This window comes from Haemaphysalis longicornis, unplaced genomic scaffold, assembly GCF_048455015.1.
Source record: "Haemaphysalis longicornis isolate Haplotype H1 unplaced genomic scaffold, Haemaphysalis longicornis Haplotype H1 scaffold_8, whole genome shotgun sequence".
NCBI lineage: Eukaryota > Metazoa > Arthropoda > Arachnida > Ixodida > Ixodidae > Haemaphysalis > Haemaphysalis longicornis.
Genome location: NW_027526445.1, coordinates 187147842 through 187219728, shown reverse-complemented (window position 1 = coordinate 187219728; position 71887 = coordinate 187147842). Strand labels below are relative to the sequence as shown.

Genomic DNA, 71887 nt, shown 5'->3' with positions numbered 1-71887 from the left:
CTTTTGTAAATAGAACGCATCCGCGAGCTCAGGGGCGCAACGCCTTCCACTGAGCATTCGCGGCGGGGTAGTTCTTGATGGAACACGACCATAATGCTTTGTTGTGAAAATAACAGAGGATCCCTAAAATCTACTGCACGTGGTTCACCCTGTTGTGGATAATGAATAAAAGAGACAGGGCTGCACGGGCACGCGGGTACGGGCATAGCTCGCGCCTCGTGCTCGGGGCAGTTGGTTTGTGATCAGCGCAGCGAAAGGGCGACCGGCTGTCTGGCTCCTTTCTTACGTCGCGATCCGCGACATTCTGGTGCCGCGAAACCCGGGAGCCGACCCACGAGCAGACCTGACTTGACGCGGCGCAGACAGCGAGGACGCAAGGCCTGGGATTCCCGGGAGGCTGCGCCATTCCGCCGGCGTCGTCATCGAATGCTGTCCGCCGCCGCTGCTCGTGCCGAGGACACCGGGTCGCCTGGTTTGGGCGAGTATCCTGCTATGGACAAGGTCCGCCGCCACCGTGTGGCGGTTCGGGCCGCAATAACCAAGGGGATTGCCACCATTGAATCGCTGCTTCTGGATCCCGCCACGCCTGCCGTTGCTTTTCAAGGAACTCTGAACCTCGTCAACATGAGGTATGAGATGAAGGCTCTCGACCAGAAGATTCAGGAGGGCCTCAGCGAGGAGGACTTCGAGGCGGATCTGGTTGCCTCGTGGGATTACGACGCTAAGGTGGTGGACATTCGGGCGCGTGTCGAGTTTGCCACAAGGCCCGCTGATACCCCACACGCCGTCGCTGGGGGTTCGGGAACGGGAGATCGCCCGGACGACGCCCCGAGCACCACCCTGCGTCAGCCGGCGGTCTCTCCCGTTATCACCAGCGCGCGCTTCGCCGCGCTACCCAAGCTGCACATCCCGACATTTTCGGGCGACCGACGGAGCTGGCAAGCGTTTTGGGACCATTTCGATGCCACCATTCACAGCAATCCCGCCTTGGCTCGCATCGAGAAATTCAAGTATCTAACATCGTACTTGACGGGCAAGGCGAAGGCGGCAATCGAAGGGATCCGACTCGCGGAGGCCAACTACGACGTGGCGATAGGCACCCTCACCGCCCGATTTGGCCGGACCGACCTGCTCGTTGAGGACCATATCGACAGCTTGCTCGCCTTGGCCCCTGTGCGGAGCTCTTCAGAGGTCGGAAAACTCCGAGACCTCTACGACCAGATATCCTTCCGTGTAAACGCTCTGAAGAGTCTGGGAGTGGCGGCGACGGAGTACGCGGTGGTCCTTCATCGTGTACTGATGAAGGCCTTGCCACCCGACCTCGGGATCCTGTACCGGCAGAGGGCTAAGGAGGCATCCTCGTCGGACGGAGCAGCCAGCTCGTCCGGTAGTGCGAGGCAAGTGAGCGGGAGAGCTAGCTCGAAGGAAAGGGCGAAGCAAGTGGACGAAATACTGGACTTCCTGCGCATCCAGGTAGAAGTCCGCGAGGAAGGCCACTTCGACCTTCCAAGGGTTACAGAGCGGCGCCCTCACGAAACGCGCGAGGCCCCAACTTCCGATTGGGGCCTTCCATCGGCTGCGGCCTTACCAGCGGGTGCTTCGCTGCTTCCGACGACGGCGGAACCACGGTCACAACCATCACAGCGGCAGTGCCCTCTATGTGAGGCAGACCACCGTATAGCAGAGTGCACGGTACCGATGTCACCTCAAGAAAAGCGCCGCAAGTTACGAACCGGGGGACGCTGCTTCCGTTGCGGCACGAAGGGTCACTTTGCCCGGTGCTGCAGGCTGTCGAGGTCGTTGGTTTGCGTCCGTTGCTCCAAAGGGCATCTCACAGTTCTATGCGACATAGCACACCCGCCGCAGGCAGCTGCGAATGGACGAATTCGAATGGCCGAAGGTGGTCAGGTCACCGCGCCGAACGACGGACAGGCAACTCCTAGCGTCACGTCCGCATCGTCCGGGGACTGCACCGCGGCGCGTATCTACCTGCAAACCGGGAGGGCGTGGGCGATTGGAGCCAGCCACAAGCTGATAGTCCGCATACTGTTGGATTCCGGCAGTCAGCGCACGTTTATTCGGTGTGACCTGTCACGTACACTGCGTTGTCCAGTTCGGGGTGTTGAGGACTTGTCGCTCGTTACCTTTGGAGACTCCCGTCCGAGGTCATCCGTGCGATGCAATCGCGTCGCAATCACTCTGAAGAGTCAGCACGGCGGGAGACGCATCACCATCGAGGCTTTGGAGGTCCCCGAAATTTGCGCGGTGACAAGTCCACCTGTAAACGCAGAAGTCCTGAGTAAGATGGCAGGGCGCAACCTGACTGCTGCAGACGTTCGGCTGACGGACACCCACATGGAGGATCGAGTCAGCATCCTCATTGGCTCCGATTCGTACTGGAAGGTGTCGTCGGGAAGAATATCACGCCTTACCCCTCACCTCACGGCAGCCGAAACAATCTTAGGGTGGACTGTCCAGGGAGCCGACCTTGACAACGGCAGCCATGGCGCATCCGAACCCTCCTGCGCAATGTTCATCACTCACGCGGACCCATTGGGAAGCGACCCCGAGGAGGAGATGGACCCGTCAGATCTGCGGCGCTTAGAAGCCATTGGCATCAAGGAAACGGCAGAAGGGCCTGGACTAGACGCCGAGGCCACGAAGCAGTTTGAACGGGAAATCCGCAAGCAGGACTGGCACTACGAAGTCCCACTCCTGATTCAAGAGCCAGAACTGGAGGCCCACCATGACAACTATGCACTTGCGGAGCAGCGATTGCGCATGCAGCTCAGGCGTTTCCGCAGCCGACCGGACTTGTTGTCACAGTATGACAAGACAATACGTGATTATTTTAAGGAGGGCCATGCGGAGCGAGTACCCGCTCAAGGAACGCGCGGGACGCCGAATACATATTACTTGCCGCATCATGGAGTGGTCCGACAAGATGCAGTCACGACTAAACTTCGAGTCGTCTTCGACGCCTCGTCGCACGCACCGGGCCATCCTTCGCCATTGGCTGCTGGGAGCACCGGAACACCAAACCATTACTCCGCCGTCATCCGGCACGGCAACACTGTGGTGCCCTCCGGTGAGAGCAGGATAGCCGCGGAGGCTTACAAGGTGGCGAACATTCCCGCTGCGTGTGAGCCGTGCGTTTCTGACCATCGGAACGTCCTTACAGCTGTCGACGAGTCTGACCCGCCAGTGATGCCAGCGGAGAGCACGACAGATTCCACTGAGGCACAAGTGGGTGTACACAGCCACCCGCCCTGCGGTGACTGCGTCGTCGTTCAGGACGACCACGGAACTGACCTCTACAAGGACCCCATGACCACGATGTACGGTGATGCGAACCCGTCCAGCGTGATGCTCCCTGACGCTTCGGACATCGCTGCCGCTCGGGGGAGTGCCTTCCTGAGGGAGCATGTGGCTGTTAAGTGTCGCGAGCGGGCGCCGTTCCCACTTGTACGACGGTGGCCATATCGCTCAGGGCGCTGGCTTCTCCGTTGGAATCTCAGCAGGCGTCAGCGCTTCCTGGTATCCCCGACTCTGATCGGCGCACCGGCCTTCCGAGTTGGATCTCACGAGCCGTCAGGCGACCCTTGTTGCGGCGAGCTCGTGAACGGCAACCGGGCAGCTTTAACTGCCGCGCTTGGCGGCCCCCTGGGAAGCTCCTGGAAGCCACACCATCCGCTGCCACGATCACCGTTCCGGACGCACGGTTGCGCAGCTCATGATCAGGATCCGTGCAGTTCACGACAAGGAGTGATCACTGGTGTCCAGCTACCAGCCACGCCGCACTGTACTGGCGACGCACATGCCTGCAAGGGGTACACGACTGCGTCCGTTAACCGAAGACTGGGCCGCAAGTACGTGGTATTTCCCTATGATCCTGGTGGCTACGGACGGCTAGGGGGTGACCAGACGGGACACGGAGTTCCCGGACATCGTTCGTGTAGTCTACGTTTGGTGAGCGCGCTCGCGGTTGGCCACTGCGTGGTCACCCTGGCACTTCGGATGCCGTACGAATTCCCGTACGATCCTAGTGGCGGCGGTGAACCGGGAGGCGACAAGGACGGCGACAGAGACACCGGGTATCATCTTGCTGCCAGCCATTACCAGAAGTACCTCGTTTCTCCGTTGCCATCAGCCACACCAAGATCACCCAATTAGGATGATGAAGGGATGTTTGTAGGCAGGATCAAAAGAATCTGGCCGCCGCAAGCTGAGTAAGATGATAGTGACGGATCTGTTCCCGTGGTGCAATGGGATAAGGATGACTAGGCGACAGGTTATGAGCCCCTTGGTCTGCGTTTGCGTCCTGCCTCCCGTTTGCCGGCGCATCCTCATTGTGTCGGCGGACTCAGGGTGCAGGCATGTTCACGATGGTCTCTACAAGTACCTTTCCTTCCCTGTGACTCGTTCCGTTTCTCCCCTGCTGAAATTCGCAGTGCGCCTCTGACTGCCTTTTTCAGCCATCGTTCATAGGTACATTTGTTCTCCCTTTGGAAGCCACATGCGTACCTTGGCGGCGGGGGGAGTGTGTTGTGGATAATGAATAAAAGAGGCAGGGCTGCACGGGCACGCGGGTACGGGCATAGCTCGCGCCTCGTGCTCGGGGCAGTTGGTTTGTGATCAGCGCAGCGAAAGGGCGACCGGCTGTCTGGCTCCTTTCTTACGTCGCGATCCGCGACACACCCCACCTTGAAAGAATACCTGCAAAGCGTTAATCGAATCGTAAGGGTGCAAATTTTTAAAGTGCCCTCCACCCCACCGCCCGCTCCTGGAATACAAACGAAAACAAAAAGCACATGCATACATGCAGCACGCAAGCAGACTGGGTATCATCTCCTATGAAGATGTGGAATCGGCAATGGCTAAAGTAAAAACACAGTATACCGTAGTTATGGGAGACTTTAATGCTAAAGTAGGCAAGAATCAGGCTGGAGACAAGGCAGTTGGGAACTATGGTCTGGGGTCTAGAAATAGCAGGGGGGACCTAGTAGTCGAGTTCGCATAACGGAATAACCTACGTATTATGAATACCTTCTTCTGCAAACGGGATAGCCGGAAGGGGACGCGGAGGAGCCCGAATGGGGAGCATAAAAATGAAATAGACTTCATATTATGCGATAACCCTGGTGTCGTGCAGGATTTGGAAGTGCTCGGAAGGGTAAGGTGTAGTGAGCACCGTATGGTAAGACCTCGAATTACATAGGCTAGATTTGAGGAGGGTCCGTAACAAGCTAGTACGAAAGATGCCGATTAATAAGCTAACAGTAAGACGTAAAGTAGAAGAATTCAGGATCGCGCTGCAGAACCGATTTTCAACTCTTACCGAGGAAGCAGAGCTTACGACAGAGGAAGTCAGTGACAATCTTACACGCATTATCACGGAGTGTGCAGTAGAAGTCTAGACAGGATACTGGCTAGACAGGATACAGGCAAACTTTCCCAGGAGTCGAAAGATCTAATTAGGAGACGGCCATGACAATCTCCACCCAAGATGACAGAAAAGAACCAGCGGAGCTTTCGAAGTTAATCAGTATGCGTAAGAGAGCTGACATACGGAAGTATACCTAATATGGAGAGGATCAAATACGCTGTAAAGAACGGAGGTAGCCTGAAAGCAGTAAAGAGGTATCTTGGCGTGGGAAAAATCAGATGTATGCACTTAAAGATAAGCAAGGCAATGTCATCACAAATAGGGATAATATAGTCACAGTGGCCGAGGAGTTCTATAGGGATCTGTACATTAGCCGGGACATCCAGGATAATGCCGAAAGAGAAAGTAGTTCAGAGGAGATAGACATCCCACCAGTAACGACCGAAGAAGTAAGGAAGGTTTTGAAAGAATTGAAAGGGGCCAAAGTACCTGGTGAGGATCAGATAACAGCAGACCTCTTGAAGGATGGCGGAGAAATGGTACTTGAAGAACTGGCAAACCTGTATACGCAATGCCTAATGACCGCAGGTGTACCGGAATCTTGGAAGAACGCGAACATCATCCTAATCCATAAGAAAGGTGACATGAAGGACTTGAAAAGTTACAGGCCGATCAGCTTACTGTCAGTCGTCTACAAGGTACTTACCAAGGTAATCGCTAACAGAATTTCGGCAACCCTACATTTCAGTCAGCCTGAAAAACAAGCAGGGTTCCGTTAAAGGGAAGGTGAAGCGGTTTTAGAATTAAAAGAAAAGTTGACTAGCAGCAAGTACACAGTGAATAGTTCATGTGTACGGAATATTTTCGCAATACATGCAATAGAAGCGGCGCAATGAGCAAACAAAAGTGGCCCGATGCCCCGCCCCCATCTCGCCGCGCGATGCCGGAAGACCGAAGAGCGCGGGCGAAAACCGGCTGAAAAACGTCATACCTGGACTTCCGGCCGGATCGGCCGCCTCGGCCATGCTCTTTTCGCCGTGTTTCTTTGTGAATGATACTTGTTGTTGTTGTGGTTGATAGCACTCATTTGTACAATTTTCGTGTTCAAAAAGTATGCACGAACGCCAAACGAGGCGTACGTTATCATGCCGTATTCCTAAGCAGAATAATGCCACGCCGGGATACTTGATAACTTAAGGAAGCGACAGCCGAGGTGGCTGTGCTTGATGACAGAGAATCTACTACACTACGTTAAATACTTTGTAAACCACTCCCTTGCGTTTTTTTTTTTTTTTTTTTGATGCGACGGGCGTGAATGTTCACATTAGATTCTAGATTTAGGAAGAATGGGGAATACTGCTGTACCTTGGCCGGGGATGTTTCGTTCCATTCCAGAAACCAAGTCACATTTGTTCAGGAAATACTTGTTTCGTTAAACGCGTCGGGCTCAGGACAGTGTTCAAAAAAACTATTTTTTTGGCGAAACTAAAACAAGGGGCCAATCCTGATAGAAGTTCTCTCCCGGCTAAGAGGTAAACAGTATTCCTACAAAGTAAAAGAACCAAGACAACCAGATTAATTATTTTGCAAGTATACATGTCACGATAAGGTGATGTTTGTCTGGAATTAAAAAAAAAAAAAAACACCACTCCGAGCCACCACCGTGCCATAATTTGTGTTGACTGCGGGGGCCTAATTTTTTGCCCAAGATTCCGTGTGGCTGCATATTATAACCTGGCAAGCACTTGTTGTCACTGAACCTCAAGTGTGCTCCAGTGATAGTCGGTGATATATATAATGATGATACTAAAAAAATTAGGAGCGAAGAGTAAATATACGGCCTCTGTCTGACTAGTGCGGTAAATGCTTAAATCTAGAAATGCTGAAACAGGCCAACGATTCATTATCACAGACGTTTGGTGATTGTTACCAAAAGTAACGTAACTACAACGTAACTGCCTTGTCCGACTGGTCTGTTAATTATAACGAGGTGGCCGTAATATTGTAGCAGAATGCGCAACGCACAAGCGAAAATCAAGCCCTACTACAGCCAATAATGCTGAGCAGGCACTAGTATGCTGCGGTGTTTTCAGAATAAATGCATGTGAAGCAGTAAGACGTCACTCATCGAAGTGCAGCTAGCAATCTTGGAGGCGCCGTAGCGCCGCTGCCGAAATGGCGCGCGCGTGTGGGGGGCTGTGTACGGGGATGAGTAACGGGGCTGGGGTGGGCGACAACGAACAAAGGAAATGCGGAAGCAGAGTCTGCTTGTTGGTTTATGCGTGTACCGGCAAGATGTGTCTCGCACATACGTTTACAGCGCATGAACGCTATTTTTTCGCGCAGTGCACGTACGTGCTTTTCGCTGGTAGATTGTTAAAAAACACCCATTAATCTTTGGCATAAATGGTTTTGTGTATAATACGAAACAGTTAAGGCAGTACCTAATATTAACATAAGGTATAAAATCCCCCTATGCTGGTTGCCTAATTCAAAAATATTTTGATGGAACCCACTAGTCGACGTCACAGTCACTGCTTTGGGGTTCTCTGTCGTGTAAAGCAAATGTAAGCTCCAAGATAATTGAACCAACAGCACGGGAAATTATAAAACAAACTTCCAGTCATGTGCGAAAATTAAACTGCAAGCTAAATTGCCGCAAAGGCAACCGTGCGATCGTTCGCAATGCTTCCGACAACCCGCGCGGCCGAAGGGTGTCCTCCTTTGACGTCATGATGGGCGCAACCAATCAGGGGCGTCAAAAGACGAAAAGCGCGCGTCTTTCAAACGGGGCCGCGCTTTTTGCAAGATAAATGCCACTTGGACTCATGTACGATAAATTTCAATGTGATATTTGGAATCAGCGCGCAAGAAACTATATAACTGTTAATCTAACTCAAATTTTTTGGAAAGCGCTTCAGCTTCCCTTTAAGGCTCTTCAGCAATGGCCCATACTCACACGATCAATCAGGTGATAGAGAAGCGTGCTGAGTATACTGAACCCCTATATATAGCCTTCATAGATTATGAGAAAGCATTTGACTCGGTCGAAACCTCAGCAGTCATTCAGGCATTACGGAACCAGGGTGTAGATGAGCATTATACTAGAGGATATCTACAATGGGTCCACAGCTACCATCATCCTCCACAAGGAGAGCAGTAAAATACTTATAAGGAAGGGTGTCAGACAAGGAGACACAATGTCTCCAATGTTATTCACAGCATGTTTACAAGAAGTATTCAGAACGTTGGATTGGGAACAGGTGGGAGTAAGGGTTAATGGAGAATACCTTAGTAACCTCAGATTTGCTGATGACGTTGCCTTGCTAAGTAACTCGGGGGACGAATTGCAAAGCATGCTTACCGCACTGGACAAACAGAGTAGAACCGTGGACCTGAAAATTAATATGCAGAAAACTAAAGTAATGATCAATAACCTCGGGACAGCACAGCGGTTTGAGATAGGTGGCGAGGCCATGGGAGTAGAAGGCGAATATATCTACTTAGGCCAAGTTGTGACCCCGGATCCCAACCATGAAACAGAGATAATTCGAAGGATAAGAATAGGGTGGAGTGCATATGGCAGACATTCTCAGATAATGAATGGCAGCCTACCATTGTCCCTTAAGAAGAAAGTGTATGACAGCTGCATCTTACCGGTACTCACCTAGAGGGCAGAGACTTGGAGGCTAACTAAGAGGGTTCAACTTAAATTGAGGACGACTCAGCGCGCAACGGAAGGGAAGATGATAGGTGCAACATTAAGGGACAAGAAGAGAGCGGAGTGGGTCAGGGAACAAACGCGTGTTAAGGACATATTAGTAGAAATTAAGAAGAAATGGACGTGGGCAGGGCATGTAATGCGAAGGCAAGATAACCGTTGGTCACTAAGGGTAACAGAGTGTATCCCTAGAACCCGCCGCGGTGGCTCAGTGGCTAAAGCGTTGTGCTGCTGAGCACGAGGACGCGGGTTCGATTCCCGGCCGCGGCGGCCGCTTTTCTGATGGAGGCGAAAAGCAAAAACGCCCGTGTGTACGAGATTTCGGCGCACGATAAAGATCCCCAGGTGGTCAAATTAATCCGGAGCCCTCCACTACGGCGCGCCTCATCGCCTGCGTTTCGTCGGCGCGTTAAACCCTACAATCAATCAAATCAGTTTATTCAGAAGTGCCCCACAGTGCTACTGAAATTGCCTTTGCTAGCCCGTGGACCACATTCGCAAGGCGCGAGCACTGCGACTATTTCCCGCAATATAGGAAACCCGCAACGCGTTGCTGGGGTGTGCCAGGCCGCATCCGCGAACCAAAAGCGTAGAAACGAACCCAAGCATACCGAGAGCATTCTACCTCGCGCCCGATGACTAACGCGTCGTGGCCCCGCTGGGTGCAGTCCAGGCAATGCTTTCCGTCATTCGTGTTCACTTCGTGGCCGACTGTATACGTTCGCTTATCTTTGGTGACGGCAGTCCGCACCTGGGTATCTCAAATATGTGATAGGGGAAGGATGCAACGCGCTCACCACTCGCCTAGATTATTCTGGCTTTGTCGAGAATGTTCTCGATCTGATAGCATCGAATGGACTCAGCGTTGAACAAACACACGCTGACCTAACGGTGCGGCACTTTGATACGCCGCCGACAGTGTGACGTCGCTTATTGGCCTTTTTCTTCACTTCCGTGACTTCATATTTATTTATTTATTTGTTTATTTATTTAGATACATACCTTAAGGGCCAAAAATGCATTCCACAGCGGGGAGGTGTGTTGCACATCAAACAAGATATTGCATACAAGTTACAAATGTCAAATACTGCAAGGTGAAAACCCAGTACATACATCAAGGTTGTGAAAAGCAAAAAAAAAAGTTAAAAGAAATATTGGTAAAGACCTACAATTGATGTTCGCATTCTGATAGAGCTAACGGAGCACTCAGCAGCGAGGACAGCTCGGTTAGGTTTGCCACACTGGCGGGCAGCATATTACACTTGGGAATTCTAAGCTTTTGGGATTTGCTAGTTTTATTCACGAATATGGGCCTGGCTTAATGCGCATAATCGATGCGTGCTGATGCATAAGTAGGGGGATGAACATGACTGCATGAAGGCAAAGAACCACTGTGATAAAAAGCATGGGAATACGATAAGTGACAGTATTTTCTACGCATTGTGAGAGGCGGAAGTTTGAGGGACACTTTTATTGCCGAAACGCTGATATAGCGGGAACGACATTAAACAATAAACTGTCCCGCTTTGTTCTGCGCTCACTTCAGTAAGGCTGTAAAGTATTCCTGGTGCGGGTGGCGTACGATCCGCTCCAAATTCCCAGCCCTTACAGGTGGCGCTGCAGAAAACGCTAGAAATCAGGAAGGAAGGTTTCTGTGGCAATACGCGAGGCATTGCTCTTTGAAGCACGGGCGGGGTGTCTGAGAACACGGGCATACATGGCCAACTACAGGCAACTTGTGTATGCTGCGGCAGGGATCAGGAAACCGTAGAGCATATTGTCGTAGGCTGCACAGAGATACTACCGGGACGGGGCGATGGGAAAGCGACGTTGGCGGAGGCTTTGTGATTTGGTGCGAGGGGGAGCCCCAACTTCAGGGCCATAGAGGTGACGAAGAGCCGGCTGGGGTGGTGGTGGAAGAAAAGTAGGCAAGAGAGTGGGACGTAGTATGAGTAATACTACACCGAATTAGAATTTAGCACAGAAAGGGGGGGACGCGACGGGAGTTTAAAGCCGCGGGGAGGGGGGGGGGGGACGCAAACCCATTAGGGTAGGGCATGTAAGTAGAATAACACAGGCAAGTCGGTTGGTGACAACCGACGTCCCGATACAAAGGGAGGGCCTCTAATCATCATCATCATGGCGGATGATACAGTGATCGGGCCCCCGTAGCAACTTGCGCGCCAGCATCAGTAGCGGCCTGAAAACCCGTACGTCCGCTAGAAACAATTACTTTCTTGACAAAATCAACACAGGCATACATTGCTGAATGCCAGACAACATTTCATTCGTTTCAGGGTGTCTGGTGCGGCGTAAAAAAAAAAAAAAAAAAAACCGCGTGCGACGCAATCCGCTGTGCACTGCTCAGGCCGCCCAGAAGTGGTTTGGGAACATTCCCGCCTCATTCGGCAAACTATTATAGGATATGCAACGCTAAGTTTTGGGACGTGTTTAGGGTGTACGTCATCAGAGTGTACGTTATACTTTAGGCGTTTTAATTTTTTTCCCTGCGTGCCTACTAAGTAGGAGAGCATGCGCACCATGTACGCGCGATACGTGCGTATTGCGGTGTTTTTCATGGGTGCAGTAAAACCCAGTTTTTACTTCGGGCAGCAAAACCGCGAAGATGAGGCTCCGATTACGTCGTATCTAGTGGTAAACAAGCCAACAAGTTAGCATTACATGAAAGACGGAAAATTCTTTAACGAGACCGAAGAGGTTAGCCCTGCATAATGCTGAGCTTGCTACTTCAGATGGTTGGTGAACTTGTGACGCGGGTTAAATGCTAACACGAATAATACAAATAAGAAAAGGAAAACGAAAGAAAATCGACCAGACGGACACGCGCGCACGCGCATAATAAAAAAGAACGACAGAGGCAGTCACAGGCTGTAGTCGAGTCCAGAGTCTCTAATGCCCCTGTCAAACGTGCCTATTTAGTGCACTTACACCAAGTGCACTCGGGCTTTCCGAATGACACTTTGGCTGCGCGCTGCTAAACGACGAATCAAAGTGCCCTTAGCCATGATGTCAGTGACGATAGAAGGCGTAAATATCACGCAAAATGACTTGAAATTTTCTCTATTTATCATGTGAGCAACCATGTAAACATTACGTTGTGTTTGCATTGCTCAAAATCCCCACCGGCGCCTCGCACAAGCCCACAAAAAAAAAAAAAAAAAAAAACGGAGTCGAGACGGCAACTGAACACCGGCGCTGATATCTTCACTGTTATTCACTTCGCAGCGAATCGCAGCAGCATTGTAATTTGGGGGAAATTATCTGAAAGTGTGGAATATAACAGAGAAGGCTGAAACGGGAACACAATCACAGGGCCACAAGAAGCCACCTACGAAAACGCCGTGGAGAACGGCCGCCATGGAGCAAAACCCCACCAGGCGGCACTGGCACGCCGTTGAGAGCGACGTTATTTTCTCGTTTTTCGTCGCCGCTTCTCTTTTTGTAAAAATAACTGAACAACATATCTATAATTAACTTGTTTATTATCTAAACGCTTGCTGCTTAATGTTCTTTTTCCCGATTTTTGACCACTGCAGCCGAGACAACTCAATCGGCGATCCGGCTTGGGTAAACTGTGTTTCGGAAACACACTCAGCTTAAAGTGCGTTCGGTGGTAAGTGTTATTTGGGTTTGCCGTTTAGCTGCGCCTGAATGACATTTTAGGCGAGTGCACTTTGTGAAAGTGCACTTAAATAGGCACGTTTGACAGGGGTATGATAAAACGCACAAGAGCTTTAAAACCCCGCACCGCACTGTCTTCGCTGTTCCAGAATAATAATATAAGTGTTCGTATTTATGCGTGCATGTATACAGTCTAAGCTGGGTAACCCTTTATAGAGGTGCCCATTTTCGAATTTTTGTAACCTATAATTTATAAGGTACAAAAAGTAACCTATGTCTCAGTAACCTTCATATACATATACACGTAAGGGTTACTTAGTTATAGGTTACTTTACAACTTTCAGCATGTATACCTTTATGTGACATCTACCGCCGTCCAAGGCCACACACCTGGAAGGTGTTTTGTTGCGTGCCACGCGCGCTTTTTCCGGCGCCGCTAGGGCGAGCCCCCGGAAGTGCCTTTCTGGCCCGTTAAACAAACAGTGCGTCACTGGAGGACGATATGCTCGACCATGCTCTCCATTGCGCCGGCTGAACTCGTAAAGGCTCGGGTGTCTTGAATAAACTGCCGGCCACACGGCTGTGGCTAAAACAGAAGTTACTTTTATAATTCCTAAAATTGCCGGGCCAAAAAGATGAAATAGAAGAAAACGTAGAATATGGGAAAGTAATGAGAACATTTATTACAAAATCACTTTCATACAAAGCAGTGTTTGTGGCTACATTCGCTACATTCTCCGTGCCACCCAGAGTCTGTAACATTACACTGGGGATTTATTTGTCGTTACGAATACATCTTTACCCTTCCCCCTTAGGTTCCGCTTTGCAATTCCATCTGCGTTGTAGATTCCCACACCAAGTTATCTTTTTTTATGCAGCACTAACAAGTTTTTAGACAGATAGCACTCCGTCTTTTGGACAAACTTTCAATGACATCTATAATTTCCTGCGTGAAAAAAGGCACTTGGAAAAATGAGAAGAGATATGCTTCGCAATTTATGTAGTACACAAGGCACAAAATCACGGCACGCTGAAGATTTCCCGAGGTCATCTGAATAACTTATTCCCTGCTGCCGTAGATTGATGTATATACGTGAGGGACCGTCACTTGGATTTCCTCACCTTGAAAAGCCATCTACAGAAAATTTCAGAAAAGAACAAAATCAAGTGCACCCATAAGCCCCTCACACCAAACCACAGGCATGTGCAGTACAAAAATATATTGCGCGGAAATGAAAACGGAGACCAAAGAATGAAATGAAAGGCCACACCAGAGATGGAGTGATTTACGGCCTTTCGAATATTTTCACATTGTGTGTACGAGATTTCGGCGCACGTTAAAGATCCCCAGGTGGTCAAAATTAATCCGGAGCCCTCCACTACGGCGCGCCTCATCGCCTGCGCTGCGTCGGCGCGTTAAAGCCCTACAATCAATGAATCAATCAATCAATCAATCGAATATTTTCACATTACTTCAGTAATCATTACACAGAATAATTTTGCCGCATTGTTCAGAACAAGCACAGCAACTATAGTCATACCGACCAACCCTTCCGAATTATAATTGTGCCATGTTCCACTTTATCTCGCCCAATGTTTCTGCATGCCAGAACAGGGAGAAACTTTTGGCTACGAGATAAACTGGGCTGCCGTACATTAAAAAAAAAAAAAAAAACTTCCGCGCCTTCATGTGGTATCGCTAGCACACGCAACAGAGCGAACGTCGCACTGAACCCAGGAAACGCGCTTTCACGATGCTCACGCCGTTTACTTTAAGCATACCCACACCCCGTCGTACTGGCAAGGCAAGGCTACCATGTGGAAGCCGAAAAGTTGTTCATTTAAGTGAAGTGTTTCGATCGGTGTTTTCTTTCTCGGCTATTAGTGAAAAAGGATCGCCAATTACAACTTACATTTTTTTCTCGTCCGGATGTGTTGTGGGAGTGGATCCATCTAGAACTTGAACCGATCTTCAAGTGGCATTTTCAGGAGGTCCAAAACCGTCTCTGTACCTGTAATGACCCGAAGGGTTATTGGGGTTAAAATGCAATAGGGTTGACAGCTTGGCCAGTTGATAGGCATTCATAAATAAAGAACACCGCAAACTTGATAAGACGACGAAAAAAAAAAAAACACAACACAAGCACTCACGAACATTTGGAGCTTTATCAAAAGCTCTTTTTTGTAATATTTTGTGTTGACCCTGCACAGCTACTCATGTAATAGACTATAGCTACAGTTGCCGAAAAACTACAACGCTCCTGGATGATGACATCATTATATAAATTCATAACCTACATGCAGTAACGAGCTCATAAGAGTCGCTAAACATGAGGCAAAATAAGCTAGAAGAAAACACCATAACACTTGAACAATGGCCTCGCGTTTTTACAAGTGAGTCATAATTGTGTCTGTACAGGCATGGTTTCCATCTTTACATTGAGTATTTGAATAGTTGTGCTTTAGTTATTGCATTTTCATACCTTTGTTTCGACTGAAATAAGCCTTCATTTCTACTTATGTCATACGCAGCGGAGTCATGGTTGTCAGCTCAAGGAACACTGCCTGCAAGAAAAACCGTAGTGCTTATAAGTCGTAGCATAGGTAGTGTAGCGGCGCGTGTCCACCGCGCCGAGGCGACGACGACGACGAAGGCGGAACCACAGGTCTCGTCTGGCGCCAACAGCTCTGTGCAGCTATTGCAACGAAGACGAGTCTGTCGATCACTTCCTTTTGACATGCCGACGTTTTTCCCGAGTCAGACGTCAGTCCCTGGAGGTGCCGCTTAACAGTTTGGGGATATCCCTAACAGTGCCGGCTATTCTATCGTTCGGGGCATCCGAAACGGGGTTCTGCCGCCGGGATGTATGCTCTGCCCTCCTGCGCTACATTGAAAATTCAAAACGATTCTCTTTATGATTGCGATTGGTCACCCTCGCTTTGATTTTTCAGGGTTTTTTTTTTTTTTTTTATTTTTTCCTTTTCCCTCAAAAAATTTTTCAAACCGGTCTAAATTATCTTTCCTAAAAGTCGCGTGATTAGAAAATAATTCCATTCATTTTAACCATCCTCTGTTGATTGGCCGATCCCCTGATTGGGTATGTGCCATAGCTAAAGGCGCAACAACAACAACAACAACACGAGGCGCACGCTCACGTGCGCTCGTGCTGGAGGAATAAAAATCAGTTCGAGCCCAAACGCTGTCGTGGCTGGTTGTCTCTGCGCCGGTCGCGACATGATTTGGTGACGTGGACCGAACTCGCCTCTTCTGACCGCGCCATGTCGGACCCTTCGGCTTCGCCGGATTCTACGGGCCAACTACAACCCGGCGCAGCTACGCCCGCCCACGAAGCAGCTCCGCCTGCCCACGCTACAACCGCGGCTGTGCACAGCGCTACTCTACCCCCGTTTTGGACTCGGAACCCGCGGGCATGGTTCACGCAAGTCGAAGCGCGCTTCCGTCTGCATCGCATCACCAGCCAGGAGACGAAATATAACAGCGTCGTGACCTCCTTGCCAGGCAGCATCGCGGACGAGCTAGCCGACATCCTCGACGCCCCACATCCTGAAGCGCCGTACGACCACCTAAAGGCAGCGATCATCCAACGCAAGTCGGAGTCGGAGCGCAGCAGGCTGCAGCAGCTTCTGAACACCGAGGAGCTCGGTGACAGGCGGCCCTCGCAGTTGCTACATCGCATGCGGCAGCTATTGGGCGATCATGGCCAGGACCTCAACAATCCACTTCTTCGGGAGCTCTTCCTTCAACGCCTCCCCCAGAACATGGTATTGGTACTTGCGGCAGCCGCTGACATGCCACTCGACCAACTCGCGGAACTGGCTGACCGCATCGCGGACTATTCCCGGTCCCCAAGCATCGCCGCAGTCATCGATACGCCCTCCACCTCAAGGGACGACTCCAGGCTTGGTCGACTTGAGAGCCGCATTGATGAACTGAGCCATCAGCTGTCATCCCTCGCACCCCTCTTGCACCGACGCCGACGTGCATCCCGCGACCGATGGTACTCCCCATCCCCGTCCCGTTCTCAACATGGCTCCTCCGCAACACGCGGTGAGCCTGGCCCTTCGGGCGTCTGTTGGTATCACCGTACCTTCGGCACTGCCGCCCGCAAGTGCAGCCAGCCTTGCTCATGGACGGGAAACTAGGAGACCGGACACTGGCGGCGGCAAGTGAACCCGGTCATGCAGTCAGCCGCCTCTTCTACGTCACCGACAAGGTTGCCGGCCACCGCTTCTTGGTCGATACGGGAGCAGAGGTCAGCGTCATACCGGCCTCTTCGCTAGACCGACGACGCCGAGAAATGACCTCCCCGTTAATCGCCGTCAACAACTCGCCGATCAACACCTACGGCCAGCGGTCGCTCACAGTCAATTTTGGCCTACGTCGCACCTTCCGGTGGCTTTTCACAATTGCTGACATCAAGCAGCCCATTCTCGGTGCTGATTTCCTGGCTTTCTACAACCTGGCCGTGGACGTGCACTCTCGACGCCTCGTGGACATGACGACGAGCCTTTCAGTACATGGCATTCTCTCCTCTACCACGGCGACCGGACTTCGAGCCTTTGTGCCATCTTCCGTGTACGAGAAGATACTTGCAGATTTTCCCGCGATCACAAGACCCCACACGGGAGAGTCCCCGGTGAAGCACACCATCACCCACCACATCGTCACGAAGGGACCCCCTGTCTTCGCTCGAGCGTGTCGTCTCGCCGGATCGCGTTATGCCATTGCTCGTCGAGAGTTCGAGCACATGCTGGAACTGGGAATTGTCCGTCCATCCTCGAGCAACTACGCGTCAGCCCTGCATATGGTACCCAAAAAGGACCCCGGTGACTGGAGGCCATGCGGTGACTACCGTGCCCTCAATGCGATCACCGTGCCGGACCGGTACCCGCTCCCTCATTTGCAGGACTTCACCGCGAATCTGGCAGGCTGCAAGATATTCAGCAAGGTGGACTTGGTCAAAGCTTATCACCAGATACCTGTGGAGCCAGCAGACATACCGAAGACTGCCATCATTACACCATTTGGTCTCTTCGAATATGTCCGCATGCCCTTCGGCCTGCGTAACGCCGCCCAGACCTTTCAACGTGCCATCGACGAGGTTACCCGCGGTTTAGACTTTGTTTTTGCCTACCTCGACGACCTCTTGATCGCAAGCTCATCACCATCCGAGCACGAAGTGCACTTGCGAGCCCTTTTCACTCGGCTTGACGAATATGGCTTCGTCATCAACCCCAAAAAGTGTGTCTTCGGCGTGCAGACCATCGAGTTCCTGGGCCACTTGGTCACTCCACAGGGCATCAGACCTCTCGACACCAAGGTGAAGGCCATCCAGGACTTTCCACAGCCCACCTCAATTAGGAAGCTTAGAGAGTTCTTGGGCCTGCTGAACTTCTATCGGCGGTTCATTCCCAACTGTGCCGAACTAGTCCAGCCCCTCACTGATCTGCTGGCCACCAAGACAGGCCCTGCAGAGCACTTCGAGTTGAGCGAGCAAGCAGCGTCCGCCTTTTCTGCTGCGAAGAAGGCCCTCTCCGACGCTGCCATGCTTATACACCCCGTTCCTGATGCTCAACTTCGTCTTATAACCGACGCCTCCAGCGTGGCTGTCGGTGCTGTGGTTGAGCAGTTCGTCTCCGGTTGGCAGCCACTTGGTTTCTACTCCCAGAGGCTGAAACCTGCCGAGACGAGGTACAGCACCTTTGGGCGCGAGCTACTGGCTGTCTACCTTGCCATCAAACATTTCCGGCATTTCCTGGAAGGCAGGGACTTCTACGTCCTTACGGATCACAAGCCCCTGACGTTCGCTTTCCAGCGCAACCACAGCTCGTACTCGTCGCGTGAGATCCGTCACCTCTCCTTCGTCTCGGAGTTTACTGTCGATCTCCGCCATGTCAGCGGCCCGATCAAAACTGCTGCTGACGCGCTGTCTCGCGTCGAAGCACTTTCGTCTACACCCCAACCAATTTCCATGGAAGAGCTTGCTTCTGCACAGCGACAAGACCCTGAGCTCCAGCAACGCCGCTCTGACACCTCCACGCTGACTTTCACGGATGTGCCGTTGCCGTTTACCGAAGGCACAATCACATGTGAGACATCAGCCGGCGTCTCCCGACCTTATGTTCCACCGGGGGAGCCCTGTAGCGGCGCGTGTCCACCGCGCCGAGGCGACGACGACGACGAAGGCGGAACCACGAGGCGCACGCTCACGTGCGCTCGTGCTGGAGGAATAAAAATCAGTTCGAGCCCAAACGCTGTTGTGGCTGGTTGTCTCTGCGCCGGTCGCGACATGATTTGGCTTGTAGGAGGCTGACTCAGTTGGTGGGCTCCTACATTTATTCAGCTCGCGTTGGCCCGGCCAGGAGTGGGAGCGGTGCTGACGTGCGGCCGCCCAGCTGCTGACTCGACGTTCGATCTGGGGCGCGTGGAACTGATGACGCTGGCCGGTCACCGTGATGATTGTGGCGCTGATGATTACGATGACGATGGTGTCGCTACAGGGCTCCCTGTAGCGACACCATCGTCATCGTAATCATCAGCGCCACAATCATCATCACGGTGCCCGGCCAGCGTCATCAGTTCCACGCGCCCCAGATCGAACGTCGAGTGAGCAGCTGGGCGGCCGCACGTCAGCACCGCTCCCACTCCTGGCCGGGCCAACGCGAGCTGAATAAATGTAGGAGCCCACCAACCGAGTCAGCCTCCTACAGTAGCAAGATGCAACAGCCAGGAACCGATGAGGGTGCAGCACCCATTTTTACACCTGCACCTGTCTCTGCGTAACTTGGCCAGCCCAGCGTGTAACCAAAATCGTCACAATTTTTATATCACACACACACACAAAAAAACAACAACAATCAAGCAGCCTGCGTGCTGGCTGATACATACCACCATTCTCTAAAGTCGCTTTATTGCATTACACTAGGATCACGCGACACAGACATTTGCCCTGCAATACCGCGAGAATAAATAAATGACTGATTTGTGCAATTGAGAATAACCAACCCACTTAACATTATGACAACGGCCCAATGTCTCAAAATGAATAACACTAAATTTACCCGCTCAAGGGGAAAAAATGACAAAAATAAAGAGACTTGTGCTGGAGAACAGTGAGTTTAGAATACGGATTGTAGGCGGGCCAGTTGGTACATATTTCTGAGATTAACAGCGCGAAAGAACGGGACAACAGAGGTGTTAGTGTACTCCTCTGTTGTCCCGTTCTTTCGCGCTGTTAATCTGAGTTTAGAAGTTTGGGGGCAACATTTAGTGGACTGTTTTTTTTTGCAGCACACACCTTGTCTTTAACCAGATATATTCCTACAAGACCAATAAACAAGACACAATTTTGAAGATATGCAGCGAGAAATATGAACATTCCGCGACGGCAGAAACAGCATGATAATGCCCACAGAATAGTGCTATAATATAAGAGTTTAACGGAAAAAAATCAATTATTCAAACAGAGCTATCTGACAATTACATGGGTTAATAACTCGTCAAGTGCGCCCGATGCAGCCAACAGCGTAATCAAAATGCTCAACACATGACGAAGGCGCACAAACAGCGCAGAAAGCAGGTCATGAGCGCCGTTATCTGTTACAATCTACCGGCTTGCCCGATCGTCCGCTGTAATCTGACGCAACGAACGCAAGCCCATGATTTAATTCAATTGCCGTCGTGGACAACAGAAAACATGCAGCGAAGCAGCCAGTCAGGTAACTAAAATTCCTCTCGAATGCTGCAATTGCAAATATTACATTTGAAAAGCCCCAAGCGAAAACATACATACAACGAAAGCGAGGAAACCGTTACGTGAATACACTCACCGAGTTCGCTCCCACTGGCACTGGGGAATTGATCCAACATGCGGACTTGATGGTTGTAGAAGAAAGGGCCGTGTTAGCGCTGCCAGTCACAAACGGACTCGCCGCACCTTCCACGACTCACGCCGACAAAACAAATTGGGCCCATCTCCCCACGAGGGGGGACTCGAGTAAATGCGTCGTGTAGGGGGTGGGTGTATTGCGTTAACGTTAGTGTTTGGGGGGTGGTGGTGGGGTGGTAGTGAATGTGTTAACTATTATTGCTTATTACTATTGAGAGAGACGGGTTGTTCCTTGAGGCCGCGTTTATTAGCTGCTGACTCCGACCGTTCCGAGGAGGCCGAACCCACGATGATGATTATCCGCAGATGATAATCACGATGGGCGGCTAGCTGTGAGTGATTGAGGAGCATACCCCTTGGTGACCAGAATGAATGATGATGATGCCATGTTCACGGGGAACAGTCTCGATGCACATCCCTGGTGCTCACACTATTAATTATTATTATTTCTTTCATATATTAATTATTACTTTCGTGATTTTGCGACTCGAGTCCCAATTTTTCTTTTTTTTTGTGAGGAGGAGGAGGAGGAATAAACGTCCCTATAAAGCAGTTCGCTTGGGGAAGAGTCCTCATTCCAGGACCCCTTAAGACCGTCCGGCTTCTTGAGCCCTCTTCACCAGCCAAAGCTGGTCATCAGGGTCCGAGCTGGACAGTGCTCTCTCCCAGTGCTCAGGGGAGAGGAAGGGCAGGGGGGGGGGGAAGGTTGGGGTTCTTCTCGCAGCCCCACACAATGTGTTAAAGCGTGCCCGGAGCCTCACAAAAGCGGCCTTCCGAGGAGTAGAGGGTGGGGGCCAGAATGTGGGCTCCAGTGGCGTCTGCCTTATTTTTCCGGGGGGGGGGGGGGGGGGGGGCAGACCTGGAGTGCGCCTCGAAGCGGCGAAGGTGGGGGGGGGAAGAAGCGATTGGGGGGGGGGGTGTCCCTATGAGGTGACACGTCATCACCCCGCTACAAAGAGGCTACCACTAATCATCATCATCATCATCATCATAAGGGGCACCTGCAGCAGTGAGGGCCTTTTACATTGTGTCGGCTAACTACGAGGTGTCCCCAAATAAGACGGCCCGCAAATCTATGAACCGTGAACTTGAGCGGTTTGAGGCATCCAGTAGAAATTTCTTTGAATACGTGTTTTACTGGTCACATTTATTCAAAATTATTGCATGACTGAACCATCAGTACAAAAAAAAGAGTCGATTTTTTTTTCTTTTAATGGGCAGTTCGGGGTAAAAGGAAAGGGACACGAGAAAGGGACATGACAGGGGCGCTACGCGCTGCTATGTTCATTTCCGTTAAGATCCCCCGAAACGGGTCTGACTAACCACTCATTTTTGTATCCGTGTGTGTTGTGCCACAGCGCCCGAAACAAATTCGCTGCACCTGGCGACGTGCCGATGGCGGGTTGATTCGCGCCTAGGTCAAACCGCCTGCGTCAGACGTGCCGCGACTTGGCGGGAAAGGTGCCGCCGAGTCTGCTCTCCCTTTCCCATCGCGACGGCTGGACCAAATCATGCCTGGGACGAACTAATCCCCGCAGACACGCAGCAAGTAGCGCCTGGAGACGCCGCCGCAGAGTCGCCTTCCCTTTCGCGGTCCGGGCGGCTCGGCTGACGCAATCACTTCGCCTCCATTCGCCAGATTCATAATGCGGCCAGTGATAGCTCCGACTTGAGGCATCGGAACTGCACGCGGCTGCAACGGAACCCTGGCGGTATAAAACCAGCCCGGAAGCAGCGGTGGTGCGGCGGCATTTCATCGAAGGCCCTGAGTTGAGAAGTGCTATCGCGCTTGTCTTAGCCATGTAACGCTCTTGCTACCTTTGTATATATTGTATATAAATGGTGCTTCAAATAACCGTCATCTCGGCTACTTCGTCGCTATGGTCTGCGCCGCGTTGATACCGGACTGGGCAGGGCAACGTCGCAACACTAGTGACTCAGCTGGGATGGCCCAGTCCCAACAATGTATGTGTGTGTTTTGGAGGCTTGGAGCGGGTATCGCTCGCAGTCGACGGCCGCAGTGCACCCAGTTGCTGCCGGTGCTTGACAGCCGTTACAGCACTGTCCAACTGCTGTGGCGTGCACTGCTTTGTGACCTCGAAAACAAAGTTTGCAGAGAGGCTTTTCGGAGGCGTGATAGCTTGCACTCACGTCACTGTATTCCCGTGTTGGTGCGTTGGTTGCAAAGTGGAAATCTGCAGCTCTTGGTTCGAGAAGCGCTGATGAAGCTGAGAGCTATCGATAAAAAAGTGCGGTGGCGCCGTTCTGGGCAAACAACATGTTTTACGAGACGTTCCATGACGCGAGCTAAAGGTAAAAACCCAACGTCTGGCGTTGGCGTTCATCATATATAAAACGGCCCTTTCACGAGGCCTTCCACAGTGCGAGCTTAAACTCGGCACAAGTTGCTAGCGAGGAGTGGTCGCCCCGCCAGTAAACAGCAGATGAAGGTAGGGGAAGAACAACCGCCGAAATTCACCGTCGTCGTCAGCTTCATCATTACACGGTGGCATAAACGAGAAGCAGCGCATCGGGTTGCCATTCGAAAGCAAAACGCTCCTCCAGCAGCAAGATGCCAGCGCTGTTCGACAAAATATGCGAGGCGAAACCAGGCGTCACACGCGTTCGACTGGGCATTATGATGTCCGATTAACAACCCACAACCTGCACTGTGGGGCTATATGCTCACTTGTAAATGGACAGCACGAGGACGAGGACAGCACGAGTCCTACCAAACCTGAGCAAAAAGTTTCAAAACGGGAGCCGAATAAAACCATGTGGTTGATACAAACCATTCAGTCAATTTGGCGCGAATCACGTAAACTAACTGCGACTGTTTAAATGAGCGGTTCCGCCCACAAAACGGCTCCAGAGCATGACATGCATCTATGGAAACTGCTTAAAGGAGCACTGAGAGCAATTTTCGGCGTTAATATTATTGCACAGTCGCTTCCTTCACTATACAGAATACCCTGGCTGAAATATGAGCGGCCTGCGACGTGAAGAACATAGTTTAATTGGATCTCATTTATCACGCCGACGGAGCAGCGCGCAGAGCGGCACTCAGCAAATGGACATCAGCGTGACATCATCAAGGGAGAGCCAAAAGAAGTGACGCGGCAGCGCTCGTCAAAAGCTCGTGACGTCACTTCATGAGCGCGGACCCACGAGCCGCGAGTGGGCGCAACACCCTCTCAAGCGGGCGCCAGTGACGTCCACACAAAGCGGTGAGGTCAGCCAGGGAGTCAGTCATATGCGCCGTTGGGGATGAAAGCGCGGGAATTTGAAACAAACGATTTTCAGGCCGTTCAATGTAATTAACTATCGCGCGCTGAAGTATTTGAAGTGCTGTTTCAGGTTCGCCGGGCCATTAGGCATCGATAAAAGCAATAAAAGTGTAACATAAAATTTTCGTGTCAGTGCTCCTTTAGACCGAAAAAGAGCGACTTCGGTGCGCGTAGTGCATGCATTGTGAGCAGACCCCACAGCTTCCCCTAAAATAATTTGAATGAAGCAAGCGGAACGAAGCAGCTACGCGTTCCCAGGCCGCGCATTTGTAAACAAAAATAACTGCTCCAATCAACAGGTGCCGTAGAAACAGGACAACTGTGGACGCGCTTCCCACCGGGACCTAACCCCCTCATTTTTCCCTTTTCACCGCGACCCCTTAGCGAGCGACCGCCGAAAAACGCTAATAGCGCCAAACAAGGACAGGCAAAGGAGGGAGGTGCAGTTTTCGTTGCCTGATTTTACCATCCTTGAGAGTTAAGCAGCACAGCGCCACCGCTAAATGTCTGAAACTTGTACACGTGCGTTTTTTTTTCTTTTTATCCGCTCACGCCAATGTATACGTACGTGCTGATCATAAGGTTATCATTTCTGGATTTTTTTTTTGCAACTGTCTGCCCCAGTTGCAGTTGCTGCCGCTAATCAACGTGGCCGATGGGCCAGTCAAGCTGCTCTAATGCAGCTTTTTTCCACGTTTCGCGCTCAGGTACTGGTGCCCCAAAAGTTAAACGGAGCACGGGAGCGGTGGTCGGAGCGGGCAAAACTGCACGCCAGCGCAATCTAGGAATACATGCCCACATCCTGCTGGCCCGTCTTGATACGCTGACGCTCGCCTTATCGCCGGCTCAAGCGAAGCCGCGCTGCTGTCATCCCTGCTCGCACGGGGCAGCTAGGATACCACTCTTTTCCTACATAACTTACTGAAGATTGTGTAATAAAGTCGATTTGTTTTGAAGCAGCTGGCCTCTCATTGGCTCACCTCCTCAATTTTCATGAGCGCCCATTAAAACCATGGAAGCAACGCTGCCAATACACGCACGAACTGTCCGTTTTTATTCAGCCTTCATGCGCTTCCTCCAGACAAGCATGATTAAGGCCGCATGCAGTTGCTGAATGATTCACGAGCGTTTAAGCCTCATGGCACAACAAACTTACCGCCGGGGTAATCGCGAACCACGGCAGGGACGTGGACAAAGTGTTGGCGTTCCTAACAAAACGGAACCCATACGCCACTGAAGATCACTGATCAATTTTTTTTTTTCCGACGCGGGCAAACCGATTATTCCTGTATGTCGCGTAGCGCAAGAGTTGCGCGTCAGATTGTCACATGCCGCGGGTTCCAGTTCGACAGGAAAGACCGCTTTCAGTGCTGCGCACAAAACCGCGTATTCAGTCAGTTCTGCTCAACTGAGCATCGGCGGTTGTGGAAGCGGAGGCAGCGGCGGGCGCTCAGCTGATAAGCAGCCGACCATGGAGCAGCCGACTATCGTCAACACTGCGCTCCTCGCCACTCCTCCTCGCCGCTGCCGCTAGTGCGGCGGCAAGGCGGCAGCTTTTGCGAGACGGGTGGCTTTCCCGCACAACATGGAACTCAAGATGGCGGATGGACGCGCGACTCTGCTCCCTCCGGCCACCGCTCTGGTGCTCCCTTTAACTTTTGGAGCACCTGTACAGCACGGGCAAATGTTCAAATTTACCCGAAAGATAACGGAATGTGCTTGAGCCCAATCGGGGAGAGTGGGTTGAGACGGACTCGAAATTCTCGGAAGGCAAGGGAGAACCCGCCCACAAACGGCATAAAGGACCAGGCCTACAGCGGGAACCGACGCGCGCCTCTTGGCAGGACGGGGCATCGGGAGCAAGGATGGTGCACAAAAGCTTCCCACGATTTAAAAAATTAAAGACGTTCCACTCAACGTAAAAGCTGTCGGAAGTGCGGAGCAGTGATTCGCCATAATGGGCTGCAGCGCCGTTATCCGCTCACTGCTGCCACCCAATGCATTTAAATTTCCCGCATTCGCAGTGCTCGCGCGCCCCCTGCCTGAAACTGCACTAGCGGGAGTTCTGTTCTTTTTGTGCTTGCTTTAATTTCGTATGCTGGAGCTGTTTTTCGTCATTTCGAACGCGTAATTTTTTTCTTGCGCGGCTGGCATCTTTCTGCGTCACTTGAAACGCGCCATTTTCTTCTTGCGCGGCCGCTTTTGCAACGCGTGCAGTGCAGCACCTGTGGGTGCTGCACTGCTTCGAAAGAAGGGAGATAGAGAGATGGGGGACAGGTGGTTGCTTGAAGGAATGTCGAACAGAACGTTTCAAACTTTTCTTCTGTATAAAGGAGTGTTTTCATTGCACTATAGACCGAATCGATGACGAGAACCGGAAAGTTCGGAAAAATTAAATGCGCTGGCTTGAGGACTCTCTACAACCTTGTATCCGCTTGGACTGGACTGGAATGGAAAAGACTTTATTGAAACAAGGCCTGTTACAAGGCCGGGTTATGGCTCCGCCTCGACATGGCCCGGCGTCGCGCCTTCTTCTGTACACTCGTTCCTAGCCCGTTTTACGGAGCCCGTTTTACGGAGCCCGCGTTTTTCGAGCGTGGCGAAGACCTGCTGGATGGCCCATGTCTGGTCTGTCTTGCTTGCAGATTCAATGGCTCGCTGGGGTTTCGCCGGATACTCTCGAAGCTCGCACCGTCTGGGTCGGCGGCACCGTACCACATGGTGTGCCACCGGTTGGCCGGTCCTTTCTCCACACACACTGCACTGATCACTCGGGTACTCCTCCGGGTACATTCGACGTAACGCCGCCGGCGACGTTGTCGACGCCGCTTGGGGTCTTCTTAGATGTGTCGCCTCCTCGCGGCCCAGCGCCCGGTGGGGCGGTGGGTACGCTCGTCTGGCCACTCGGAGGGTCTTCAGTGCTTCGCCGTAGCCCATGGCTACCCTACCCTGGCTGTATCCTTGGCTTCCGTCCACCACTCCCACTCGGGACAAGTGTCCATGTTGGGAGCGCGGTGTGTCACTCATAGCGCGCGCTTCCCTGTGGGCCGTCTCGTTGTGGTTCGGCGCGTACGGCGTGCAGTCGCCCGCGTGCGCAGGGATACATCTGACCTCCACTCGTCTTCCATCTCGAACTCCCGGCATTTTGATAATTCCTGCCGCCTTGCCGCTCACTCGACGTCTCGCCAGGTTGCGGACGGCTTCTTGCGAGTCGCTCAGGATTGTGGCGCAACCTCCCTCGGACATCGCCACGGCTATGGCGATCTCTTCGGCCTCGGTGGCGTTCTCGCACTTAGCGCTCGCAGTCTTGGAAACCCGACCCGTGCTTGCATTCACGGTCACCAATGCGCATCTTCCTTGCCCGCAATACGCTGCGTCAACGTACATCGGGCGCGGGTCCCCGCCGTACTGTTTGACGAGAAACCTGGCTCTCGCGCGTCGTCTCTCTTCTCGGGTGCAAGTGGGCATGGGAGCGGCGTTGCTGCACCCATGGCTGACACCTCTTGCCTTCGTCTTGTTCGGGTTGTGGCGTGGCTTGTTTCCTGCCTGCGCGGGAGCACAGTAGCTTCAGATCCTTCGGCATGGTAAAAGCGCACTAGAAGGGGACAGAAGAAAAAGCAGTGACACGGGACGAGCGCTCGTCCCGTGTCACTGTCTTTTCTTGTGTCCTTGTCTATAGTGCGCTTCTTACCATGTCGAAGTCGTATCACCAACTAGCCCAAATTTCCGCGTTGAATAGCTTCAGATTCGTTGGCTATCTCGGGGGAGGCCGAAAGCAGCGACAGTATCTACCGGAGCGCGCATGCCGAATGCGTGGTAATCAGTCCCTTTCTTCAAGTTTCAACAAGAGCCACATCATTTGAAGCAGCACCATCGCAACGGGATACAAGAAGCCCCCTCGTCTGGCGACACATCAGTGGGCATGGGAGCGGCACTGCTGTACCCATGGCTAACATCTATTGCCTTCGTCTTGTTCAGGTCTGTGGCAAAACCTCGTTATATGCGAAGCGTTCTAGCAACCGTAGTTTACTGCTGTTCCCATGCCCAAGAGTTGTGTGTGTTGTCATCAAAGAATGCTCTCCACTTGGCCTACTACTACTTTCTTGCGGTGACATTGAAAGTAGCAACCCTGGTCCTAACAAGAAACATGCCGAAGTACAAGCTTCAGGCCCAGATTCAGACTGGCACAAAGAAATTCTTCAACACTTGCGCGACCTAAAACAACAATCAAGTGTCCTGGAGCAAGGGCAGGATAATCTTTTAGAGAACGTCAACGAAATTAAGACCGCACTGCAATCCCTTGCATCAAAAATCGTGGCCTTGATGACAGGTTGACAAAAGTTGAGGCTAAGGTCTGCCGAAATCGGCAATATTGAAACAGGTTTGCAAACGGTTCAAGAATCTGTTGGGGCAATTACCGAGCAAAACGCTGCAGCATGACCTTCATAATCGGTTAGATGATTTAGAAGACCGTTCAATTAACTTTTCACAGTGTTTCTGACGGAACAGAATCATGGGAGGCAACCGAAAAGAAAATTGTTGACATAATGAACGAAAACATGGATTTTAGACTGCCTTGCGGAGCAGTTGAGCGTGCGCATCGTCTGGGTAGTCCCTACCAAGAACAGAATTATAGTTGAATTTTCAAGCTTCAAAACTGAAGACAACGTCTTCGCACAGCGTACAAAGCTTAAAGACTAACATAACGGCCTCCGAGGATTTTTCACCGGCCGCTCGGCTCGCGCGCAAGGAGTTAGTGGAATTCAGCAAAGCGCTTCCTAATTCACTGGCTTTCAAACTTCGACACGACAAGCTAGTTGTGACCGCTCAGTCGACATGGTTCACGAAATCGCACGCCAAAGTACTCCACGTGGTCCTGATAGTGGTAAAAAAGGCTACTAAGGGCCTGCTTCTAATACTCGTACACGTTCCAGTCACCCTCCTCTTTCATGCAAGCCGTCATCAAGTTCCGCCACCTAACAATTAGCGGAGGGTAGTGATGCACGCGATTCTTTTTCCCGGTCAGTATCATTTATTTTTTCTAACATCAGAAGTGTAATGAACAAACGCGATGAACTCGGCTCTATTACAAATTCCTGTGATGCTGACGTAGTTGCATTAGTCGAAACTTGGCTAACTGCAAAAGTGCGCAGTAACGAAATTTTCATAGGCGATAAAACTTGTGAGGTATATCGATGCGACAGCGAAGACAGACACTGAGGCGGAACACTGGTAGCTGTATCTCGTAACATACCGTCGTTTCGTATTTATCTGGCCTCGTAGTTAGAAACAGTACGGGTGGGCATTGCCCTCAAATCTACAATGTTAATACTAGGTGCCTGTTACCGCCCACCTGACGCTGCACCGACATCTATCGATGATCTACATGATGTTCTAACACGATTGTGTGCCGTTACCCTTCCTTGCCCATTCTCTTGCTTGGGGATTTTAATTTTCCGAACATTATCCGGTCCTTTGATGGTCCGATTCTTGAGCTTTTTTCTTCGCAGTCTCAAGGTTTTGTAGAATTATGTACCTGTTTTAACTTAACGCAGCTTGTGTCAAAATCGACCACATGTGCTGCCCAACCTGCCAACACTTTAGATTTAATTCTAACCACGCACCCAGATATTCTATTCGGTATCACGTATCTTCCCAGCCTAAGCGGCCACTCTCTGCACTTTACAATGAATGAACATTTCTCCTCCGCGCAACCCCGGCACTGTGAAACTAATCCGTGACTACAAAAACGCGTGCAGACGTCGACGCTATAAACGAAAAATTATGCGCTTACTTGGAGCCTTTTCTTACAAATTTTGTTCAGCGCACTGTGCAAGAAAATGGGAATTGTTTTGCACTTATGTGAATGAGCTATTCGACTATTCGATCCTGTGCTAACACGCCCTGATACAATAATAATCTTAAGAGACTAAACAATAAAAAGAAACGCCCTTTTTGCACCGCGAAAAAGCGCGACACGAACGATAACTGGGCTGCTTATCAGGCTGCTGATGAAGCTATTGAAAGCCGTTTGTTACTGCGAAAAACAATTTTCTGAAAACGCTCGGCCCAGCTTGTTGGCGCGTGATCCCAAGAAGTTTTGGAACATAGTAAATGCTGAGGAAAACAGCTCAGTTTCTTTTAACGATGAATCGGGTCAGCCCATACCCGTCGGTGCTGAATAATGTCTTTTAACATTTCTTTTCGCCCGCATGTTCCACAAATGAATGCCTCAGCTTTCCACAGACTGATTTTGTTCCAACTTGAGCCCAACTTGATTTTGTTCAACTTGATTTTGTTCCAGACTGATTTTGTTCTATTGTCATTGAACCTGCCGGAATAGTGAAGTTGATTGAATCCTTAAAGTTGTCATCGTCCTGCGGGCCCGATAACATTAACTCAAAATTCCTAAAACAAGCTTATTCATCTATCTTCTTAATAAATATTTTACACCAATCATTAGAATCAGGTTCACTGGCGAAACGTTGGAAAATCAGGAAGGTGGCCCCTCTGTTGAAATCAGGTGACAAACATTCGCCATACCGCCCCATTTCGTTAACAAGCGTACATTGCAAACTATTGAGCACGTATTGTACGCTCAAATTTTCAGTTTTATCGAATCCAATTCTTTTTTTTGTTTCATCTAAACATGTCTTTCGGCGTTCACATTCATAAGAAACACAGTTGCCGCTCTTTACACACAATTTGCATACCTTACTAGACAAAAGATCCAGAGTAGACTGCGTTTTTTCTAGATTTCTCAAAAGCCTTTGATAAAGTTGGTCATCGTTTATTATTGTTGAAACTTTCCACTGTGAAAATAGAACCAAAATTATTAACCTGGCTTGAATATTTCCTTAACTGGCCGCTTTCAATACGTTATTCTAAACAAATACGATTTCTCTTTCATTTCTGTAACCTCAGGTGTGCCACAAGGCTCAGTTTTAGGTCCACTACTGTTTTTAATATGATAATGGCCTCCCGAAGTGCGTTTCATCTTTTATCCACCTCTACGCTCACGACTGCGCCCTTTGTCTAGAAATAGCAAATGATACTAACCAGCTTATGCTGCAGTCAGATCTATGGTATCCTGCGGTGGTGCGAAACTCGGAAAATATAACTAAACCCTGACAAATACAAATTAATGCGGTTTTCTCGCCAAAACGAACCACCTTCAGTTTACAACCTCAGCGGCACCCATTAGGAAGCCGTCTCATCATATCTCTATTTAGGAGTAATTACACCTTCAACTCTCTCATGGAAAGCACACATCGAATAATGCCAACCGCACATTAGGCTACCTCCGGCGAATTTCTGCAAAGCCCCGGTTTCATTAGAGCTGTTATTCTACAAAACTCTTGTCAGACCAAAATTGAATATGCCGCCTCAATCTAGGATCCGAATCAAACTTCTTTGCAACACACCCTTGAACTTGTTCAGAATAACACCGCTCGTTTCATCCTTTCGAACTACAACAGAACTGCAAGCGCAATTAACACAAATGAAGTTAACTCTGCAGCTGCCGCTGTTATAATTACGAAGGAAAGTTTTCCGTCTAGCTTATTCAATAAAAAACATCACCACCAGTGTCAAGCCAGTGAACTAATTGCAAGGCCATCTTATCGCTCTTTACGTGTCGACCACGCCTACATTTTGTGCCTCATAAACTCATTTTTTTTATTCTTTCTCGATGAAAACCCCGACAGAATAGAACCACCTCCCCGGTGATATGCATCAATAGCCGATGCAAATCTTTTTTGCCGATCGTTGTTGGCTTTTTTTCGGGTGCAGTTAGTCCCCGTTGATTGATTGTAGGGTTTTACGCGCCGACGCAACGCAGGCGATGAGGTGCGCCGAAATCTCTTTAACGTGCGCCGAAATCTCGCACACACGGGCGTTTTTGCTGTTCGCCTCCATCAGAAAAGCGGCCGCCGCGGCTGGGAATCGAACCCGCGACCTCGTGCTCAGCAGAACGCCTTAGCCACTGAGCCACAGCGGTGGGTGTTATTCCCCGTTACTTTCTTTCTGTTCGTGTTGCTGTTCTTGTTTGTTGCTTATTTTCATTTCTCTTGAATAATTGTTGAGCGCATGCACATTTCTTGTGTAGTACTGTGTAAACTTTGTGTAGTTTGCTTGTAGCCGCAAATGCTTTCCTCTTGTTGTTTAGAACGCGAATATTTCTACAGATCCGCCGAGAAGAACCCCTATAGCGTATTTTATTTTGTACTTTTGTTGTCTGTACTACCAGCATATGTAGTCTATGTTAAATTCTTGCCGCTTTGTTACTTGTATTGTTTTCCCCAAAACCCACTGCCCTCTTCAATGCTTGTGCGATTGATGGTACTTGAAATAAATAAATAAAATAAAATAAACTCCCACACGCCGGCCTCCGCCGCGTGCCTCGTGACGAAGGCAGCAGATGACGTCGCGCGAACGAGCACATAGACAAACACATGCCAACGGCCCACGCCATGGCACCCGCCGAAAAAGGATTGGTCGAGGGTTGGGTTGTCGCTGGACAAAGGTTGCAACCACAAAAGAAGGCAGCCGGTTCGCGCGTTTTGTTAGCCGCAAGAACGTGTATACATAGGTATATAGAGTAAAAAATCCCGGGTGATCTCAACTAACGTGAAACCTGGGAACGGGAGAAGCATGCAGTGCATAAATGTATTCAAAGATTGTCTCTTTTGCCACACGGCGTGCCCTGATTGGCGCCGAGAAGCGCCGGTGGGAGGAGAAATCGCGCGCTTGCTGAGGCGGTGGCGCCCTCTCTTGCGCTGAACCGGATTTAAGCAATTTGCATGCCCCATCTGCCCCAGTTTGTGTTAGTAGCAGGGGTCAATGCGAGCGCAGTGCAATGGCCGCGCCTCACCCGGGGGGCTCGTCCGCAGTAATCACCCGCCGCGGTGGCCCACTGACTAAGGAGTTGTGCTGCTGAGCACGAAGTTGCTGGTTCGATTCCCGGCCGCGGCGGCCGCTTTTCCGATTGAGGCGAAAAGCAAAAACACCCGTTTGTACGAGATTTCGGCGCACGTTAAAGATCCCCAGGTGGTCAAAATTAATCCGGAGCCCTCCACTACGGCGCGCCTCACATCGCCTGTGTTGCGTCGGCGCGTTAAACCCTACAATCAATCAATCGTCCTCAGTAATCAACGAGGCCCCGGCGATAGGTACAGTATAATCTCATTAATTCGGCCTTCGCTAATTTGGAAATTCAAATAATTAGTCATTCCCACGCCCTCCCTTCAAAAATGTACATAGCCTTACGGCAGCAAACATTCAATTCGACGCAATTTCACGCGCACCGGTTCTCGGACCCTCAATTGATGACGGCGTGATCGTCGCCGGCCAGTTGACCAATGACGAGATCATCAGCACTGCCCTCGGTGTGGCGGATGTCGGATGAGGCGTCCGGCAAAGAGCCGTGCGATGTGCTACGCCCGGTGCGTGGTACCGCAAAAGAAGCCGCGCACGCTCTCGTTGTTTTAGAGGAGTTCTGATACGATGTTCCAGGCAATAGGCTTGCGCTAGAGGGATTGTCGCATGCCCGCAATTGGATTGGATTGGGAAAACGTTTATTAAGCCTACAGTAATGCGCGCTTCGGACGTTACCTACGTCGTCTTCGTGGCGAGTGCTCTGCGAGGATCCTCACTCCCACCCACCTACCGACCCAAACAATGGACACCCAACATCCAAGTCGCCTGTCGGCCTCTGCCATACCATACCACTATACTCCCTCAGTTACAACTTAAACGGCAACGGAAGTTGCCGCTATGCCTCATCACTGCAGTCGGATGTTACTCCGCGCGCCGCAAGCAGTGCGTTACTGGGAATATTTTGAACATGGGACGAGCTGTTTTCGTAATTTTCTGTAGTTAATATGCCTATAAAGTACTTCAGCGACGGCAGAGAAACTACGCGAGGAAAGGCAGACGATATCACGCATTCATAGCATCTCCGTTCAAAACGCGCGCGCCCGTTGACATTCGGGTCCGTCGCTTAGGCGGAGTGATACCGTACATGAGCTATTGCCGTTCTTAACTTGTTCCCGAGTATAGCAAACCAGATTAAAGTACTAGGGCTCACTATACGACAAAATCGATTCAACGCACACACCATCCACCTACTCAAGACCGACGCATACCACATATCGGGACTCCTACGGCGCGTCACCGCACGAGGACATGGCCCTAGGGAGTCAGACCACCTCAAGATTACCCACGCCCTTTTCACCCCACGCATCACGTATACCCTACCATATCTCGCCATCACCCGCACCGAAATTACACGAATAACGCGGCGCGCACTATACCGCCGTACGCTATACGGCTACCCCCCAGCGCTGCTTCCGACGCTCTCCTCCACTCGGGCACCTTTAACACGCCATCCGAGCAACTATCGCGCCTTACCCTAACCCACACCCGCCCATCCACCACTCTCCACCCCTCCTCATCTCTCCAGAATATCGAGATGTTCTTATCTCCTGCCCACCCCCCGCAACATGCACCCCACCTATCACACAAACCGTCGCCTGGCGCGAGCACAATACCATGCCAAACACTCCCCTCCCTCCTCGGACACGGTATACGTCGATGCTGCAGAACAGCAACCCCGCCATACATACGTCATAGCAGCAGTAAACCACAACACCCTCTACCTCAGCCACCATCCGCGCTACCCATCCCCACGAGGCGGAGGAAGCAGCAATCGCCTTGGCCACCACCCACCACCACACCCATACCCTCATATTAACGGATTCACAAACGGTCGTTAGAAGTTTCTGCAAGCGCATCATTTCTCCCCTCGCCCACAAAATTCTCCGCTCCCACCCCCCTTCTGAACGCACCATCTCCCTTCTGTGGACTCGGGGCCGAATGGGCTTCGACGGCGTGGAGAAGGCCCACGAGGCGGCCCGAGCTTTGATACACCGGACCCCTCAACAGAGCCCCCTCCTCGCTTCCCACCCACCTCCTCACCTGGAGCCACTGCTCACCTTCCGTGAAAACCCCTCCATCACATGCTTTCATGCACCACCCTTCCACCCCTGACCCCTAGTTATCCCCCGTTGAATCAGCACTATGGAAACAGATCCAAACCCACTCCCTCCACACTCGATCCATCCTCACCATATATCATTTCCTCTTTCCAACCCCCGCCTGTCCACACTGCGGGGACTATGAAGACACCCCCCATGCCATCACTGCACCACCCTGCTTCCCCTCTCTCTCTCTCTCTCTCTCTCTCTCTCTCTCTCTCTCTCTCTCTCTCTCTCTCTCTCTCTCTCCGACTCCTGGCTGTCTGCCCTCTCGCGCTCGGATGCTCAGTCCCAGTGCGCCCTGGTCGACACTGGGTTCGGGCCCACAGCGGTGCGCTTCCGAGGCTCACCCGTCCCTAAGCTTGGCCAGAAATAAAACGAGTTTATCTTTCTCTCTCTGTAGGTCAAGCCCGAGGACGGCTCTGGTGTCCCTGGTTTCACTGTCAATAACTTGATGTTCAATTTGGATCATGGCGCCCTGCGTGCTCAGGTGCTGGCGGAAGCCGATGATCGTCTCGGGACAGAGGTCTTCGTTTTCGAGGAATTTTTGCCGTAGATTGAGTAGGACGTGTTCCAGGACCTTGCCCATGCAGGATGTGAGCGAGATCGGGCGGATGTTATCCGTGCTCAGTGGCTTCCCTGGTTTTGGGATGAGAATTGTCATGGCCTTCTTCCACTGCTCCGGCAGGGTACGTGCCGGTCCTCCAGCATTTGTTGTAGCACGCCGTTAGGCTCTCGATGGAGCGTCCGTCAGATTTTTAGGGCCTTGCTTGTGATGAGGTCCGGTCCATGTGTGCCGATCGGTTGTTCAAGTCGCGCAGGGCCGTGCGTACCTCTTCCATTTCTATGTCCCTGTCCAGGCGCACGTTGGGTCGGCCGCAGTATGGACCGTGGTCGACCGACGGCGTCGTCGGGACGTACTTTTTTTTTTTTTTTTATTGCGCCATTTTGCCACAGGGCATAGATAACAGGAAAACAATAGACAAAACAGGACAGGGGAACGACAAAAAAGGAAAGCAAAAAAAAAAAAAAGGAAAGAAAGAAAGACACACAGTGTGAGGCGGGCGCACTACAGGAAAGTATAGAGTCCAGTTTCGGAAATAAATTCCAACAGTTTCTTGTAAAGTGGGCCGTGCGCCCACCGATGAATATCTGGAGGTCGCCCTGGGCGATGTCCTGTGGGCCCCATGTGTCGAGCTCGGGTTGATTGAAGCCCTGGACACGTCCCTAGCAAATGTTCCAATGTCGCTTCAGCAACAGGGGCAGGGCAGTAGGGGCAGGTCGGGGAAGGATCTGCAAGACTAGAAGTCCACGTTGCTCGCACAGCAGGCGTCAGTGCGACGCCCAGGCGGATTCTTCGAAGCACGACCTCTTCACGACGGGTTAAGCCGCCAGGAAGGTCAGACCCACGCGGAGGGAGAATGGCACGCGTGGAGCGCCGAAGAATATCTTTCTTGATGAGTAGGGTGTCTTCCAGTGAGAGCTGTAGAAACGGGAGTGGGTACACCACTTGCTGCGGGTGAGCGGCTGAGTCGGCGAGGGCGTGCGTGGTCGTGCTCCGGCGGGTCCAGAGGACGCGAACAGGGCACGGGAATGATTGGAGTATCTGGTGCACCTCGCATGTAATGCCCAGTGTACTGTTGACGCGCCGGAGCTCTCGAGCAGCCTGAGTGGAATCGGTGTATAACACCAAGCGCGGTGGTGGGGCAGCGCCGAGCTCAGAAGCTAAAGCACACAGGCCATCTCGAATGGCAACCAGCTCCGCCAACAGAGAAGGAAGTGGCGCCTCTGTGAAATACGAGCATGTCTGGTTGATGGATGGCATAGTGGGGCAGACAAGGCTTGTGTGGAGGATGCCGTCGGCTACCCCTGCGTCCACATGCGCTTGAAGGCCCTCTGGCGAGTCAAAAGGAAGCGGTGGGTTGGCCTGCTTCTCTTGGGGGTGAATGCTTTTTATGCACCCTAGAGGCCGGTTGTCCGTAGCTTGAGGTCGCTGCCATGGAGGGGGCTCCGCTAAGCGAGGTAGCAGAGGCGAAGCACGATCGTAGTAGTGTGCAAGTGCTGCCGCGGCGGGAATCGATTGAATTTTTAAACGACGAGCCGATCGACGCTGATGTACGATTTCATCCAGCGTGTTCAGTTGCGCTTCGGCTTGAAGTGTGGGTATAGAGGTCATGCGAGGGAGTCCGGTGATAACTCGCATTGCTTCTCTATTTGCAGTTTCTAAGCGATCCCAGTCGCGCAAGGTGAGGTGTTGGAACTGGGCTTGGTAAACTAGTCGAGGCTGGAAGATAGCACGCACTAGCGTACGCATGACTCGAGAGCAGGCACCCCCTGACTTCTGGCCGATTCGGCGGAACAAGTGTAACATGCTGGTGGCCTTTTGTCGGGTGCAGCGGACCCATGAGGATGCCGACCCAGTTGCACTGATTTCCAGTCCCAGTATACGCATATGATCAGTGGCGGCAAGGGGTTCACCATTCAAGAACAGGGATATCGGTGTCTGCAACAGCCGTTCTCGACCACTACGATTTGTGACAGACATGTAAGTGGTTTTTTGCGGAGACAGCTTCAGGCCAATAAGCGAACACCACTGTGACGTAATGTCCACGGCAGCCTGTAGACCTGCTTCTTGACGAGACAACATGTCGTGCACCGACCACACAGTGATATCGTCCGCATAGACGAGAAAAAACGTGTCCGGTATGCTATCCAGCTGCCACGCCAAGGGTAATAGGGCCACGTTGAACAGCACAGGAGACAATACGGAGCCCTGAGGCACGCCTCGCTCCGAAACAAAGTGTCCCACGCGTTCCTTGCCTATGCGGATAGAGAACGAGCGGTTGTGAAGGAAGGACTTGACAAAATGGCATACTGCTGGTGGAAGGTGGAGTCTCTGCAGAACACTGATTATAGCTGAGTGGCTCACGTTGTCATACGCCTTTTCAACGTCCATAGCCAAGATCGTACGGATCTTACGTGACCTGCCACCTAAAAGCACCATAGATGACATATGGTCCAGGCCATCTTCTGTTCCCAGGTGAGGACGAAACCCAATCTGAGCTGGGTGATACCACCCGTATCGTTCCAGCCACCAGGAAAGGCGCGTGGCGAGCATCCGTTCCAGTAGCTTGCACAGGGTGGATGTCAGTGCGATAGGACGGAGGTTACCCAACTGGTCTGGGGGCTTCCCAGGTTTCGGGATAGGTACCACTTCGGCATGTTTCAAGGTAAGTGGAATGTCGCTGGACGCCCAGACACTGTTGAGCCAGTCCAGTAACCACTGCAGACCGAGACCGTCCATGTTCTTAAACACTTCATATGTTACACCATCTGGGCCCGGCGCTGTGCGCAGTTTAGCCTTATCAATAGCTGCAAGGAACTCCGCCATGGTAAATGGAGCCTGTATCCCGTCAAGATCTTCCTGGCTTGGGAGCGACCCAGCCTCCGGTGGAAGAGTAGGTAGGCTGACAAATGCTGGTGGAGCTTGGTCGTACTTCGGGAAGAACTGCTTGGCCACATCTGGAGCAAATTGGCTCGGAGTGAGTCCAGAGGCAAGGCAGGCCGTGGCTGCCGGGTCTTGGGGGCGGCCACCACGCTCCATACTACGAAAAGTGCGCCATACAGACGCGCTGGTAGAAGATGGGCCTAGTGAGGCACACCAGTCCAACCACCGTTGACGGGATAGCGACTTTTCATGACGGCGCGCGGCTGCAGTGAGGCGGTGCAACGAATTCCGTAATTCCGGATTTGTGGGCTGTTTATTGGCCGCCAGTTCTGCTCTGCGTCGAGCTGCCCACAGGTTTAGAAGATGGAGGTCTGGTGCAGGCTTGTTCTCCTCTACCCAGGATGTGCGCGTGGCATCCCGAAGGGCACTACATAGCACACGCAGCGGATCCGAGGTTTCTTCACAGACGGACGTGTTCAGGCCCTTCCGAAACAAGTCCCAGTCTGTGACAAAGCACTGGCGTCTGTTTGAGCGCTTTATATCCGGAGCTAAACCGAGGCGAATGGGATAGTGGTCACTTCCCCAGCAGTCCGGTTCCCGGTCCCAAGACACTGTCCGCGCTCCAAGCCACCACGAAAGGTCGGGGGAGTATGGAGGGCTCCGCGGATGCTCCTGTCGACGGGTTGGGGTGTCCACAGGATTGAGGAGAGCGAAATGCGCATCCGTGAACGCGTCCAACACTATCGTTCCTCGGGCACTAGAGTACGGATATCCCCATGTGGGATGCGGTGCATTGATATCTCCGCCGACCAGCACAGTGCACCCTGGGTGCGCGCGGAGGAGATGCTGAATCCACCCTAGTCGCAACGCTGGAGAACTCCCGCTGTGCGGGCGCACGTAGCAGGACACTAGTATTACCTTTGTTTGAGGAAGGCTCACTAACACGGCCACTACTTCCTGCCAGTCATTGCACCACGGTTCTAGGTTAACCTGAGTCTGCGGGTAACAGTTGGCGACATAGACTGCGGCTTTTCCGGGTGGGTCAGACACAGCACTGCACCGACGATCCAAAATACTCGGTGAAGCATAGGCGTTCAATCCAGGCAAATTAGGAAGGGAATTAGTTTCTTGTAGGAGCAAGGCCCAGGCAGGGAGTCTTCCGATAAGTATACGGTAGCGAAGCTCCCCCACCTTGCTTGCCAGTCCTCTGCAGTTCCACTGCAGCACAAACTTGTAGTCCCTCGGAATCATTGCATCAACGGAAGGTGTGCCAGCAAAACCGATGACAGATGTTGCAGTTGCTGCGCCACGAAATTGAGGAGTTCCATCGGAGATAGCTTGGCAGATGGCGGTGGCGCAAGTGAGGCAGGCGTTGCAGCAGCAAAAGAGCGATTATCAGCGGTCGCTGACCGTTCAGACAAGCGGGTGAGCAAAGTTCTCCGCTGGCGAAGACGTCGTACTTCCTCCTGAAGCGTACTGAGACGCTTTTCGACTTCTGCCAGCTCCCCAGAAGCTTGCATTGCTGGCTCATGCAGGTCTTCCTTTCGATTCCGGCGTGTCTTGCCCCGCTTGAGTGCTTCCTTATACGTAAGGGTGTCCTCGGGCTCAGTCTCCAGGCTTAACGGAGGGAACGTCTCCTCATCGGTGGGTGTCAAAACCGCGTATCGGTTAGACGTCGCAACCCCACCATCGGACGCGTCTTGCTGTCTCGATTTGCGGTGGCGAGTATTCTGGCGACGAGCAGCTTCATTAGCCTTGCGCTTAACGGGGCATTCCTTGGACGTAACATCGTGGTCGTCCTTTTTGCATATGCCACATTTATATTTAACAGCTTCTTGCGAGTTTTCCGTTTCTTGTTCAGGCTGAGGGCATGAGGAACGCATATGGCCGGGCCAAAAACACCGGTAGCAATAGACCACGCCTGACTTGTACGGGCGGAATCGCAGGATACCACCATATTATGTGATGCGAGCTGGGGCAGAAACCGGGCCCTGAAGGGTGACTAGGCATGTTCGGCCGCGACCCATGTATCGGGCTTGCAAGATCTTGTGGGACGTACATGTGAGCGTAGCCGCAAGGGTTTCCGGTGACTCGTCGGGGTCGACGCCGAAGACGACATACCTGCGAAGGTCGGAGCCCGAAATCAGGTACGCTTGAACCCCCACTGCAGTACCGGCGGGCATGGGGATCTCTTTCAGGCCGCAAAGACGGTCAACATCTGCTAGCGAACGCACCCACACGGAGATGGTGTTGGTGGGACGGTGAATGGCGAAACCTTGGAACCCGTTGGTTTGGAGGCAGGAGTCCAGGGTGGCTTGAAGGACCCTGTTGGGCAGAGTCGTCACGTTGAAGCACTCCCGTGGTTTAATCGCCACTTTGTACAGCGGCGATACCCCGGGCGCCACCGCAGGCACTGCAGATGCACTGTCACGTTTGCGCACAAATGTGTCCTGAGTCGACGTAGCAGGCACTCCCAATGGTTGCTCACATGCTCGCCTCTTAGAGCCACTCGGACCACCATTACCCGTTACGGTAGTTGGTTGTTCCTCCATCGGATCCGGCGCAGCAAGATGTCGAACGGCGGTAGTTTCAGTCTCCATGCTGTCGCGCTGCAGCGTCGCGTCCATGCAGAGTGAGCGTAGCCCTGGTGTTGCCATAGCAACCGCGGCGCGCCTAGCTCTGGGGCCGGCGGTGCCGGCGGACGCTAGGCCTACTCGGCGACGATGGGGCAACGCTGGCCCGAGGGCCGCATCAGCGCCTCGGGCGTCGTCACTGACGGGTCGGTGAGGGGCCAGGGGTCTTTGGAGAGGATCACAGCAAGTTGGGCAGCAGTTCCAAGGCTGATGCACGTAAAATCACCAAAACCGAAGGAGCGAAGAGCGACGACGTGTCACACCCTTGGCTTGGCTTCTCCTCAGCCGTCGGGACGTACTTGTCTTGGAGCTTCTTTCGCACTGTGGCAGTCCCACTCTCCGTGGTCTCTCGATGCAGAAGTTTGGTGAGACGGTCTTAGGTGGGACTTGGATTTGCTTTTGTCAAGTAGCTGTTTGAGCAAGTTCCAAGTCTTGCCGTTGTGTAGCTGGCCGTCAGCCGCGTTGCATAATTCGTTCCATTGCTGGTAGCATCGAACTAGTACTTTCCGCTCAGCTGTCCGCTAATTTACAAACCAGCATCTCTTCTCAAAGTAGGGGTATGGTATAAAATATTCATTCGATAATTCGGGGATTTTTTACCGGAGATCCCAATTACGAGGTTTGACTGTGTGACTTACCTTGCTTCGACGTACCATCTGACCCGATCAGGCCTAGCACCGAGAGCGGGTGGGTGCCGGAGTGGAACACAAATTATAGACCGTCTACAAATAGTTTAGCTGCTTGTGCTTCACAATTGCTGAAGTGTACAGAAAGCGTTCCACAAATCTCTAATCATGCTAGTTTATTTTCAACCGGTTTTATCTACTATACAGTTTCTTTTGGTACGCGTTTCTAGCGCGAGGCGTTAGAAAACCAGTGTCCCGGTGTTTAAGTACCGTAAGTACCGTGAACTTCGCCCCTAAAAATTGGCCACGTTTCTGCTCACTTTGCTGCAAATGCCGTTAAAAGACAATAATCTTCTGCCACCCCTGCCACGTAAATGCTTCTCTTCTCTCTCTTACCCACTTCTTACGCTCTTCCCCTACGGTATCAGTCCACCCGCGATAAACACATGGCTCAAATTATCTGAATTTTTCCGCGTTTACTGCTGGCACGCCATCTATTGGAACCTTTCATTTCTGTTGGAATGTTGGTCTAATGTTTTTTCTTTTAATTTTGCTCACCAATATTTACAAGTACGAAGCATTCTACCGAATTTAGTGGTTTGCAAAGGGTCTTGTGAACTGAGACACATACCCTTGTTCACACATAATGACCAAAATTTTCAAGTTTAAGTTGCCCAAGAAAGGCTATCATCTTTAAAACCTTGTGGGTGGGATGGCACGGCAAGTAGCCGTGCTACAGTGAACTGAAGCCGCGCCTCTCTAATCTGTACCTTTGTCTGTGTGTGTGTGTCTGCATAGTCGCTAAATGGTGCCCGGCTTGTGGCGCCGCAGTATGTCCACGGGGACTTTTGAAATAAAAACGCCCGTGATGTCAAGGCGGTCTATCGCTATGTTGAAAGAGGCCGCCAAGTCGGTTGTGTTTCGGTGTGTGTGCGGCGATTTTCGTTTGGTGGTAGCGCTTCGTGCGTAAGCAGCAGTACGTTAAAAATTTCGTGGGCGCGGGCACAGCATCGTGTGTGGGTCGCGGTGAATGACCGGCCGTGCTTGTGTAGCGTTGTGTTGCGCCCTGACAACGTGCTGTGCGGCGAACATGCGCTGGGGAGGTACTGACTTGGGCGCTCACGATGTCGTCTAAAAGGTTTGTTTTTAACTTTTTGATCCCTTGCCACCGTGTCTGGTACCGAAAATGGCTCTGCCTGCATCGGTGGCTCCTTAGCCCGTTGGTCGGCTTGATTTCTTTAATTTCATTACAGTTGTCGGAATTGATCGTGCCGATAAACTTCATGTCCGCTGAAGCGATTGTCGCGGAGACCGCATCCGGAAGCTGATCTTTTCGGAAACCCGTCGCAAATGCTGTCGGAACTAAACTGACGTTTAACCCGGCAAGACTTGGGACTGCCGTAGCTTCCTTTACGCGAAGCTGCACCCATTTCGCCAAACGCAGTTCTTCTTAGTCTGGCAGCGCACGTTTTGTAAACTTTCTCAGTTGTGCAGCCGAGGAAACACATCCGGAGCGGATTCCGGTTTGGATTACGCCTCCTGCACGAAATCTGTCCAGGACACGTGTGCTTTTATTTGACTGCTCTGAGGACGAGCTCGAACGCCTTGGAAAGCCAAGTCTGTGATATTGGGGATCGAGGCGATTGGACATAATCACGCGCAGCGGTCGTGGTTATTCGTGTGTCGGACCTGTGATGAGAGTTGTCAGCTCGGTCAAACTGGCCGCTGCCTCACCTAGTCTTGCTTCAGCACTCTCGAAAATCACGCATGCACGTTTTCACCACTCCAGCGAACTGAAGAAACTGAGCGAAGAAAGCCTAACCCGGCAACCTGAGGAGGTCTTCGACATCATCTGTAAGCTTGGAGAAGGCAGTTATGGCAGCGTCTACAAGGCACTACACAAGGAGTCCGGTCAGGTAAGACGTCGCCCTTAGTCCCAAGTAATTCGGAAATCTCGAGCATGGCTGCATAGCAGCACACCGCTATGTCTGTGCGATTTGCTGCAAGTTCAATGCTTATTCCATGCTGTGGTGTCGTTTTTGAAATGCAAAAATTCTCGGACGTGATTATCTGCTGCAGCAGTGATTGGAAATGGTGATTTTTTAAAGAGTCATAGGTCAGTTGGCGGATCTGAGGAGGGGGTCAGCTTCTATCAGTGATGATGATAAGGAGGACAAGGATAGTAACCTTTTTTATTCACCTCAATTTCGTGAAGCCAAAACACAGGAAATAATAATAAAAAAAACACATCAACTAGACTTCTTCTAGATATTTTCTCGACATCTTCATAACTAGACATCTTCTTGGGGGTATAAAGTCAAAAATTAAGGGGAAGGGGGGCAGGACATCCGGAGCCGTCCTCTGGATCTGCCAATGGCAACAACCTGAGCTGCTAAAGTGAATTGCGACATGTAATGCTGGCACCTACAAGCGCCAAGCAGTGGCTCTTGTTTAAGTAGCAGGGTTCATGCAAAGATTGTGCTATAACAATTCTTTTTTGCAGGTCCTTGCAATTAAACAAGTTCCTGTGGACACAGATCTGCAGGAAATCATTAAGGAAATCTCTATCATGCAACAGTGTGACAGCCCGTACGTTGTCAAGTATTATGGCTCGTACTTCAAGGGCTCGGACCTGTGGGTGAGTGTCCTCTATCATTTCTCGTCGACTTTTTTGTCCCTCATTTTGGTACCGGTACTGGTACTGCTCGAGTACCGAACAGCCTTGTCAATGTGTCCCTCACATGTATCGGTGAATTTTTTTCTGAAACGAACTGCGAAAACCTGCTAGTTTTCTTTATCCAAGATGAAGTAAATTCCAATGAAAAAGGTTATTTTCAAGACATTAAAGTTCCATATTTTGTTGTTTCTAAGCAACCTGTTTTTTTCTCTAATTCATAGCCCATCCACTGTAAAATGTCAGCTTCATTTGAAACACTCGGTTCGCTTTGATTTGAGGTATAGCTACTCAACCCTTTTTATTGTACCATGGAGGGTCTTTTAAGACTTTAGAAACTTTAGATGTGAGTGTACTGGAAGGTGACTGTTGCTCAATTAAATAGGATGTTTTTATTGTTTGCTAACATAAAGATGCCAGTGTAAGATATTGATAGCATTATGAAAATGTCTGTTTTTTTATGCAGGCTGCTTCACAGCTGCAATCCTTTGTTGTAAAAACAAAGAAAACATTCGAACTGTGATACGCTTCTGTTATGGTGACATTGTTTTGGCTAAATTTTTGACTCAGTAAAAAAAACATTAATCTAGCACAGACTTTTGAGACGACCATGATGGCAACAGAAATCCTTGCACCACTAAAAAGATTGCCTTCAGAATAACAGAAGTTGACCTTAATGCCAATTGTAAGGCACTTGTTAGTAAAATAAGCTATATAACGAGGAAAACACAGAAAATAATGATGACTTACTAGCTACTGTCTTGAACTTGATTTGTGATGCTGTAAGCTAACTGATGCTGTAATGCTGGCTAAAAGGTTAGCATTCAAATGCTGCCACATTACAACAAAAATGCAGCTTCCAACCTATGTGAAGACAGCCAGTGTATGCTACATCTTGTTATGATGGTTCTACTGAGGTAAACTTTAATGCTTGGGAACAAAGCTCTCTTTAGCTGATTCTGAAGTGCAGTGGCAGCATGAAACGATTGGCGACGTCACAAACAGCGTGTTCCAGCTTTTGCATAGCACTGTCGAAGCTCAGCAATATGGCCTCTACAGGGCGATATCCGGGGAAGCACACTTATTGCACTCTACTACTAACTTCGCACAAATACTGCTTTCGAGAGGCCCTGTGCAGTTTGTTGCATTCTACCATGTCTTCTTTTCTTCACAAATTTTCAGATCGTTATGGAGTACTGTGGTGGGGGCTCGGTGTCAGACATCATGAGGTTACGAAAGAAGACGGTGAGCTCATTTCTGGCCTTTTGTGTGGGCTGGGCTAACTGTTTTTCTTGACCGCTTCTTTCCCCTGTAGGTGATTTCTCTCATTCACCTAGCTTGTGTCTAGTCGCAACATCTGGTGGTGAAATTCTGCAGCAGTCTGCATAGCAGCATTTGCTTCTTTGATTGAAAAAAATTGGTTGCGACCTGTTTATACGCCGTAACTTAGGGAGCTGCAGATGCTTTGGATTGTGACGGGGCCTCTTTAAAGGGGCCATGAAGCTGCGCTCCAAGTTTTTTTCATTGAAAAGACTGCTTTGGGCCCATAACAATAATGTCAATTTTATCGTAAACTTTATCACAATAATGCCAATTTTATCGCAAGTCACTTTTCTGCGACTTCTCGATGACGCCACAGAATCTCGTTAGTGTGGTTAGTGGCTTCTGACTGCCAAGAAACATAACTGGTTGGTAGTTGTGGAGCATCTAGTTCCGATTGATCATGTTGTTTAAATGCTAACGTGCGTTTAACACGGTCACAACCACGTTCTTAGTGCTGGTCCATATTCCGCCAGACTTGCGTAAACTGCATAACTGTAGAGTGAAATTGGAAAGTGTTTTTCTATACGTCTTGCGCATTGTTTCAGTTCAAGGCATGTCTTTCATGGCTGAAATGAAGCTGAGTGCATCACCAAAGGCTAGTTTTTTCAAATTAAACGAAGTCGTAATTCGTCTTCGAGGTCTCTTTAACGGACCTGCTTATCGGAAATATCTCTGCCCTAGAAGGGGCGCCTATCCCTGAATTCTCTTCTAGCCTGGAGGCAAATTGAATTGAAGCTGATAAAATAACCACAATGGGGTTGAAAAAATTTGAAGCCTGATACCTCATTTACCCAGTGGGTGCATTACATGAGAAGCATAGTCTTTTTGAACAAAACTTCAGCTTCAGCACTGCAGCACAGATTGCTTTCCCTCACCCGTAGTAAGAAGAAACGCTTCACCTTGTTTTTGTAGTTCCACAAAGGCAAAACTGTAATGCTGGGAAAAACGTTCAGTAGCCCCTAGTGGCCAGGATCTTTTGACTCTTCAGCTGGTGATTTTAGTGGTCCATGGGAAGAGACTGCTTACGCCTTCAATTTTTTTACTTTACCTTTCATCCCCTCTGATGGTTACTTGCCTTCTTGAGTCCTGTCTTCCTCATCTTCCTTTGTCTTTTTTTTTTTCTGTTCTGTTTTTTTTTTTCCCCTCTTATCCTATCAATCCTAACACCCAGGTTGTGCCTTTTTTTTCCCCCTAGTGTATACCACGTCTACAAAAGTGGCTGAGAATTTTACATTTGGCAACATTGGTGCAAGCATTTCCATTGACAGCGGATGGTTAGCAGCATTCGCTACCTAATGTTTCATCGAGGTTGGTAGTGCGGGGGGAGGTGAAAATGACGTGTTGCTCTATGATGGCCGCTACGAGAAGTTTGGCATCAAACTTTGCCGCGTGGAGGTCAGCCTTAGGTGTTCCCGAATCACCTGCCCGAAAGGCTGGAAAGTGGGGTCCAAAACCACATTTTACCTGCTTCCAAAACTGCTTGAAGGAGCCTGTTGTCTTTCTCACCACTGATCTTGGCAGCTACTACAGTAAAACCTCGTGTTACAAGAGACACTCAAGGGAACTAAAAAACGTGTCTCTTGTATGCAACGTTGCTAACATGGAGAACATAGGAAAACCAACCAGACCGCTTTCATTCAAATGTCTCTTATAACCAAGTGTCTCTTGTGTTGAGGTTTCACTGTACTGGCAATTAGTTAATTGTGTGGTTCTTGAAACAGGGCTCAATTGAGGCAAGTCAAGTCTTCCTTAATAAGAAGCAGGATCAGTTTTGAGTTGTGCAAGGGGAGGTTTCAGACACGGCACAATAAAACAAAAAACAAGATGATTGCACTGGAAGCGCACATGATGGTGGCCTTAACTACAGTCTTTTCGATGCACGCCTCTGACTACACGCTTGCACAGTCTACAAATTTTGGTGGTTTTTCCAGCTTTGTAAACAATTTCTCACATGCCTGGTGGTGTGGCCTGCTTGCAAATGTGGCACCAGCCGATGCGTGACGTATTTGCGGCGGGTGCAGCTGACGGAGGAGGAGATTGCGACGATCCTGTCAGACACCCTGCGGGGGCTGGAGTACCTGCACCAGCGGCGCAAGATCCACCGCGACATCAAGGCGGGCAACATCCTGCTCAACACGGAGGGCCACGCCAAGCTGGCCGACTTCGGCGTGGCGGGCCAGCTGACCGACACCATGGCCAAGCGCAACACGGTCATCGGCACCCCCTTCTGGATGGCGCCCGAGGTGATCCAGGAGATCGGCTACGACTGCGTGGCCGACATCTGGAGCCTGGGCATCACCGCCCTCGAGATGGCCGAGGGGAAGCCCCCCTACGGCGACATCCACCCCATGCGGGCAAGTGCCGCTTGCTCCCTGCCTTCCTTCCTTCGGACAGGGTAGAGGGTGAGGGGGAGGCGTTCCCTCTTGGAGAGCGGTGACGAGGCCTGAAAGCGCACGTACACCCGTTGCGGTGGTGTAGCGGCGGCAGCGAAGTAATCGTGAGCTTGAAAAACAGCACGAAAAAATTAGACAAAGTAGGAGACAACCACAATTGCCGACACCCACAACTACGTCGTCCAAGAAGAACTCCGAGTTGGGCTTGTTGGTATAGGCTCCTGATCGGGACAGCGCAAAACAAAACTTGGACAGGAAAGACTGCGGGACCACGTGCTTCGTCAAGTGGTCTTTCTTGTCCAAGCTTTGTTTTGCGCTGTCCCCATCATGCACTCTGTCCAAATTTGTCAGGCTGTTTTTCAAGCAATATTGTGTACCCAACTAGCCCCATGTAAAGCTTTGGTGCGTTAATCACGAGTTCACTGAGCAAGGGTAGATGACTAACTTCTCAAAGAGAGAGATGGTCATGATCAGGCTTCCTGTGAGAGGGAGTTCTTGTGGTCTGATTGGGGCAGCTTGGACCTTGATCCTTCTAAAGGCAAGAGGACTTGAAGGAGCAGGTGTATGATACTGCATGTAATGGTCCCCAGATGTGCATAAATTTTTCAGGGGGGAGCTTTCCTAATGCTAATAGGTGCGTAGATGCTCAAAGGTGCACAGAGTAGACACTCAAAGAGCAGTGCGGGGCTCGTGAGCTGCGTGTGGCGAGCATTGCCACAGCTCTTGTGGGGGACTTTAAAAGGACCTCCACAAACATTTTTTTTTTCCCACACTTTTTAGGCACTGGAGGTTTCTGATATGATGGTATCAGTGTCCCATGATTGGCTAGGCTTGCAATATTTTGTAAATACCACTCTGTTGCCGAAACAAGCCTAAATATTGGTTCACTCCTTTTAAAATAAGAATCGTTATTACAGATGCAAGAAAAAAAAAAACAAATGGGAAATAGTAATAGAGAGCAGAAACTGCTCTCCAGCTTTGAATGCTTGCATACATTGCCTGCTCTTTTTCTGCATGGTGTATTACTATGCATCTGTGGGAGCATTCCTTTTCACATTTGCTTCCTTCACCCGTGGATGTGCTTTGCAAAAAAACGAGCCCTATACACTCGTGAGTCGTTCTTGCAGTGGGAAGCAGAAAGAGAGCGTGCAACTCGGGGCTGCTTGACTGAGACTGGCAGTGCGCCATATCACGTTTTTTTTGAGTTCCATCTGGGATAGAAAATTGTGGCTGTAGGCAGGGGTTTTTTTGGAAGGGGGGGGGGGGGTTATGCACAACGGCAGTTATGTTCAAAATTTATATTAATGGCTTATTTTCGCATACGAATTATGCACACCGGTGACATATAATAGAGAGTTATAGCAGAGTGGAGAACCGGTCCCGGTGCGGTACCTGGTAGCCAACCAGCACCACTGTGCATGCGCAGAGAGGGAAAGACCGCTAGGCGCATGTGCAGGTGCCCCGACCGTACACCAAGCACAGTAAGAAGAATAGTCCTCTGCTCTGCTAAAACTCTAATGAAAGGATGCTTTTGAATTACTTTTTTCTACGAGAAAAGACTGTTGAAAATTGAATTCCTGCCTAATGAAAGGAATAAAAGTTGGGTTTATGACTTTGGCCTCAGCAGCTAGGGATGACCATGCGTTTTATGCCCTCGCCATGCCGCAGCCACTGGGACCAGAGGTCCTACCCTTGACTGTCAGCGAAATTGTTTTTCCTGTTCAGAGCAATAGGTCTCGTGAAGTATATTTTGGGATCACTGAAAATGTTGAAGCCAGAATATATTTCATGGGGGAGATGGGGGGAGGGGGGGTGTAGAACCTCCATATGGTTAGGGCCCTGGCTGTAAGCTCTCTGTCCTCCCATGGGGCCTTGTAACTACACTAATGATGTTGTCAAGAAGTGCGAAAAGGAGCTTCCAGGCCAGGATTCTGTGGGCACTACCACTGTTGGAATGTTACACTTTTCGGTGTTCTCACTGATCCCCTTGTATGACTGTGTCAGGATGAGTGGGGCAGCAAGCAGAGACTGTAGCTCTGATGTTTGAGGTAAGAGTTGCACTTGTATATCTAAATATAAAATTGGAAAACATTTTTATTTCTGTGGCGGCCTTGATCATTCTTCTTGAGTCGACTTCCGCATCACACGAAGAGCAGGTTCATCAAAGTGATCTGAGGGGCTAGTTGGTGTATTGACATGATGTAATAAAAATGCGCATGTAAAGACGGGACAAGTGAAGGGAGACAACACACAGCGCTGTGTGTTGTCTCCCTTCACTTGTCCCGTCTTTACATGCGCATTTTTATTACACCATGAAGAACAGGTGTAGGGAGCCTTTAAGGCTGGTCGGGAAGCCATCTTGGGTTTACAAGAGGTGGTAGGGGTTGCCTTCGAATCTGTCTGGTGGGTGCCATTTTGGGAATCTAGCTTTTGTGGCTAAAAATGAACTGCTTTAGACATTTAATGTGTCAAAAATGGGGCACATTTGGGCCACCAGCATAAAGAATGTTTGAACATGAGGTGAAGCACGCATGTGGACTGCAATGCTCCTCAATCGCTTTGGGACTGCTAGCGAACTTTTGCTGCCTTTAGCAGAACATGGTGTTGGCGTCAAGTACTGCTAATGTACATTGTTCCTGGAAGGTGCGTTAAACCGAGCTGGTCTCTAAGCAGGGCGCCCTTGTGTGATCCTTGCAGGCCATCTTCATGATCCCCACCAAGCCCCCACCATCGTTTCGGGATCCGGACCGGTGGTCGCCGGAATTCATTGACTTCGTCTCGCGCTGCCTGGTGAAGAACCCGGAGGAAAGGGCCACAGCATCCGAGCTGCTCCAGGTATTGTTTGCGCACTGAAATACAATCGTGCATCCTGCCGTTCACAGGCTTCCAGAGGGCTTCCCAGGGTGCCACAATTGATGAACAGTGTGGAACGGGTCGCATGCGCTTGGAAAGCAATTGAAACCACACGCCAAGAGCTGTGGGAAGCTGCACTAGTTGCTATCACCCAATTGCTCTGTTCTGCCAGTGTGTAAAAGGCCCATGCAGACAAAACACAAGTTTGGTTCATTCAAAAGATTGCCTCATTAGAATCATACTGACAACACTTTTAATGTAAACTTCACTCAAGCTACATAATTAGGAAAAAGGGGAATGGCCACGCGACCCACTAGCTCATTTCTTGCAACAGAACCTATGATGTCATACCAGCCAGCTCTGCGAATGGCTGAGGCCGGCAAATGCAAATTAGGCAGTGCTTATAAGCTTGCCGAACGAGCTGTTTGTGCTTAAATTTAGGGCCTATGCTTTTTATAGCACTAAGAATGGTGGGGTAATCAATGATAGTTAGGAAAATAGCGTAAACATAGAAGTACCGCTGTGTACTGCTGTTGGTACTGTGCACAATATGCTTGTTTTAGCGGCACAGAACTGTGGCGCTTTGGGGTTGTCTCAGATGACACTGGCGGAATGGCTAAGTAATGGTGTCTTACGTGACCATATTTGTCGAGCGAACACTATGTTTCATGAAACGACCTTAACAAAAACAAGCCAGGTACAAGTATGGCCAAAAACAAAGCAAAGGCAGAAAATGGCCCGCCGCAGTATGGTGGCGCCATCTAGGTTGACTAATGGTAAACAAGGCTCTGCAGCAGCTTGAAGACCTGTTCTTGTGATGTCATTGCAGATGTCAGGAAAACGCGCCATTTGGCGGAGAATCAAAATTTTAACTTACATTAATTAATTTCTCAGTGAATAAAGCATCATTTGCTTGCGGAAAAGCGCTGGGAGCACTATCAAACACAAAATCTTTCGAATAAAACAAACTTGTATTTTGTCTGCATGACCCCTTTAAGTACATATTGCTGTATGTTGCTGTGGTAGGGGTGTGAAAGTTGTGCCTATTGAACAAAGCTGGTATGATTGAGCTGTGGTTGTTATGCAGAAAATAGCCATATGATTGAGCTGTGGTTGTTATGCAGAAAATAGCCATAATATTAGGAATCTGTGAATAGGTGAGCTCCGAATTCAAACCAGCTAATGACTGCTTAAGCATCATATAGCATTCCAGGCTGCAGTTAAATCTCGATGGCACAAATTACGTGGTGCTGCTAATTTTATTTAAAAATACTTCGCAGTGAAAAATTTGCAGTTATAAGCCAGTGGTTTAACCTAGGGGGGGAATATGATGTTTGGACATGTGCATATCAGGAAACTCTCAAATGAGAATGTTGCACTCACTTGAAGCCTGCTTTATTAGAAGAAATGCATTATCCCTCATGCTGACAGCCTGTGTATTTTTTTTCCTATAGCAGTAGGGAATTTTCTCTTTACTAAAAGGTTGATTTATATTGTGAGAGCAGTTGTCAAAGTGTGGAGGACATATATTTTCTTGCAGTTGCCTTAGCCAAAAGTGCGCCATAGATGTGAGCAAATATTTTCCTCTTCAAACTCTGACATTTTCTCGTCAGACATAACACACACACACGCATGTACATAAAACAAAGCTTCTATTTACCTGGTTAAGCTTGGAAAAAGACGCAAGTCATGTGATGAAGCCAACTTTATTAGTAGTATAGTAAATTTCAGGTGCTCAGAGAAGTTAAATATACTCTGTACTGACAAAGTACACCGTGAATTCAGCCCAATACCGAAACACATTTTGCGAGGCATTCAAAGTTCCAAGAAACTTGCACACCTCCGGTCTTGACCCCACCATAACTGCAGAAAAAAATGAACAACAGCAGACCAAGTGGGTCAATGCGGGTTTGTTGGTACATCACACGAGCTCTGCTGAACCTGTGTCAACATTCACAATGGCGGCATTGCGAGTTGTAGTGCAGAGGTATGAGGAGGGCTGGGATGCCTGTTTTAGGAGCAAAGCCCCTTTGGGGGCTAGGACTGCTGGTGTCTCCTGTCGTCGTCGTCATCATAATCATTGTTTGTCTCATGTACTCATGGCACTAAAACACCGGGACACTCGTTTACGCCTCGCGCTAGAGAGCTTCGTGCTTCAAAGACCAGGGACTTTTACAGCAAAGCTGTATACCTGTACAACGGTTCCATAACTGTTGGCAAAGATGCCAAGGCGCCAAGAATATACTTATACACTGCATGCTTTGCCCCTCACCAGGCTTCACCTTAGTGGTGATGGCCCGGGATTTTTTGATCTAGGAACTTCCTGAATTGAAGAACAGTGCCTGCTGCCAAGATTGGCACATCTGCGTTCTGCGGCTCTATAATAACATGCATGGCTGGCCCGCTTGTTTGCCTCCCCCTTGGGTGTCCTTCCTTTCTTGAGTGAGCCAGGCCCTCCTCCTCCTTTTTCCTGCCTTCCCTGCTGCGCAGCACGTGTTCATCAGCAGTGCCAAGCCGGTGACGATCCTTCAGCAGATGATCGTCGAGGCCCGGGACATCCAGGAGGACGAGGCGTACCGCAAGGACCGCAGGGGAAGCACGGGCGAGGCCGTGAGTGCCCCTCGCCTCTTCCGTTTCCCCTGTCACTAGTCACTAGCCTGTTGCTAGTGTGACTAGTGTCACTAGTGTTGACAGGGGAGTCTGCAAAACAGCCCTGTGACTTTGGAGGAATTCGGCATTGGCGTGACTGGCAATGCCATTGCGGGTATGCAAAGGAACCCTTTTGTTGGAAAAACTTGGGCAAAACGGCACATCGCTAATATATCGCAGTCTGCGCTCGTTCGAAATTAATGTTGGAAGGGGGAAACAAAAAGCAGTTTGCCGTAGTTGAAAAGGTCATAAGAAACGTATTTTAAGATTTTTATTCAACCGAGCTGGCTGTTTTCTTGCTCTTAGGTTTAACGTGATAAAAATTTGTTATTTACACAGCCATTGATGTGAGTGCCGCACAAAGAACAAAACTTAGTTTATCACCTTCATTGACAAAGACAGTAATGGTGACTGTTTTTGCACTGGCATAATATCTTAGCAAAGGCTAGCTAAGCTTGGCTACTTTTAATGAAGAATGCGCTTTGTTGCCGTCTGCCGTTTACTGCTACCTTTCAGCTTTGATGGTGCAGAAAGGCAAGAACACGTGGTTGTGACAGAAGTCCAAACCCAGAGCCTCCAAGTTGGGCTTTTGTTGTCCTGCCAGTTAAGCTAGGCGGTCAGCTGACCTCTGCTGTTTGTGCGTTTACCATGACAGGTGCTATGAATGGCAGCAACATTTGAGTGCGATCACTGGCACTACTCGAACCTTCTTCGCAGCGTCTGAGTAGGCTGCGAAGGCATTTTCAGCTGCTGATGGCAAGATTTTGTGCAGAGGAGCTACTGTGGCACACATTGGGCAATCTTTGGCGCACCCCAAGGATCGCCCACCCCTTAAAATTGGGCTAGCTTCGACGCCTTCGAAAGCCTCTGCGACTACACTGCCAACGTCTCGATTTTGAACAAGATTGCAACCTGTCCAGCTTGTCTGGGAAGAGGAGGAGGAAGGTGTAGGAGATGGGAAGAACAGATGAGCGGGGAGATACCGTCTTGGCATCGTTTAAGCGAAGCAGCATCTTGACAAGGCTTTGCGGTTCTGAAGACGGCAAGTTCAACCACAGCCAGTGCCTGGCCTTTGTGAGCACGGAACCGGTGAGGGCACTTGGAGTTCGGGAGAGCATGGTGTATAGAGCGCTGCAGCTCGTGTTCGACTTGGACAGCGATGCAGTGTTCGATGCCTTCAGTGACGATGAGTGAACAAAAGAAACACGAATCATCTGCAGTAGCCGACCGTTTTTTTCAGACTCCGAAAATTCGGACTTGCTGGACATTAAGGACTTTCCCGAGGAACTGCCAGTTGTCCCATAGGAGTAAAGACTCGCGGATTTTTCAGACTGCTCTTTTATTAAGACTATTTTTCGTTCCCCTCCAGGTCTGAAGTCTGTCTGCTACTGTTGAATGTGTAGATGCGGTCAGTTATTTATCCTTTGCACTTTCGATCCAAAAGTTCGCCCGTCTCATATTTTTTCATATCTCTGCAGTTTTGGTTGGCGGTACGGCCATTTTTTTGTAATTTTTCCCACCTGACCCGAAAGTTCGCCCATGCCGTATTTTTCACTTGATGTCTCTGTAGCTTGGGTGGGCATTCTTTCGGAACTTTACGGTAGCAGATTGTAACAAAGCTGATAGCAGACGCAGGTAACACCCAGAAGGAGGAGAGCGTGAAATGCAAAAGTCTGCGGGGCCAGTTGCAATGCCAGATTCGTGCTGCAAGCCCAGTGACATAGCAGTGTGAAAAAAGGAGTGACTCTGAAGATTTAGCTCTGGGTGTGCAGTGTAAGACCACCTCCACTGCACCAAAAGCGCTTCAGCCATGGCCGTTGCACTAGCGTGTTTCCCAGCTCGTTTTTTGGCAGGCGGTAATATTGTGCAAGCTGTCAAGGCAGCCAGGTCGCACTTTGGGAAGATCTTTTCGTACAGTTTTCCCTGAATCAGGGTTGTTTTATTCTGTCTGCTATAAGATTTAGGGTTACGCGCCTCCCTTTTGAGGGTAAGAAAAAGGAAAGATGACAAGGCAGGGGAGGGTGTGTGCTCCTACAAAAGCGAGCACAGCAGCGAAGTCCTTGTTGTGCGCGTTCATGCCCGGCGTTGAGGAGGCCTGACAGCCCTGCCTTCGCTTCTCTTTAAGCTACACTGGTCACCACTGGCACTTTCACGATACACCTCCAAGGTGAAGAAGGGGGTTGGGGGGCAGCTAGTGACCTTCGTGCCCCAGAACTTGCAGGTAATTAGTGGGGAGCTTTTAATGTTTGGTGCAATCTATTTGGAGCACCAGTGGGCGTTTCCAGTGGCATAGGAGGACCAACATTGTGGTGAAATGGAGCAACTTAACAACGACACAAGAAGGAGGAATCAAGCAGGACAACCATGGTTTCGTTTAATTTCTTCTTGTGTCTTTGTTAAGCTGCACTGTTTTCCTACAATGTTAGATGACCAGGTCACCCGACTGTCCATTCGTTGGCACAGGAGTACCGTTGTGAAATTGGGTCCATTGTGAGGAAGGCACGTGCCGCCAGGTGTGGCGAGGAATGGGAAGCGTGGTATGGGAGAGGACTGTGGAAGAAGGGAGTCCGAAGCCACTGGAAAGAAAGAATAACAGTATTTACATCAGACTGCATTGCTTTATACTAGTAACATGGCGTGCGAAAGTTCCTCGTACTTCTTCTCTTTACTGTGTATTGTCCCCGAATCATATCCTCTTGTTCATTGTTATGTGCGACACAATAAAATGCAATAAGGACCTTGTCATTTGCGTGCCATGGGAGAGGGCGGTACTCCCCCCTTCCCCCACGCCCTGATGACCCGACACTTGTTCCCCCTTGGTGGTGCAGTTCTTGGACGACGACGAGGTGGACGCCGGCACCATGGTGAAGCTGGGTGCCGATCCAGGCACCCTGGTTCCTGACCGCTCGGGTGGCGGGGACGCGCCGGCCGGCAGTGACCTCGAGTCCGATCTGGGCACGCTGGTCATCAACAGCGATGGCGAGGAAGACGACTCCACCATGAAGAGTGAGTGGGCCGAGGGACGGGGGGCTCCTCGCACCAGCTGAGCTTTTCCGCCCTCGTGTTAGTGGGAATGAGTTGCACAGAGTTTTATCTCAATACCGTGTTTTCGCACGTATAACCCGCACCAAAAATGCGAAACTTCAGTGGCAAAGTAGGGGTGCGGATAATACGCGGGTTTCTCCTTTAGTGCAGCTTCACGGCAATGCGCGTTGTGCTGTGAAGCTTCTACGCAGTAACACTGACTAAGCCTTCCATGGTAGCAATTGCGCAAGTGAGAGCTCTAGCGAGAGCAGTGACAATGAGTGAATCGTGACTTTCGCCTCACAGTCAATGTATTCTGCTTGCTAAATATATGCTTTTTTTTGTCTACATAGTATGTGATGTGTTGCTAGAGCAGTAGCTTTGGTGCAGCCTGTGCGGGCTGTCCGCGAGTATTTATTTATTTTTTTCAGTGGGTTAAAAGTGCGGGTGCGGATTATATGCAGTAGTGGGTTATACGCGCGAAAATACGGTACAGTTAAACCTCGTTATAACGAAATTGAAGGGGCGCCGCGATTTGCTCGTTATAGCCAATATTTCGTTATAACCGTAGCCGACATTTACTGCAAATAATACGCATTGTAGTTGCCTAAAACAAAAAGCGGAATAGCATCTTGCCGCACGGCGGTATTTAGTAAAATAAACACATTCCGGAGGTAAAAAGGAAAAGTCACGAACCTACTTTATTGTAGTTCGAAACTCGTATTTCAAACAGACTTGGCTCGAAGAAGTCCGTAATTGGACGTTGATGCACCTTCCTGATGCGAGCGATGGCTCGCTCAGCTGCGGCCGCTATGTTCACGCCATCTTCGCCGCCCTCGTGCGCGCCGAAGTAGCGGCGCAGCACGTCCACCGCATCTAGTGCCTCCGACGCTGTCCTTAGCGCTTCCTTTCACGCCACGTGCAACAGCACTGACGATGGACTCAGTTGCTCACGATGGTGGACAGCGTACTCGTCCACACGTTAGTCTCTTGCCACCTTACCACGGAGTGCACCTTACTTTCCTTCGCGCCCGATGCGACGCCTGTTATCATAGCGATCTTCTGTTCAAGCATGATAGTCTTTCGCTTTCGCTTCCCGCCTGTCGCACTCGCATTGTTGGAATCACGCGAGCAGTACGATAAAAGATAAGGCTGAAGACTGCCAAAACCCACGCACACACAACTACGCAGCGACGTCGACAATACGAACAGGGGCTCAGGGGGAGGGGAGAAGAGGAAGGCGACGCATTGGGGCTCTTCTCGGACTCACCGCGGATAGTCCGTGGGTAGTCCGAGGATTCCCCGAAGCCATAGGGGTGCATGTGAAAATCAAACGTCGGACTGCTTCTCGGGAAGCCCGCGGTGAGTTCCCATTGTCTGCATGCCGTGCGCAGTGAGAGGAGGGTGGGGATAGCTTCGCGGGCGCAGCGTCCGCATGGCACGCCGTCCAGCTTCGCGCGCGTGGCGGGAGTTTTGAACTGATAATACAGTTGCCGCGTCGCGCGCTGTCTCAAATCCGCGTTGCGCAGTTTAAAAATTAGCTCAAAATTTGATTTCTCAACAAAATTTGTTTGTTATATCTCGTAACGAGCAAGTTTTACCTCGTTAAAACGAGGTTTTAAATACCTTGGTTTCTATGGGGACTTTCAAGGGGAATTACGATTTGCTCGTTATATCCATTATTTCGTTATAGCCTGTCTCGTTATAACGAGGTTTAACTGTATATACTGTTCGGAAATCTAGCGTCGGGGTCTAGGTGAGGCGTGCTTCGGCAAGCGTGCCATCATGTACTGGGTAGGAACGTTCCACTTGTCTTTGACATGGCTCACAAAAAGGCTCGAGAGTTGGTTGTGGTTGCAAGGACACAACAATGCAATCTTAAATCATTATTTAAAAGTAGTTTAAATACTAGAAAAACAGAGCGAGGAGATTTATTTGTCGGGAATTATTTGCAAGCTTCGTGCAAAACGAACAACAAATAAAAAGATTACCGTTTTTTTTGTTGTTGTTCGCACTTTTCGCACAAGATTTTTCGCACAACGGGAAACTTTCCTTCTTTGGGCCCACCAAACACATGGCGATCCCTGTCCATTGCCAGCAGCGTACGCGCACTGGGTCAACACTGAAGTGCCGCCCAGCCGTGCGGTTTCCGTGTGCTTCAACACATGCTCCACCACTTTCATTTTAAAACCGGATGTATAGCTCATGTACTGGCCAATTGCACACCGCGCACCAGGAGCACAAGCAAAAGGTCGGAAGGCACCCGAACAAAACCATGGAAATCGCGGAACAGCATAAAGCAGTGAAGGAGTGCGGAGTACGTTTGGGGCTTTGTTCGCACGCTGCCCAAACAGCAGTGCCACAGAGCAGGGAAGGAGTACAGAGTGCACTTGGGGCTTTGTTCGCAAACAGCAGCGTTTGAAAATTTGTTTTGTGTTCAGCACGTAGCACTCTGCAAGCGCGCAATTTTTAAATTGTGAGCCACGGCATGCGCGCTCATGTCTACGGCTACTGTTGAGATTTCTCATTAGAACGCGTTGTTTAGCTTTTCTGTATGCACTGTGGCATGATATCAAGTTACTGCGATCACCTACGGCATCAGCAACCATGCCGAGATAAGAACATATTCTCGCTGCATTTTTTGTGCAAGGTTACAAGAAAGTAAATTCTCAAGAAGAAAAGGGGGGAGGGGGTTCATTACGCGAATAAATACGGTATGTCCTGCATTTACAGGCCTTGTCTGCAACGCGTCCACCTGAACAAACCCTGGGAAATAAGCAATTAAAATGGGCTCCACTTGCCACAGCTGGCACGAATGCAGGCACTGGTGGGCCACGCTTCATTCGTGCAGGACCAGGCACCATTAATGACCCATGTGGCTTGTGTGTCACTGTAAGACAGGCTGTAGATGTAGAGGGGCGTGGAGATGTACTAACAACCCTCGAGCAGTGTGAAACCCCACCACGGTGAAACTCTTGGATTCTTCATGTCATTATTGTTTATCTAAGTCACACCTCATGCAAGCCCACTGGTCATTCATTCACTGTGCAGAAAGAAGAACCGGCTTGGAATTTTTTCTTTCTTTCTGAGCTTTGGTGGGGGGGGCAGTCTTTAAAATGGTGGACTGGTCACAGCAAGGGCTTGGAGGAGATGAGCAAATACAGTAGAACTTTGTTCAAATGTTTTTAAAGAAATGCGAGGGAGAAATGTGCTATCCAGGAAAACGTACTATGTATATCCGATAAGAAACGTTCCATGGGGAATTTTTAGTGTACGAAAAATTCCCCATAAAAATAGAACGTACTAATTGGGAAATCATATGAACCGAGAATGGATCAGTGGCATTCTACTGTACTGCCACAATAAATTGAGAAGGGAGCAAGGTGTGTCGACTCTACAGCTGTTTTGGTTCCTGCTACAGCGTGGTAGAATAATTTGTGGATGAATACTATCACGTAGTACATAGCTTTTGAATAGGTTCATTGCCTGCTACGTAACAGCATGGTCATATCGCCTCCTTTACTTTGGCAGTAGTTGGGTCAGGTGCTGGGGGCCGTGCACATCGGCAGTAAAAATGACATTTATTTCCAGATATTGATAATCTGCTCGAGTTTCACAACCCTTCGAGGCAAGCCAAATCGTAAAAAAAGATAAAAATGTGTGGGCTTTACTAGGCTATGTAGACATTCTTTTGTTGCAATCGAGATTTCGGTAGACTCGCTGCAGAAAAATAAAAAGAAGACGGAGAAGCATTTGTACTTTGAACTGAAGTTCTACTACCAGCTGATACTCTCTTGTTTGCTCGTATTTCAATGTAATTTGAGCTGAAATATCAGTGCACTCACAACTCCAGGGATTAGTGAAGTTGGGCCTGGAAGTGATGTTACTTCTGCCTCAAGAAATGCCGATGTGCCAAGATTTGGGAGCACATCAAAGATCCCCAGGTGGTCAAAATTAATCCAGAGCCCTCTACTAAGGTGCACCTTCTAGCCCTGCAGGTGTAGCGTTGGTGCGTTCAGCCCCCTAAATTTGATTGGACACCCTTTACACCAGGGCACGACACCTCGACGGGTGAGCGCAAGGAGAGCTACCGGCCCTACTTCCTGGACCACTTCGACAAGAAGGAGCGCGAGCAGCAGGGGAGCGGTGGCAGCAGCTCCAAGGCGTCCCCCCGGCACGACGGCACCCCGCACCCAAACTACTTTCCCTCAGATCTGTCCCAGGCACTGGCCGCCACGGCGCCTCAGGTGAATGGGCCGACCCCCTCTCTCTCTGCCTCCCTCCCCACTGCCTCTCCCTCTCTCCCCCCTCTCTTCAGGGCACCACAATTTGTTGTCCCATTTTATCCCTCCCCACATTTCTTGCCGCTCAGTATCAAATGCTGAAAGTGGTTGGCTGAGACAAAAGTGGAACCCAATTAGAGCAAGCTTTAGAAAAATGAGGTCGGCCTCAGCTTGCTCTGGGATGTGCTCTGAAATGTCACGAAAAAATGGAAGGGAAATGGCAGAGAGAAATGGCCAGCTTTAGTTATTTATCTCTGAGCAAACATAGATTGTTGGTCATGAAACAAACGCCAAAGCAAAAGGTTATTCAGCATTTAGCATCCCTCTAAAAGTTCAGTGATGACACCATTCTGGCTGCGAGTTGCATGAATACCAACATTGGAAAGTTGTGCAGTCCAAAGTGCGAAGTGTTAGACTGTGCGATTCTTCTTCACGGGCTTGTCTCTCCTGCTGTTTCTTCTCAATACCAAGGAGCATCAGAAAGGGGAAACTGCACAGCACGGTGTCGCTGGCTTTGATAGTGGCCGATGCCAGCCAAGCGTTGGCGGCAAAAAGGCACGAGCATTCCAGCAGTGAATGCCTGCAGTTACCCCCCATGCTATTTGCGGATGCGACGTGGGCCTGTATTTAGGCCTACAGGAAGTTTCATCAGTGGAGCAAATCGATTTCCTGGTTCCGGTGCACGTTGAAGATCACCAGGTAGTCAAAATTAATCCGGGGGGCACGCCTCACTATGGCAGCACACCTCAAAGCCCAGGTACAGCTTTGGTGCATTAGACTCGTTGAAATAATGAATACACGAATTGATTTTCTGGCTGCTTTGGGTCGGTGTGACCTTGTTGCCTGTCCGAGGTTTTGCCCGAGATGCGGGTTGTGATTGGTTGTCCCGTGTGCGTGCTATCGCAGACGCGGCAGTCGGGAGGCGGGAACAGCGCCTACGGGTCGGCCCCTCCCCCGCAGGAGCAGCAGAAGGCGGTGCTGTCGCAGGAGCACTTTGCCCAGCAGCTGCAGCGGCAGCTGAACCAGATGAGCGCCCCGCTGTCGGCCAGCGTGGCCTCCCAGGCCGAGCAGCTGCTGCTGCAGCAGAGGCTGCTCCAGCAGCAGCAGCAGCTGCAGCAGCTGCAGCAGCTGCAGCGCATGCAGCACCAGCTGCAGCAGCAGCAGCAGCCGCCGCCCGCACAGCTCCCCCTGAGCACCACCCAGAACCTGGACCTGGGGCCCCGGTTCCAGCAGAGGGGCGGCGGGGCCTTCATGGAGGGCGACTTCGACTACGTGAGTGGCAGAGTGTCCCTCCTCGTAGAGCGTGCGCACGCACCCACCCAGTCCACTGCCACTTGCTCGGCAAGCGAGTGAGTGGCTCCGCTAAGGAATTCATCGTGCTAGCAATCATTGAATGGGACGAAGTGAAGGAGAGATGATGCACATGCTGGAAAGAGACGGGACTCACTCCAGCGCGCGTTTCGTCTCTTCTTCGGTTGGTCCTGTTTGATAATCGCTAGCACGATGAGTTCCTTAGTTAGCGCCCAACTTGCCCAACTTTCCGCTTGAGCAGCTCTGCGCGGGGATTTCGCTGCTCCTAGGGCGTCACAGTGGTGTGTGTCATTGTGGTTGCTCACCACTCTTTCCGCTGGAGGTGGGCAACAGTCCTCCCACCACCACTGTGGTGGGGAGTAGCCCAATCAGCCACGGCCCTGTGTATGAGGGGCAGACGCCACTTGTCACTACATTCGGGGTGGTGGCGGCGTCAGTGCAAAAGGCAACACTTACAGGCAGACCTTTCCTTGGAGCTGGTATTAGTTCGTATGAACGATGATTCCAGTAAAAGACGTGATGTCACGTTTCATTTTCATGTCACAGAACTGCGTGCCGTTTGACGTCCCATGCACTCTATTTCGGTTCTGCCTCGGCAACACATATTTCACCTACTGCTCGGAGTTCTACTCGCAGACGCACGGAACAGCCATGGGCGCTTCCACCTCAGTAATGACCGGAAATATTGTCATGGAAGCTCTGGAAGAACAAGTCCTTTCAAGTTTTACACCACAACCGAAGGTATTCTACCACTATGTGGATGGTTGTTTTTGCATCCTGCAGAAAGAAAACTCATCCCGCTTTTGACAAGCTCCGAATGCCGTCGAGGCAAAACTTCAATTCACAGTTGAGTACGAAGAAGATGATCATCTGCCATTCCTCGACGTCTTGGTGGAACGCGGAAATGATGAGCTCTCCTTCAGTGTGTACCGCAAGCCAACACACACCGGGAAGTACTTGGACTTCCAATCGAACCACCCGGTTGCTCACTAAAGAGCCATCGTTTCATAGCTGGTGACCTGTGCGAGAAGAATCTGCAAAGACGGGAACAATCTGCACACGGAACTTAAAATGGTACGCTGGGAACTTTCTGGCAACAGCTACCCTCAACATTTTGTGGAAAGAATCGAGAAGCAAATACTACAACCAAAGACTGCCAATCGTAAGGTCTTCACCGCTACTGCCGGCATTCTGTATTTACGTGGTATAAGCGAAGCTTTGGCCCATATTTTTGCGGATTATGACCTACGCATTGGGCATGTGCCAGTCAGCAAGCTTTGGAACGAGCTCGCAAAATTCAAAGACCTTGTCACGATTTAGCCCCGCATTCGTGAACCTGGGAGGGTAGGGGTACCCTCCAGCCGAGAGACGACATGCAGCGTGCTAGTGGTGACGGTGAATGACCGCGAGCAGCCGTGCTCGGCGGTGTTTATTCGCCAGCCGTCGCACAATGTTTCCCACCGAGCCTGGTGGGGCCACCGAACTTAGCGGCCAATGAATATCAGGGTTTGGGGGCGCCACACACTTGTCACAGACCTGCTGCCTGATAATCTTTTTCCCGGCATTGTCTATCGCATCCTCTGCGCTGATTGCAACCAAGTTTACATTGGTGAAGCAGGAAAGTTCCCCAGAAGGATGAAAGAGCACCAACGCGACGGGAAAAACCAAAAAGTGACCTCGAATGCGATTGCTGAGCATGTGCACAAGCAGCAGCATGTTATTGACTGGGACAATGCTGCAGTACTATCCAAAGAACGAAACGTGACATCACGTCTTTTACTGGAATCATCATTCATACAAACGCGCTCTGATATGATGAATCAAAATGAAGGGACGTTGCCATTGATGTACATGTGGTCGTTGCGTCACAAACTTCACCTTTAAATTTGACAACTTGTTTATTTTTGCCTCTTTGTGAACAAGGAACCCGTATGGGTTCCGAAACGTCTTTATACTTTCTTATAGCGTGAAACTTATGAGTTCTGAAAACCCATTGAAAATCTGCCAGCTGCAAGCCTGTGGCCGCGAGATTGCGTTGAGTGTCTAGCGGTGGCAGGAAAGCCGTATCCTCGAATCTAAGCCGACCACCGACTTTCGTGAACGACTTTAAAAAAAAAAGAATCAGCTAGATTCAAGTAAATATGGTAGTGAACATGATAGTATCAGAGATGGTGCGATTCGCTGCAGTTGTGGGTCACAGCAGCTTACTGTGTTGTTCTTCCCTGGCAGCTCAAGTATCTCAGCTACGAGGAGCTTGGTCAGCGCATGTCCAGCCTCGACTCGGACATGGAGCGAGAGATCGAGGACCTCCGGCGCCGTTACCATGCCAAGCGGCAGCCCATTCTAGACGCCATGGACACCAAGAAGAAGCGGCAGCAAGACTTTTGACACCCCCCCACTGCCTCCCTCTGTCACGCCTGCCTTGACCTCCAGAGCGCTGCCTTCTCGTCACAAAGTACATTTCTTCGCTGAGGAACTTCTGAAATTTAGAATAGTGTATGATAGACATTTAGTCTCTTTTTGACCTGACGCTGCTGACAGTCTGTTCCGAATGTGTGTTGCTGTGCTCTCGAAAGCAGCGGTGTAACGGCAATCGGACACTGGGGCCTTTTCTCAGCCACTTGAAAGCACACGCTCGGCTAAAAGTGGTGCCGCAGGAATTTTTAACCCTTTTGGTCTTTAGATTGCGCAGTTCTTGTGTCTTTGGAAACTCGAGTGGCATTTTTACACCTTGAGAAATACTGTTAATCTAGTCCAGGTTTCAGAAGGCATTTCTAGGGGTAGAATTTACATCAGTGGTGGTTTTTTAACCGGTGTGCGGTGCATAGAATTTTGGCCGTAGTGAATACAACTAGCTGGTCTTGGTCTGTGTTTATTTTTTTGAACGAAAGTTGAGGCTCATGACAAATTAAGGCTGGCCAATAGGTGTACAGTAGGCTTACTTATAAAGGACCCAGTAGCAGTGAGATAAAAGCACACAAATGGCAGTTTCTGCTGCTGCTTTATATATTCTTTCAATCCTATTTTAGCCTCGCAATTTCGACGACAAATCTCGAGGCAAAAAACAAGAGCTGCTTGAAAATTTGCGAAGTTTGTGCAGTTGTAAATTGTGCCATTAAATGAATGCAAGTGAAAATTAGCCAGGATGAAAATACCGGCCAGCTTGTGGCCAACAGTGTGCGGACTGCGCCTGAAAATGTTGGTGTTGCTTATTTGGCTTGTTGAAAGCCAGGACAAGTCCCTGCAGTTATGAATGATACAGCTGAACATGTGAACATCTTGGCAATCATAGGTTGTGGGGACGATCTCAACTTAGTCGATCATATCAGCTGCCAATGTGGGGGCTCAAAAAGAGAGGTTATCTCATTGAGAAGGCTCAGCATGTTTCCAGAAGTGGGCATTCTATCTCCTTGATCCGTGCTTGGTTCCTAAAAGTGATGATGTCATCCATCCTGTAGCACGTATGCAATTGGCGAAGCGTGGGAGAGCAGGCCACACCACTGCCGCACAGCTCTTTTCCAGATAGCTCGGAACATTGTCTGTGCGCAAGTTTCAGATATTGTAATGAGTGGGGTCAGTGCACCAATCCCCTTTGGAGGGCTTGAGGGAAGCAGGCACAGGCGCTTGTGAAGGCACGAGCCGTTGGCTGGTGCTTCACAAGCGCAGTGCGCACGTTGACAGCTTTGTTACGACGTAAATAAATTTTAAATTTCGATCCCTGTTCTGAGGGCTGTAACTAACCGTAAACCGGTGGGATTAACCGAGTTTTGTTCTTTGTGAGTGGGCTACACTGTGCAGGCTAGAGCAATGGAACCAAGCTACGGTTGGTTCGATTTTGGGCATGCCAAGCAGAGCAGCAGTAACTAACGTGTGCACCTAGAGAAGAAACTTGGAGACGAACGAATGGAATGCAAGGGTTTGTGCTTCCCCCTGACGCCTGTTCAGTGGTGGAAGCATTGCTGGGGTCAAGGGAAGCAAAGTAAGTCTTCGTCCCCATCACTGGTCTCGCTCCTTCCCCGTTCTGGCTCGAATTATTGAGCACCCCTTGGTGGGGGAAGCTGGATCGCCGCTTCCCTGATAAGTGGTGTGAAAGGCATCCACTGTCACGGGATCCCATCTGCCTTTTATGTTGAAACACCACTGTTCCTCGTCAGGGGTAGGATCGTAATGGTGCTTCTCATTCTAGTGCAGGGAGGAATGACGATGCGTAAATGTTGCATCCAGAGTTACTCGATATGTACCTGTCGCGAAACTCCCCATAGGCCCCATGTATCAAAAACCGGGCCACAGTTGCTCCCCCTGCCCTGGGGGCAAACAGGGGCAAGTTGACGATCCTGCCACCTATCGACGGAAAGTTAAAGCAGCACTAAAGTGCTTGCGACTGCTGCTGCAAGCCGTAACAGAAAAACCATTGAAACTTAATAAATATTACCTAACCTAGTGTTTCCTAATTTAAAAAGCAAGCTTTATATTATTAAGTCGTGTTTTAAAGTAAATGTTTAGCAAAGTTCAGTTTTTGTAGCGTGAAGCTACACTGGCCGAGGTTGAGCATTTTCGCGTGGCTTCTGGACAGCCGTGCTGTGCATGCGCGACGAGCAGTGACATCTCACGGCGCACAGCTGGCGCGCCACAGCTGTTGCCGCCACAGCGACTGGACTGGACTGGACTGGAAATCGTTTTAGCAGCAGTAAGCATGATCGTCAGCTAATCCTAGACAACCAGGAAAGCTAAGAATAACCAGCTGAACCTTAGCTCACGCTACGTATATTCTGGCGTAGCTGAGCTAAGCCACTGCTAATTTTTTTGTGCCCTAGGTGCCAATGTGCCAATACACTTGTCCCTCAGCTTCAATGAAGCTGTGGGGCAAGTGTATTGCCCCTCAGCCTCCACTCAGGGGGCAATACAGAAGGGTGGATTGTGGTGCAATACTGAGGAGTATTGCCCCATAATCCACCCATACTCTGAAGCGGAGTTTCGCAACTGGTGTATATTGAAGAAATCTGGTTGCATCCTCACGGCAACCCTGATAAGGACCCCAGCACTGCTTAGCCACATTGCTCCGATGGTTGCCAAGGGCAGACAACTTTTTTTACTCAAGCATGTTTGTGGTGGCATTGCTGTGCCAAACTAAGCATGTTCTGGCTTGCGTAATCGAGGTTACTCGTTAGCCGACACTCGTGGGTTGGAAAGCTGAGATCTGTGTACACCCTCTTCAACACTTCTTTCAACAAGCTTAGAACGTGTTAGATCTTGCAGTGTGGTCCCCTTTGACAGGTTCTTCAGTGCAGCCCATCCGGGCTTTTTCTAATATTTTGATCATTGTTTATGCTTGTTTAGTAGAACCTCACTTGGCTGTACCTGCTGGAAAAGCAAAATTTCTATGTACAAAATGATAGTATGGCCTAGCTGGCTACGCTAAACATAGGAAGGCTCACCTGAGAGTTCGACATGGCTAGTACTTTTAAGGGGGGACACTGGTCCTCAGGACATTGTTGTTTTTAACCCACGTGCTTGAGATTTACACATTAGGTGTACTCTAACATCCTAAGTGCAAATATGCTGTCAGTTTTTGTCTATGTTGTCTAAGTTCAGAGTTGTGCAACATGTTATAGTATTCCGTTTCAGGCAATTTTTTCATTATCTACCTATGAAATAGTCATAGGTAGATAATGGTAGATAGGTAGACCAGGGAGTGCAACTGTACCACAATAGTACTTGTAGCATTGCTTCTGGACATGCTGTAAACTTAATAAATGTCAGGTCATCAATTGCCAATGTTTTTGTAAAACTAACTGCATAATCTCTTGTGCTAGCAAAAAGAAATTCTACATTTTTGCGGTTTTATTGCACTGTTCAGTTCAAGCTTTCAAGTGCAGCAAAAATGATACAAATCCAACTGGTACGTCCCGAGATATTGTATCCGATGGTTGCCAAGGGGGGAAAAATTGTTTCTGAAAAAACAGGGCACAGAAGTTTGGAAAAACATGCAAAAGTGGTCATTTAGGCAACTTCACAAAGAGCAGCAGCATTGTAAATACTTACGGCGCAACTATAATATTTTGCAGGTACATTCTTTGGGATTAGTAGACTGCAAATAAAATTAATACTGAAAATGAATTTCTTGGCAAATTTTCGCTCCTCAAGACCAGTGTCCCCTCTTAAATCATAAGCAACAGCTTTAAGCAAGTACGTGCATGCTAGTGAGGTTTTACTCTAGAACCATCTGTTTTGATTCTGTCAAAGTTCGCTGCAGCATTGTTTCACAGCACTTAAGTGGCACGCCCTGAGTTTATGTGTGAAACTTGCGAAGGTGTTATTTTGTACTCATCCTGAATGGCATTTGTGGATAAGTTGTTGCTGCCACAGCTCCGGAATCAACCTCCCGCATTTCAAGGGATCCCATCCGCCGTGTGTGGCTGGTCGCGCCAGTGGTCCGTTTTGGAAATGGTGTACATACGCACATTGACGCTGATTTACTTAGTAAAACTGGAAGTGCCTTGTCTTTTGCTAGATACGAACAGCGAATGGTGCAACCCGTACTTCCATCTCCCAATGACTTAGTTGTCAAAAAAAGCTGCCAAATCGGTGAGAATGCTTTGCCTGTTTGTCTGTGAAAAGGAGGGGAGGGGGTTGTACATCACGGTGTAAGGAGTACAGGGTAGTCACGAAAATCTGCACTATAACCAAGACAGGCTTGAACCGAGCTACATATGTGCAACCTACCTTTCAAACATTCTTCGCTTACGGTCTCACAAGCAAGACGCTTGGGCACGGTGTTTGTTTGAACTTTGCAAGGTTCTTCAAAATCACAAACGGTCTTTTTTTTTTTTGAGAAAGTGTGTTTGCTGTTTTAGAAGAATGGATGCTGCAGCAGCAGAAGTCTGGCCGGTTCTTGCATGCTACCTCGTTTGCTGGTGATGCTTATTGGCACACCATTTTGACAGAGAAAACTTGTGGAGTGTCTGCTAGCTATTTCCCGAGTAGCAAAAAGGAAAAAGAATGATTGGCGATCTGCCGAGTGTCCTGGTATGAAATTGCGTCGCAGCAGTTTACCTGAGTCTTTCCAAAGGAAATGGCCAGTCATTGGTTATCCTGGGGCTTCAAACAAAACGCAAGAGCTAAAGCGCAGTGCTTTTTTTTTTTTTTCTTTCTCAAAGGTCAAAGCAGTGGGGAAGGCATGCTGCGTCGAATGGCTGATTTTCGCTCTTGTTTTATTTTGCAACCCAGAAAGACGTGCCAGCTGCTTTGATCCATTAGTGGGCACTTCAGAAACCTTACACAACTAATATTGTGCTTCAGGCAATTGTGTTTCAGGTGGTATGATTATTGATTGAGTTCTGTGGGGGGGAAAACTGGTTGTTGCTAAAACCCACTGTATATCCCGTCCTTCAGTGTGAGTGGTTACGTTATAAAGGGTGTGCACTGTATTTAGATGGTGGAATTCAACTCCGTATAGCACCCAAATTCCTTCATATGAATTCATAAGTTATTTGTTGTTTTTGTTTCAACGCTGATGAGGCTGCGCACATTGCGTCCTTATTGTTGGCAGTGAGGGGGCCAACAGCATGAACCTGTGTCTTGCTAAAAGTGCCGCTGGCTTTTTCAGTGATTGAATCCGGCTCCCTGCATTGGAGCATTTTCCAGTCGATAAATTGGTTTCCCAGCAGAATGTCTACAATGTGTATCACTCGGCCATGCGCTCGTGCATTCGATGCACCATTTACGCAGAACACTTTGCTGCGTGTTTGCGATGGGTCGACAAAAAGGTCATTTCTGGCCCTGCTGCTGTTTACACGCACCTATTGACATGCAGAGCAGGGAAAGCAGAGAGCTGAGAGTGCCTCATCCATCCACCAGCAGGCCAAACACTTGTTGACGATTGAGCACCGTATGTGCCAATGACAGCTGTGCTCCTTGAAATAGGTGCACCTTGACCACATTTTGACTCACAAAATGCGCCTAGACAGCAGTGTTTTCCCCAGTGATGAGGTATGACAGTAAAGTTTCGGCACATGCCCTAGAAAGATGTTATCTTTTTGCTTTTCGGGACGTGGAAAGAATACTGGCACCAAATTTTCGTGTCGTGTTTTTTTTACTGCTTTGGGTGCCTAGCAGCCCAGCAATCATAGAATGGCACATTAGATGGTTGATCAGAGCGTAAGTTATTACAGCTTCATTTATTTGTGTCAGTTTCGGTTTCGACGAAGTGAACACTGAGGCGGCCGCCGTGACGGGAAGGCGCTCTTGATGTCGCTGCTCTCGTTGCACCACGGCCGGTCTGGACGTGTGCGCTAAATCGGCCATACTCGCACGCGCTCAGGCAGCATGACGTCAGTCCCAAAACAGTGACGCGATGCACAAGGCAGAGCAGTGCGCGCCAACAGCCAGTGCCTTGGCTACATCACGAGAGCCCCAATGTCAACAGTTTGGGGCTAGGCGCACGGCGAGACACTCAACACGTCATGCTGACGCCGATGTCGAAGCGATATCTGTTCTGAGCCTGCATGCAAAGACTTGATTTATAATATGTTGCCCTAAATAGTTGCTGTTGAAACTTCCTGGGAGATGTCTCCATGTACAAAGGAAGCTTTTTACATAGTTATCTCAGCTTTGAAATTTCGTGTCAGTACTCCTTGAATCACGGCAGGTGTCGCCACCTATACTCCTTACACCGTGATGTACGTACAGCCACCAAAAGTTTACAAACCAGGAAAATGGCAATTTTAGGTTATATTTCTCTTCCAGTAGCAGCTCGACAAACTTCCATGTGCATGTGAGATGTCGTATAGTTACTAAAGTAATGAAGAGTACGGCACATGGTAACCTGGGCTCCCACGTGGCCGAGAAATAATCCAAAATTGCTGCTTTCGTGGTCCATAAGCTTTTGATCGAGGGTGTGCATGTGTTTTGGGATGGTGAGAACTCTTAAGGAATAAAAATAAAAAGCTCAGTGGCGGCAGACACCTGCTTTATTAAAGGGCCATTAGTGAATTTCCTGTACTCATATTCAAGGCTGCATTGTGTTATTGAATTCGTGTAGTCTTTACTTCACTCCCTAACAGCGGCCCATCATTGCCTTTGTACCATATTTGTAGATCTTGAAGGAGCAGGGGTTACTCGTGGCCGCTATCTCCGTCAGCATTGACATCACGCTAACCTGTTTTTATGCTGTGTCAGTCTTAAGGATTTCTGTGTTCACCCATTCTTGGAATAGCACTGACCTTCTGTTTGTTTGCGCCCAGTTTATACGAGTTGAATGTGTTTGCAATGAATTAAATTCTACCCTGCGTACTGGTGAGTGTGTTGTCATAGCCAATGCAGTACAACGCTGCTGGGAAACGGCAGCTTCGAATTTAATGTCCTCTTGAAAAGAGAGGGCCTAAATCAGCTGAAAACGCTCGCAACATGACCTACTTCTAAACTTTAACACGATATAGTAACCATGTTGTTACTAGTAACCATGTTGTTAACTCCTTTAGTGCTTTTTCAAAGGTACCCCATGTTTGGTGGTGAAAGGAAGACAGAACTTAAAGGCACGCAATTTCTTCTGCAAAAGGATAAGCTAGCCATGTAAAGCAAACAAAAGCAAAAGCATGCAGTTGGCAGTTAAAGGAGCCATGAAGAGAAAACACAAGTTTGGTTCATTCAAAAGATTGTCTCGTTAGAATCATACTGACACCACTTTTAA

The 71887-nt window shown here is 50.0% G+C and overlaps 1 protein-coding gene across 1 annotated transcript; it reads left to right on the top strand.

The window, feature by feature from the left end:
* The first annotated feature begins 42559 nt into the window (after nt 1–42559).
* On the top strand, nt 42560–71490 carry Hpo (serine/threonine-protein kinase hippo). The gene is made up of 11 exons (XM_077681201.1): nt 42560–42827; nt 43479–43605; nt 44193–44327; nt 45546–45608; nt 47708–48040; nt 50777–50914; nt 53423–53542; nt 56410–56587; nt 60659–60852; nt 61795–62160; nt 64429–71490. The coding sequence occupies exons 1-11, from the start codon at nt 42814–42816 to the stop codon at nt 64585–64587; spliced, it is 1827 nt and encodes a 608-aa protein (XP_077537327.1). The 5' UTR covers nt 42560–42813; the 3' UTR covers nt 64588–71490.
* Nucleotides 71491–71887: the final 397 nt, after the last annotated feature.

Coding starts and splice junctions, on each gene's coding strand:
- Hpo (XM_077681201.1), top strand. Junction 56,588..60,658: donor AGACGACTCCACCATGAAGA/GTGAGTGGGCCG, acceptor CCTTTACACCAG/GGCACGACACCTCGACGGGT. Junction 62,161..64,428: donor TGGAGGGCGACTTCGACTAC/GTGAGTGGCAGA, acceptor CTTCCCTGGCAG/CTCAAGTATCTCAGCTACGA.